We start from the raw sequence: 60,948 nt of genomic DNA on the forward strand, positions 1-60,948 counted from the left end.
CTTCACAAAAATTTGTTGATTGGATGAATGAATCAACAAACTATTTCATGTATGTGTGTATGTTTCTTGTTTTTTTGTCTGGATTGTAAGGCCCTTAAGACCCAGACCCGGTTTTCGGTTTCTTTTAAGACCCTCATGTTTAGCAAATGGTAGGACCAGGACAGAAATATTCATGGAACTGAACCAGAATAGTCTGTCCTAAAGATGGGTCACACTGTGGTCTTGCTCTGGGAAAAGGACAGCTCTCTATCAAAGGGAAGCAGTCCCATGTGAAATCTTACATGGAAATAAGACAAATTTTTAATCTCTGAGTTTGGTGCGTGGCCGGCCCATGTTGCGTGCTGTTTCCATAACTCTGCATGTGACCGAATGTCCTTGACTTGACCTTGTGGGAATATGTAAACTGTGAGATTCAAGGGGGGGATGTTTGTGGGAGGAGGGGACCATGTGATGTGGAGCAAATTTTGTTTGTAATTCCCTGACTCAGGAGTGACTTCTGGGCAGTAGCAAGAGGTGACTCCACGAAGAGCCTTGCCGGCCTCTTCAAAGACAAGACGTTTTACGGAGAAGGCCCCCTGCCAGCCTGACCGGAAGTGGAGGACAAAGGGGCAGCTGACTGCAGGTCCCATCCTGACCAGCACCAGCTTTTCTAGGTTCAGTTTTAGCATGAATTTCTCCTTCAGGAGGGGAAAACCTGAGCTCAAGGAATACTGCTGTGTCTCTTCGTCCTGCAAGACCAAATTCATGTATCTCTATAAATAAAAACTAATTTTTAAAATGCATCAAAGAGCTGGCAAGTCAAAGTACCCCAGTGCACACTGTTCCAACATGGACCATCTCACCCTCCCCACTTTGCAAGTTTATCTATTTTGCAAGCATACTTGATCACATGATCAATGTTGGGGCTTTTTCAAAGACATATAAATTTATCTTTAAAGAATAGGGAAAAGGCCGTGAAGTACAGGGGGTTAGGAAAGTTCATTATGCTTTGGAGAATATTTCAACCTTGATCTCAAAGCAGTGCCCAGAAAGCTTCACATTCAACCTCAAGGTCACTCGCTGTACCACGCTGCTTTAGGCCAGAGAGGATGAGAGCTCCTTGGATTGGGGTCAGGGTTGGGATAGGGTAGGGAGAAATTCTGGGCATTCACAGCTGTAGGAAGTGCTTTTTTTCTCTTAATTTTGTTTTGCTTAAGAAGAGAAAAGAAGTTCACGTCTCTTTGAAGCCCCATGGGGCTGTTTTCACTGTGAAGGCACAGAGAAAGCCCATGATTGTTCCTGGAATGCTGGTCTCACCATTTATTGTCCTTGGATTTAATGCCTGCTTTGCATTTGGAATAAAGATTCATTCATTTCTGTGCCAAGAAGTAAAGAATTCTATTGTCTCCCTGCCCAAATCGTTTCAAGACCATCTTTTTTTTTTTTTTTTTCTGAGGCTGACAGGGCCAGATAGCATCTTGCTTGGCCCCATGATCTGGTCTCCAAAGGAGATGTTGTGCCCTTCTTGGTCTAAGCTTTGCTACCATAATAATGTTACACAGAGCAGATCTGTCCCCTCGGTACCAGGTACCTTGCCCCTTTCACGAGGATCCTTAACAACCTCTGCGGATTGCCAAACCAGACTTACACTAATTCTCCACCGTAAGGACAGCTATGTCACTTGAATTAGCAGGGTGATGATGAGCTTTGGGTGGCCGCTAATTTGATCCATGGGGAGAAATGAGTGTAGCGGATTTGCATGCTGTAACATGCTCCATCCCAGAATATTCTTTGATGACTCACCAAAATAAAGGCCAATTTCATTAAAACGAACACAGAAGTGTGAAAACATAAAGGGCAAAAGAAGTTCCAAGGAAGCTGGTTATCTCTTCGGAGGAAAACTTCCTCTAGGGGCTGTGGCCAAAACAGTTTTTAACAGAGTGTTCTTAGGAAGTTTAATTCCAAGCATCATGACAAAGGTCATGTTGCCTCTTCCACATCTGCTCTCCTAAGCCTTCCTCCCTCCCCTCAAGCCTCCTCTGCCAGCAAACCTCCTGGCCTCTAGCCTGGGGGAGAAGATGAAGCCACCTGGAACCCTACACTTGGCTCTTTTCCTCCGGTTTCAGACAAAGGCAGCCTCTCTCCAATTTACTGCTGGTGTCTCCTGTTGTGGTCTTCATCCAAATGTCTCCTCCAGGAGCTGGTTCCGAGGTATGTCTGCTCTGCACTGAAGTGTCCTTTTCTTAGTCACCTGGCTCCATTTCCATACCCTATGAAGATGCTCAAGTCTCTCTCATCTTTTAAAAACACCCTCTCTTAACCTGTCTTTCTCCCCATCTCCCCCGATAGCTTCCCTTTCTCTTCCCTTCCCAGATAAGATCTTTCAAAGGATGCTTTATATTTAACACCTCCACTTCTATCCACACTTTGCCTGCTTCACTCTTCACGACTATGGTTTCCTCCTTAAACCCTCAAACTCCCTGACAACAAGCTTCCCACTTCCAGGCCCCAAGGCCACGAAAATGATTGGAAGAAGACACTAAAGACCTAATTGTCAGAGGCCAAGAGCTCATTTTACCCTCAGCTTGTTGGATTTTATGTAGCAGTTGTCTCCATGGTCACTCCTTTCTTCTGGAAATTCTACTCTCCATTTCTAAGACACCACCACCTCCTAAGTCTCCTTTTCCCCCTCTGGTGATTCCTTTCCACACCAACCCTCAACTGTTGAAGTTCTTCAGGATCCTTGGATCTTATCCCTTCTTAGTCTCTCCTGGTAATTTCCCCCATGTCCATGGTTCACCTCCTACCTGCATACTGGCGACCCCTATGTTTGTATCTCTACCCCACGTTTTGCCCTAAGTTCCAGCTGCTTCCGTCAAGATCTCTTCTCCTGGAATACCATACAGGCAGCTCAGACTCAACATACTCAAAATTGCACTTATCTTTCCTGTAAAACCTGTTCTTCCTCCTGTACCCCAATCCAGGGAAGAGCACCACCATTCATCTACTCACCCGAGTCGGAAACCTGGGCGCTCATCCCGGCTTTCTCTCTTTCTCTCATCTCCTATGGCTAATCGGTTACCAAATCTTGTAGACTTGACCTCCACAGCACCTCTGATATGTATCCACTGCCCTCCTTTTCCGCCGTCCTTGACTTTTCCCTGGATTATTAAAATGCTCTTCTTGCCTCCCGTTTGTTTCGTCTGCAGTCTACCTCCTACAAAGCATCTGGAGTGAACTTCCTTCCGTGGCTCTCTATTGCTTTCAATATGAGGCCCGTACTCTTTAGTGGGACCAAGAAATCATGCAGCCCCCACCTACCACTCAGTTCTCTAGTTTCATCTCTCACCTAAACCTCTTGCACTCCACTCCCCACAGAGACAGGCTAAACATGCATTCTCGGGCTTCCCTGGTGGCACAGTGGTTAAGAATCCGCCTGCCAATGCAGGGGACACGGGTTCGAGCCCTGGTCTGGGAAGATCCCACATGCCGCTGAGCAACTAAGTCCGTGCGCCACAACTACTGAGCCTGCGCTCTAGAGCCCGTGCTCCGCAAAAAGAGAAGCCACCGCAATAAGAAGCCCGCACACCTCAACAAAGAGTAACCCCTGCTCTCTCCGCAACTAGAGAAAGCCCGCGCACAGCAAGGAAGACCCAATGCAACCAAAAATAAATAAATTAAAACAAAACAAAACAAAAACATGCACTCTCTTTTCACTTTGCCCAGAATTATGCTGTTCCTTTTCTGACTTTCCCAACTTGCTATTGGTCCATTTCCCTCCACCCTAAACCCACTGCAGTGCCACATTATCTACATATCTGTTTTAGACCCAATTCCAGACTTATTTCACCTCTAATCCCTAGGAGACTTTTCCTGACTACTAACCCATCCCTCACCTCCAGGGGCCACCAAGGGCACCTTCCTTTGAGTTTCACAGCACTCTGTACACGCTTTCACATGGACTCATAGCCCTTTATTACCAGCATTGCTCATTTTTGTTTCAGCATTTATCACAGTGCCAAAACTGAATAAATGTTTCTCTGAGTGAGTGAATAAATGAATGAAGGAACGAATGAATGAATAGACTCTCAACCATTTCCAGTTGGACAGGTGTAACTTACAGGTCTCAAGTATTAAGCACTGAAGAGCTTTGCCTGAGAGGATGTATGCTATGAGAAAGGAGATAAAGCCATTTGGCTTATCCAGTATTTTTAATAATCAAGAGTATGAATTTTCTCCTCCTTAGCATTTGTGGAGTGTTTACTCAGTGTTAGCTAGCACAAAACATTCCCTGCTGTTAGTCAAACATTAAAATGGCTAAGTGCTTTTAATGCATTTTAATATTTTGAAGATAAAATTACAGTTTTGGGTCAGGGAACACTTTCGCAATTTGGATTTATGACTTTTGCAAATGGATTTGTATTTGACTATCATGTACTAGCAACACAACTAATTTGAATGTGTGTTCTGCTATTTTATTTTTCATAAGCACAGGCTCACTGAAAGCCTGTGAGGCTGTGAGGAATGCATCTTCAGGTTCATCCATATGAAACATTTGCCTAAAGTTGGCAGCGGAAAGACACATCATACCTGCGACTACTTACTGAGTATATATACTCTGCATATACTCTGTACCAGGCACTTTCATTCAATCATTTCAATAGCCTTGGGATGCAGGGGTGCATTTACGAAAGAGGCTTTACACATGCCATTAGGTAGAAGGATTCCTGTTCAGCAGTGGGTTTTTAATCAAAAGCCTGCTTTGCTTTTGGTGATGTCTTTGGACAGAGTGTGGTAAGGAGGCAAAGGTGCTTATCTGTGAACCCTTGCCAATCAATGGCCTTCGGTACCTGCCAATCACCTTGGGTATTGCTCTGCCCTGAGACCTCCATCCTTCTCTAACCACCCAACATAAAGACCTGGTTGTGTCATTCTACCCTGCTTCTTTCACCACTGGTTTCCATGCTTCCTGATGACCTAAATGTCACTTTGTTTCATCCTCTGAAATTCAACACCTCTGAAATTCAACTTGAGCCAGATGTTCTTTTCAAGATCGAATAAACTTATCTTCCAGTCTTATAAACTAATCTATGTTAACGGGTAATGGGGGAGGGTTAGAGAATCTCTACCTTTCTCATTCATATAGAAAATTTGTATTAAATGCCTTCTTGAAACGATGTCACACAGTGTCAGTGTCATTTAACCAAAGGATGAGTCTTTGAGTAAATTTCAAGGCATGAAGTGGGAAAGGGTCATGTCACAGTTGGCTGGAAGATACACTAGCGTAAGGAAAGTGTGAGGCCTGGAGGTGAGAAAGTGCCTCAAATTAGCTAGAACAGTGCTGTCCAATAGAAATATCACGTCAGACACAGTCACCTATGGAATTTAAAATTTTCTAGGAGCCACATTGCAAAATCGTAGAAAGAACCAGGTGAACTAACTTTTAATAATACACTTTATTTAGCCTAATCAATTCAAAATATTGTCATTGCAACATATAATCAACACAAAAGACATTTATGAGATAGTTTACATTTTTTTACTACTATGTCTTTGAAAGCTAATAATATGTATTTTATACATTGGATGAGCCAGATTTCAAGTGCTCAATGGTTAGTGGCCATCCTATTGGATAACACAGCTCTAGAATCCCAGGGCAGAAAAAAGACTCAAAGTCATTAAATCCTACAATTCTTTGAGGTTCAAAAACCCCTATAGAGCATCCAGGTGAAGTGTCTGTTCTGTCCATGGGTGAGCACATTCCGTAACAGAAAACGGCACTTTCCAACATTGGGATGTTTTGGCCTTTAGCAAGTTTTTGGACTCTGATCCCCCAAGTTCAGAGAAAGGAGAAGGAGAATCTTTCAACTACCTTAAGGCCCTTGTGATCCTTGAGTTTGTGCTTTAGGTTAAGCTTTCCTAATGTTTTCAACTGCTCTCTGTATGAAGGGGAGGATTTCCAGAGTCAGAGGAGGTAGGGCACAACGATCTCTTAAGTGCTTTCCAGCTCAGATGTTCTATGACTTCAAATATTAAGCCGCCACCTTAAAGACTCTGCATAAAGTAGAAGTGAAAACATTCAAAGGAAGAAATAAGGCAAGTCAATGGATGAGTCATGTGTTCCTGTCCACATGTTATAGGACCTAGAACCAATTAAAGGGGAAAATTGTGATGTTTCTGACCCCATCAACAGGTTGAATCTAATTCCCCTCTCCTTGAGCATGGAATGGTGTTATGACTCACTTGGAACCCACAGAACTGGGTAAGAGTGAGTTTGCATGGCTTTTATTTTTTGTTTGTTTTCTTAAAAACTTGATACTACATTTGCCTTACATTTTAAAAATTAACCTTTTTATTTTGAGATAATTATAGGATCACATGGGTTATAAGAAACAGTACAGAATGATCCAGTGTACTGTTAACCCCTAAGAGTAACATCTTGGAAAACTATAGCTCAATATCACAACCAGGATATTGACATGGATACAGTCAAAATATAAAACACTTCCATTGCTACAAGGGTCACGTGTGTTGCCTTTTTATAGTCATATACACTTCCTTCCCATCCACACGTCCTCCTGGAACCCCTGGAAACCATTAATTTGTTCTTTGTTTCTGCAATTGCGTCATTTCAAGGACGATATATAGATAGAATCATACAGTATGTAATTTTTTTATTGGCTTTTTTTGTTTTTGCTCAGCATAATTCTCTGTAGATTCATCCAGGGGTTGTTGCATGTATCAATAGTTTTTTCATTGCTGAAAATAGTCCATGGTATGGGTGTACCACAGTTTGTTTAACCAGTTACCTGTTGAAGAACATTTGACTTGTTTCCAGTTTGGAGCTGTTATGAATAAAGCTGCTATGAACATTCATATACAGTGCTTTGTATGACCATATGTTTATACAAATGCCCAGGAATACAACTGCTTTCATATGGAAATACAACTGATTTTGCATAGTGATCCTGCAACTTTGCTAAACTCACTTATTAGTTGGAGGAGGGGTGTGTGTGTGTGTGTGAGTTTTAGCTTCCTTGGGATTTTTTAATGTAGATAATCACATTATCTGCAAAGAGGCACAGTTTTAGTTCTTAGTTTCTGATCTGTATACCTTTTATTTCCTTTCTTGGCTTTTTGCGTTGGCAAGAAGTTCTGGCACCACGTTGAAAAAGAGTGATGAGAGTGGATGCCCTTGCCTTGTTCTAATCGGAGAAAAGCGTTCAGTCTTTCACTACTAAGCATAATATTAGCTGGAGGCATTTTGTAGATGTTCTTTGTCAAGTTGAAGAAGTTCCTCTTTATTCCTAGTTTTCTGAGAGGTATTTTAAAAATCATAAATAGATGTTGAATTTTGACATGTTTTCCTGCACCAGTTAATATGATGGTGTGATTTTTCTTCTTTCGCTTTGTTGACGAAAAATTAATCAGTGGATCTAAGAAAGAAATGGAAAATTTTATTCGAGCCAAATTGCAGGATTATAACCCAGGAAGAGCATCTCAGAAAGCTCTGAGAACTCTTCTGCCCCTTAGAAGTCAAGGCACAGTTCTGTAAGTTTTTTGAGACAGAGGGCTGTACATCAAACGACCTATTATTGACAGTTTATATCGTCCAGATCTGAGCGCCATTGTGGTGGGTCATGTGACCCCTTACGAGATCCAGAAGACATGTTATCTTTAAGGAGTTGTCTTACTGATGCTAGGAGAATGTTGGTCTTTATGGTTGAGCAGGTATTTCTGCCAACGGGGGAGGTTTGGTCGATGCCAAATGCAGATACACAATGCACAGTGGGGGGAGGGGGGAGACCAAAGGGCAGAGAAGAATTTTTGTTTAAATTTTTCTTGTCTTGCCATAAAAATATGAATTTTTGACTACTGGTCACTGTCACCAGGGACCTTCTCCTGCAGCGTCTAGGCGAGACCTGGAAGCACATAGGCCTTGCCTGGTTACAGATAGGGTCAGGACTCTTTGATCACAAATCTCTCCCTCTTCTCCAGCCAAAGGAAGTCTCCAGTCGCCTCCTCTGTCTGTGTCTCATTCCTCCTTGAGATTTGTCACCAGGTCCGTATTAAAGGAAGCAGAGAGCTGGCTGTCTCTCTCAGCACCCTTCCCATTTACAAGAAGTCTAAATGGCTGGGGCTGTCCTGTCCTTGCTGGTTATTTCCTTTGAGACAGAAGCCAGAGGAAGGAGTGGGAGTCAAGGCAGGCAGGAAGAAAAATGTTGTTGAACACAGCCCAGCTCAGCAGATGAAAGCCTGCAGGCCTTTGGCTGCAGATAGCATAGAAAGGGACAGGCAGAGCCAGAATTCAATCATTCCTTCTCAGTGTTTACATCAGTGAGCTCTGGGCACTGCCCTGCTGGCATCCTGGGTATTAGTAGTTGTTGGCTCGTGGCCTGATTGGAAAGAGATTCCAGATTTCGGAGGGAGTTGAGGGAAACACGAACAACATGTCCTGTTCACTCAGAGGGTATGGAGGCCTCTGGGGTGGTTGTATGTACAGGGCACTCAGCTGGAGGGTGATGTAGCGTCCAACACCCAGGGCCACACATGCCAGGAGAACCCCAGATCTGGAGCTGGAGGAGGTCCTACGTTCGGATATGGTTCAACTCTCTAACCTCAGCTTGGGAAAATGGGAGCTTGCCCAGTTTACAGATAAAGCAACCAAGGCCTGGCCTTATCTTGGGATATACAGCTAGAAAGTAGATTGAGGGAGAAGGATGGTAAAGTAGAAATGCAGTCTGTGGTCCCCTCTGTCCCCTCCTGGGGACATTCTGGCAACCTGGCCAGCCTGGACCAGCATGAGCGACACTGGGGAAATAATGCTTGCCTGTCTGCCCCATATTTACCCCAACCCATCCAAATGCCACCACCTCCTTTTCAGGCATTGCCTGCATCTAATAAGCCTATTATCCAAGGCTTAAGTGTGTAGTGTGGGTTACTTAGGGGAAGTCATTCCCAAAAGAGCTGGAGTAGTCGGGGAGAAAGTAGCCAGGGAGAAGAGAACTTGATTCAGGCTTGAAAGTTGTCGACTGAAAAAAATGCACACTCTAAAAGTTGAGAATTATGTTTGATTCACAGACTTGGACTTGCTGAGGACTTAAGCCCAGGAGGCAGCCTCTCAGATAGCTCTGAGGGACTGCTCTGAAGAGGTAAGGGAGAAGCCAGGATATAGGAGTTTTGACAACAAAAACCAGGTAGTTGGAACATCAAAAGATTACAGTTAATGAAGGAAAACCAGACATCTCAAGTTAATGAATTTAGTACTTTTCTATGTACCGGGAAGATACAAGAGTCTGGGCTTGTTGAAATCATTCCTTTGATATGCACCTTAATTATCTAAGGCCGGTATCCTGTTTTTCTCCATCCTGAACCCCTCAGGGTACACAGCCCGGGTTGGTTGCAGTGGCTGATGGCTTGATGGCTGCAACATCCTTTGTTTACTGATATAGCAGGTGACATTCTTCATCCACAAAGTCTCCGCAGGACTCGAGGAGATGGACAAGAGGGAAATGGGCATTCCAGGAAGCTACTTTTTAAAAGCATTTATTAAATGTTAATCATTAACAAAGCACTCTACACACATTATCTCATTTAATCTTCACAACAACCCTATAAGGTAGGCATGAATTTTTCTAGGTTTATGAATGAGGCTGCGGGAGGGAGGCAGTGAAATATTTCATTCAGCATCATCAGATGATTAACCCAACGGATGTCTCCCTGAGTCCTTATTCTTGACGCCTACCCTATACTGCTTCTCATGGTGGAACAGGAGAGACAAGGGGGTGTCCTGAGATGAAATGGGGAGTGGAGATTGATTGGCAGAGTGGGTGCAATTGACATACATTTTCTGTGATCAGACATGGGTTGGGTGCTCAGTACTCTCTTGGGCATCTGCTGATCTAACATTTAGCCATTATATTAATGCTATAGAAAATCCTGCTGTAACAATGTAAACGGCATCCTCCAAATTCAGGTTCAAGTGATGTAGGGTCAATTCATTGGGAGGCTAACGAAATGACCTGGATGAATCTGCTCATCATCAATCCTATTAGACCCGAATTCCTGTTATAGGTGACGCGGTATCACCCTTCTGTCTATTTGTTCGTGCCCTTTTTTAAATTGTATGTTCCCTGAGGATGAGGATTGTTAGTATTTAGCTCAGTAAGTCCCTCAGTAATGGAAGGAACTCTCCATTGGCTCTCAAGTTGAATTAATTAAATCAGATTATTTAGTGGTAATAATTTCACAATATATGCGTATATCAAATCATCCCATTGTACACCTTCAACTTACACAATGCTGTATGTCAATTATATCTCAATAAAGCTGGAAAAAGAAGAAAACACTTATTTTCAGCCATATGATTTTGAGTAGAGTTACAGAGAAGTTAGACTCAAAGCCTCCATTGTCTCCTTCTCAAATGGTCGAGCGCCTTTTAAGGATCTAAAATCCTTAAAGGATCTAGCAATTTAAATTTATATTCTGGGACCCAAATAAAACCTCTGAAGTGATATCTCTTTTAACCAATAGGTCCACAAACTTTTATGCATTGTGCATATTGGAGAGAAACTTCATCCATTGAAATGTCTCAAGACTTCTTGTAAAGTTTGCTTTTAACCATGTACTTAAGGCCTTGTGATTCCTAAATTTGGACAGAGAGGCACTAAGGCATGATTTCAAGATCAATCATGAAAAGCTTAGGAACCCAAAGGTGGATAGACCTGACTTCCAGGGTCAGCTTTTCCACTGATTGTGTGACCTTGGGTGAGCTGGCTAAACTTTCAAAGCCTTGGTTTCATCCTTGTGCAAGGGAAGAAAAAACAGAACCCATCATAGGTTGTTGTGAAATTTAATTGAGAAAATATATCCAAAGGATTCCCTGGCACTAGGCAGTGTCCCATAAATGTGAAATTAGAAGGTGAAATAAATTAGTGGTACTGCCTCGGCTATTTTCATTCGGAGACTATTTGCGTCTCCTAGGAAGGGGTAGGTGGCAAAGGAGGCTGGGTGGGTGGAGGAAGTGTTGTGGTGTGTTTGTTGTGGGACAACGGCATGGAAAACCGCTTTAACGGGTTGCATGAGTCGTTGGGGGAAGTGCACAGATGCTGTTACGCCTGAAGATATTCACTGCCTCCAGTCCCCAAACCCCGCCCCAGAGAAAGGGAGAATCCTCACATTTTTGCCGAAGGACAATTCTCCTTGTTCCTTAGTACAGAAACCTGTTCTGTGAATCATTACACCTCTTTCCCAAAGGCCACCCAAGATGGTCTACCCTCAGCCAAAAGCTTCTTTTCCTTGGATTTTGTTTCTGGCATCTTGTATGCAAGCCAACACCTGAAAGTGCCCTAATGTCTAGAACTGATATGAGTACCTCTCAGTGTATTCCCCATGCCTAAGTGGTCCCTCTGAAAAGATGTTGCCCTTGGAGACCTCTTGGGATGCTGGATCATGGTGAACACAGTAATGATGCTTGGTGAGTGAATCTGAAGGGTCCAGATGTTGTTTAGCTAGTCAGAGTTGTTGGGGGCAGTTGGACGTAGTGTTGGGCCCTTCATGTGCTGTGTGGCCTCTGACTGAGGTCGTAGGAGTCATCTGTGGGATCAGGGTGGCTAAGATGACGCAGGTGAAGTGCCGGAAACTTTCCATACCATTGACAAAGGATAGCAGGCTTTTGATCTATTGATGGCTTCTGTGTTATGCCTGTACCTCCTTGATTCTTGTCTATTTCTGGTGGGTTAACTAGATGGGTCTCAACAAAAGAGTATAATTTTACAATTTTTAAAGAACGTGGTAAAAATCATGTGGAGCCCTGGAAGAGCAGCATGAAAAATCTGGAACTGTAGACTCTGGGCTGGACCGTCTATGGCTAGTTAGCTTGGTGCAACAGTTCATTTTATGTGTCAAGTCAAATGGGAGACAGCGTCCCCAGATATTTGGTCAAACATTATCCTGGCTGTGTCGATGAGGGTGTTTGGGGATGGGATTAACATTTGAAGCGGTAGACTGAATAAAGCAGATTGCCCTCCCTAATGTGATGTGTGGCTCTCATCTAATCAACAGAAGACCCGAATAGAACAAAAAGCCTGACCCTCCTGTGAATAGAGAGAACATCACCTGCCTGATTGATTGAGATGGGACATTGGTGTTTTCCAGACTTGGACTGAAACATCTGCTCTTCTGGGATCCTGAGACAGCCAGCTTTTAGACTGGAACTTACTTACACCATTGGATCTCCTGATTCTTAGGCCTTTGGACTCAGCCCGCAGCTACACATTGGCTCTCCTGGGACTCTGGCTTGTCAACAGCCCATCGTGTACTTCTCAGCCTCCATAATCACGTGAGCCAAGTCCTTATAATAAATCTCTTTGTATCTATATAGTTGTATACATATTTCCTATTGGTCCTGTTTCTGTGGAGAACCCTGACTAATTACACTTGGAAAATTATGCATGCTTTTGTCTGGCTGTGTTAGTATCTTCAGGCATTCAATGGGTCACTTAAATTTGCTTTCCTGCATTTAAGTATCTGCACCCCAAACCCTGGCCTGCTGCCTAACAGTGAGCTGCTGTTATGTGAAGGAACCAAGAAAGGGAGTATGGATTTATAAAGATCAATTTAGACCTCCTCCTAAAAGCTTCTAAATTTATGTGGATTTTTTTTTAAAGTTTTTGTTACAGGGTTTTGCATATGACAAATTACAAATTAGGTCGCCAGCTTGCAAAGTGTAAGCATGAGACTGTGTCCAATCAAATTTATGAATAAAGGCATACAGAATATATGAAAGAAGCACTAAATTGGAGACTATTCTGCATAAGAGTGTGCTTTGAGGTCTAAAAATTAAAGTTAAGGCAAATTAAAGGAACTCTTTTAAGAGGGGTTTAAATTACTTCCATGAGATGCTGCCACATGCTGAAGACAAAATAAGTTCAGCAAAGGGTTAAAAATTTAATATATGATAACACTGTGATGGTTTACTAAAATAAGCAGGAAAACCAAAAGTTAGAGCCCCAATCTGTGGAAGATGACATCATAGGGCAAATTGGCTGTCCCTCCACGTGGAAGTGAGAGGGGACCCGCAAGTGTGGCATAGCTTAAGGTTTTGATTAAGTTCTTATGATATTGAGGTTATTATTCTGCTTGTTGCTTTTATTGAATGTAAGCAGGTAACAGGCATTAGAAATGTTCACTGTAATGTATAACATTGTTCTCAACTTTTTTAATGCATTAGTGCTCTTTCCCATGCAAAACTGTCAGCTCCTTACATCCTGGGACCTGGTTTATTTCTTATTGTGTCTCTAACAGTATTTAGATATTAGTACTTTGTGCCAGGCTCCATGCATAGAGGGTCTCGGTAAATACTTGTTGAATAGAATTGAGTTTATCATCCATTCAAACAGGCACGGAGACACTATAATTCAAAGTAGGAAGAGTACAGATGTAAACCAAGGAAGGCATACCTTGTATTTCTACAGCATTGTTCTTGCACAGAGCACAACTTCCTTGTTATACCTTACAGGCTCAGATATCATGCTAAGAATGTTATATATATTCTGAGTAGTATTCCATTGTATGGCTATATCTGAATTTGTTAGTCCCTGTGCCTATTGATGGAGACTTGAATTGTTGTCAGATTTGAGCAATTATGAATAAAGCTGCTATGAACATTGCATACAATTCTTTGTGTGGATAGATTATTTTAATTTCCCTTGGGTAAATAACTAGAAGTGTATTATGAAGCTACAGCAAATAGTATTGAGCTGGTTCTTGAGTACATTCAGATGAATGCAAAGAATGTAAAATCCATAAATAGACACAAAGAAACATGGGAATTTCGTACTTAATAAAGGTGGTACCTCAAATCAATAAGGAAAAGAGGAATTATTCAATCAACAGTGTTGGAACAAATGGGTAAATAGCTGGAGAAAAAGTTACTAGCTTTAATTGCTTTGGCTGGTTTAGACTATGCATTATAAGAAAAAGATGGCTGGTCTCAAAAAGGAATAAAAGGACAAAAAAATAAGTCCCCAAACTCCAGGATCTGTCGCACAGAAGATGTAACTAATTCCCATTTCTAACTGGAAAAATATAAAACCGAGATGGCCTTTGAGTGATTAAGGCCAATTACTACTAAGCCTCATGACAAGGAGCAAGTCAAGGGTATGACCATCAAAACCTTTTGCTTAAACATTTGGAATAATTAAGGTGGTTCTAAGTAAATCCTTTCAGTTGGACAAAATTGCTCCGGGAAAATAGACCAAAGATACGGTTCTCCCGCCAAAGCCTGATATGCTCAAGATACCTGCCTGGAAAAGAACTGGGGCATAACGATTGGCACATAAAGCTAACTGAATAAAATAGATAAAAAGCCAGCTACGTTTTTAAGAGAGTTGCACTGTCAAGAGAGCCACTAGCTGTGCTAAAAGGGGTTCTAACTTCTTTATCTAAGACCACAAGCTTATTCAGCATATTATTATCTACCAGACAAGTTCTCACAAAAGTTTTACTGCATTACATAGATTGCCTTCAATTTAGTCTCCTGTAACAGTTTCTTTGCTGCCCATTAGCTAGACCAGAAGCAAATGCCATTAATTTTCAAATTTCTCTTATGGAAGTTTTTGCCCCACTCTTGGAACTAATTTCTGTATTAGTCAACTAAGTCAATGGTGGTAACAATGAAAAAGAGTGAGTCACTTATAATATACATACAAAATATTTTCCCAAATAATTATTTATATTTGGATGCTATTTATTGTGGTTTTTTGCCATGAAGAATCCCCCCCACCTTTTTATATAGTCAAATACTGTTTGGTTCTCTTTGTCATTCTGTGTTATGGTTTTACTTTGAAAAGTTTTTGTCATTAAATCAACAAATTAAGGGATATAAGAGCAACAGCTCCTTGTTTTCTTCTAGTATCTTTATAGTTTCATATTTTAACATTTTTAACCGGATGAAATTGATTCATGGTAGTAACGATTTCAGATGCTTAAAACAAAAAAGGTTTATATTTTGTGCATATAACATATTTTAAATAAATAGAAGCCACGACACGTATTGATGGACTTTTATATTGCTTCCAATTGTCACATATCACAAGTAATTCTGCATTGGACATATTTGTACAGATATCATTCTGCACGTGGGCAAGTATATCTGTAGGTTCTATTTCTAGAAAATAGAACTGCTAGGTTAAAGGATATGTACATTTTAAAATTTGGCATAGACTTATTGATTTATACTCCCACTAGCTATATGAGACTGCCTATTTCCTACTACCTGCAACAATAGTATTAACCTTTTTGATCTTTGCCCCACCTGAGAGGTGAAATGTAATATTTCATTAATGTTTTATTTTTCATTTTCAAGTCTAAGTTAGATTAGACTTTTCCTTGCTTTTCATATATTTCAGAAGTCTTTTTACCTCTTTTTTTGTTTTTGTTTTTCATATCCCTTTGTCCATTTCTCTCTTTGGTTGTATTAACAATGATTAAAGAAGACAATTTAGTTGATCCAAACAAGCTTTATTTAACCCTTCATGAAGTAGACAGTCTCCATTCAGAGAGGTGCAAAATGGGGCAGAAGGCAGGAAGCTTTTATATGTAAACAATAAGGAATAAGGAAGAGAAAATAAAAACTATCTGATTGACTGGGGCTGCAGAGTCTACCTTGTTTGGGGTGAAAAAGAACAAGGAAATAAGGGTAGAGCCCAGAGCTGGCTTGGTGTTTGGCTAACTGGATAGACTGCGTTTCATGTCAAGTGGAGCATTTACAAGGACACAGAAGTCACCCAAGTTTGAGTTTGCTGATGTGGCATTCCAGGCAGATGTGGCTCCATTTTGGGCCCAGAAATTTATTTCAACAGACATAACTTTTTCTTATAGATTTATAAGAACTATTTACATAGTCAATAAAAGACTCACTTATGACATACATTGGAAATATTTTTCCAAGTAATTATTTATATTTGGATGCTGTTTTTTGTGGTTTTTGCCGTGAAGAATCCCCTCCCACACCTTTTTATATAGTCAAATACCAATTGTTTCTCTTTGTCATTCTGGGTTATGGTTTTACTTTGGAAAGGTTTTCTCATTAAATCAACAAATTAATGGATATAAGAGCAACAACTCCTTGTTTTCTTCTAGTATCTTTATAGTTTCATATTTTGTTTTAACATTTTTAACCCAGATGAAATTGATTCTGGTGTAAGTTGCTAGAGAGGGATACATATTTATACAATACCTAACTGGTGAGGGTGGGTGTTTTTGTAGATGATGATCTGTGAGCTGTGGAACAAGAGTTGTAGAAGACTAATTTTCCAATGAATATATTTTTGTAATTTTGAGTTTTGTACCTCGTTCATGTAAAATCTACCAAAAATTCATTGAACTAATTAAATTCTTTGCTGTGATGAAAGAAAGCAACAGGAACATGGACAGTCTCTGCTCAGCTTCAGTTAAATGTCACCAAGGCAGAAATATGGAAACAGTATTGTCAGACCTGCCCATTTTTCAAAAGAAGCTGAAATCTGGATTTTCATGTGAAATCCCCGGATGTTTAAATGTTAACAACTAATTCAGAGTTTTAAAAACATTGCCTGGGCCAAGCAAACACATCTGTGAGCCAGATGGGGCCCTCAGGGTGCCCGTTTGAGACCTGTGGTTTAGACATGTTTTCCTCTTTCCCTCAAAGATTCATTTAAGTGCCTCTTCTAGGAGCAGCCATAGTGTGGTTAGCCCATATCACAAAGGATTTTAATTGATTGTTGGTGGCCTAGTTTTTCTATTAAGCTCAAGCCTTTCTATTAAATTATAAAGTTAGAAATATTTATAGATTTTGAGATCCCCAGGGCCTAGCACAGTATCTTGTACCTAGTAGACATTTAATATGAATGTATGTTGAATGAATAAATAGATGAATGAATGAACTCCACTGCAAATAGAATCCCTGCCAAATATTTGGACAAAGTAGCTCAGGTTCTCAGAGGTTACCTCCCTCCCACCCCCCAAGTCCCCCAGTGCACTCGTGGCAAGCTGAACGTTTGTACCCGATTTTGTTTACAGGTGGCCTCTTCCACGTTGTGAATCTTGGCCACTAGATGTCTCACTTTGCTTAAAAGACATTCTGGAGCCCTGGGTTCAACTTGTGGTTTGCTAAAAAGAAACAATACTTAAGTAAAAAAGAATGCCTTAATCTCAGGCCACATCTTCTACATATGTTTGTCCTCTTGAAGAAGCTGAAGACAGCCACAATATCAAAGAAAAAATGCCTAGGGATGGAATCAGATTTATTTTGTTCTGGGAGAATTTTTTATCCACAGGAATGCACCCTTGGGGGCACTGAATGACAGTCTGTTGGGTTTTAGCCTCTAATCCAGCAGATTCATGAGCGTTCTCCAGAAGTCTCGTTGGTGTTACTTTTCTCTGCTGCTTTCGGCTGGTGGAGAAATGCATCTTACTGGTAAGGGTCTGGGACTCTAGAACCTGTGTAGTAAAAGCAGAATTCTTGTAAGCTGTATCAGGACAAACTTCTCCACTGAGGCTGCCCAGATGCTCATCTGAATTCCTGAGTATCACGTGAACACAGGGGATATGTTGGTGCCTGTGGTTGTGTCTTTCATGTGCCCAGTGAGGGTCTGCTGAGCTTGGAAAGGTGGGCTGCTTGGTGCTGTATAATTCTTATTTTCTTCTTCTTATTATTATTTTGGCCACACCCATGCAGCCTGCAGAATCTTAGTTCCCTGACCAGGGATCAAACCTGGGCCCTGGCAGTAAAAGCACTGAGTCCTAACCACTGCCATGGAATTCCCTTTCTTTTTTTAGTGCTCTGTAATTTGCATTTTAAAGACAGGCAGAGTAAGGGGTAAAAAAAAGCTCAATACTTTTATAGTCCATGGCTTTCTCTTCTCAGTGTTACCTCTGGCATTCAAACACAGTACATTCTGAACTGATTAAGGGCAGTGGATGGAAGATTGCCCAACCCTGTTAAATGCACCCAGAGCCTTGAATTTAATGACACTTGAAGCTACTTGAATAAAATGGAACTGTGGATTCTATGGGGCTCTGGTGGCTCTCTGACTTATTATGGAAGGTTTAGATGGTAAGAACGCTGTGTCTCATTAGCACCTGAGACATAGCCTTGCCTTTATCTTTTCTTTGGTTATTTTGCAAGTGTTTGACACTTCTTTTTGCATTTCTCATCTGTCTTAGAGAAGCAATGGAGTGTAGGTTCAGAAAACAGACTTTGAAGTCAGGCTGTGTTAGTGTCCTGGCCCATCATTTCCTTCACTGCTCTGTGCCTCCTTTTCCTCATCTGTAAAATGGGAATGATAGTGATCACTGCCTCACAGGTTGCTGAAGATATAAAAGCACATGGAAATGACTCAGAACAGTCCTTGGGACATAGTTAGTGCTCAGTCAAGACAGCTGATACTTAATGCTTGACAGGTCATCTTGTTTTCTCCCTTGCTGTCCAGGCCAGCTCCCAGGTTTGTAGATTGTTACACTTGTCTCTGATGTAGTTGGGAAAGGAGTTCCTACCGTTTTGTGAACCCTCCCCTTGTTTATTTGAATGTCCTTTATTTTAATGCTAAATAACAATTCAATTATCATGCAATAACACTGCCTACCCCCAACAGTTCCCCATAAGTCACACTGACCAAGTTTTGTCCTCATACAGTCCAATAAGTCCCCAGCTACCTCTCTTTAAGTCCTAGTTCTGAGTGTTAAGAGACTACATCAATTTTGATTGTTTTACCATATTTGTAAGACTTACCATATTACTCACTGTAATTTACTTTTTTTTTTTAATTTTTTTTTAAAATTTTTATTTATTTATGGCTGTGTTGGGTCTTCGTTTCTGTGCGAGGGCTTTCTCCAGTTGTGGCAAGCGGGGGCCACTCTTCATCGCGGCGCGCGGGCCTCTCACTATTGCAGCCTCTCTTCTTGCGGAGCACAGGCTCCAGACGCACAGGCTCAGCAATTGTGGCTCATGGGCCCAGTTGCTCCGCGGCATGTGGGATCTTCCCAGACCAGGGCTCGAACCCGTGTCCCCTGCATTGGCAGGCAGATTCTCAACCACTGCGCCACCAGGGAAGCCCTGTAATTTACATTTTACAGTCAACTCTTCCCCTCTTTACTTCTCCTTTCAGTTTCTTTTTCTAATTATACCTGAATTTTTAAAATTGCATTTAACCCTTTCACAATTATGGAATAAAGCCACTGGAAACAGTTCAGGACCTATCCCTCCCTTGAATCACCATGTCATTCAAGGTGGCCCTTTGTGTTTGCAGCCCCTGGATCAGAGCTTCTCAAAGACCAAACGCAAAGGATACCCAGCACTTCTGATGGAAGGACACTCCTCAGCGTGGGTACATGTCCTTCGCAGGTCCACCTGCTGATCAAATTCAGATATTTGTCTGAATCCTTCAGATATTCAGATATATGTCTCAACCCCACAGCTGTCACTCAGGGAAAGATTGTTGAGGTCATAAGAGTTAGATAACTAGTTCCAGTAACACGATTCTGTTTGCTATTTCCTTTCTCCTAAGCCTCAGTCTCGTTGCTGCTTATTCCTGTGACTCTACTCTTTTGCTGGGAAACCAAGCCATCAGACCAAAACAAACAGATCAAGTTAGGAGGCCTGAAGCTCTTCCTCAGCCCCAGGTCTTCCTTCTTGTTCTTCTTCAGCATTTGCAGGATGCTGGACCCAGACTCGCCAAGGAAGCTCTGTGGTCAAGTTCACCAGAGAAAAAAATGTCAAGTTGACCAGATGGACCAAAACGCATTGGTTTAGCTGCCTTTGTACCCTCAGGTGAACAACCTTGTTTCTGCTTCATAGGTTAGTGAGTGAGATTTGGGGGTAGAAGGAGCATTACCATCACACCAGAGCAGCAACACTTTCTCAGCTCTGCCTTCGCAGAAGGTGGCTCTTCTTGGGCTCATAACAAAGACATGTCACAATGTCACCACAAGGCTCAAAGCATGCTTCTTCCTTTTGCTCTTTGTCCTCTGCAGTGATGGGGGAGCCCCATCCCCTAACCAGGAAATATTGAAAAATTCAACATTGCGTGTGTTAGCATATTACTAGGAGGAAGCTAGAAGGGGTGATTAAATGGCTTGGTGGTGAGTCATCGGTAACCCTTTTTGTGAAACCACCTAAATATGGGGCATACTATGATCTCCTTCTATAAAATATGGAATTAGCTATTAAACACATACATTTATTTGAATTCAGGGTTTCACCAAAATCAATGTACTCATGAAATCACTGATGTTTATTGGTTGCCTAATTTTCTAGTATCTGCTAAATGGTTTTGATCTAATAAGAAACTGTAGGGGTCCCTTTGGTTCTGAGGACTATACGCCAGCCCCTAGGAAGCTGCTGGGCTTCATGATAAAAAGAGCTGGAAGTGAATAACAGAGCTGCCATACGAGCTGCCAGCCCTCACCACGCTGAGCTCCACACTGATCGGCCACTTAGTCTGCTCTTCTGTCGTTTCCTTACCCCTCCCCCTCGCCCCCCACCCAATTCCATAGCTACTTTCTCCCTAAGTAATTAATAAATTATTAGTCCATTTTATAGACACATTCCCACTGAGATGTCAGTGACTTATATGTTCCTACAAGCTCCTGCGTTTTCATACAGACAATAGGAAAAGGGCAGCACTGAACTGAAAATATGGTACCTAATCCTAGAATGTTAGACATTGGATCAACTGAGTAAGAGTATATAGTTCTAGAAGTCCTCGACCCTTCGTATTGAATGGAAATTTGGTCTCCACGTACCATTGGTGGATCCTGAAAACAGACAGAACCCTTCAGAAAAAGCACATGAGGAGAAGAGAATTAACTTGACTAAATTATGAGATCAGCTTTATTCCACCCAGGCTGGTGGGGGACACAGGAGAGATGGTTGATGCCCTTGAACTATTGGAGGTTGTCAGAATGGCTTTGTTCTCTTGACAGCTCTTCCACTGGACCAGATCTAGACCTGGTCATGAAGAGACAGGATGAGGACCAAGTGGCCCAGATGGTGTTGGAAACAAGAGGATCACATTGAGTTTAGGCCTGATTGGCACTAAAGGTATTCAGAATGAAAATATGGACCCTAATATATTGGGAATATTGTTCACTCTAAAAAAAAAAGAGAGAGACTTCTGTTAGATTTTAGTGCCCTGAAGACCATTTTGTCCTTCCTGAGAAAATGTATGCTTCCTCTTTTCTGATAATAAGAACAATGTATCTGACTAGCTTCCTCATTTCATTGCTAGGAAGCTCTGTCCCTAGAGTTACATTTTAAATTTACAAAACACTGTAACTACCTCATAGGTTTTTATTTACATTCTTTTTCTTAGTTGACTCTCTACTCTTTTTTTTTTTTATTGGAGTAAAATTGCTTTACAGTGTTGTGTTAGTTTCTGCTGTACAATGAAGTGAATCAGCTATATGTATACCTATATCCCCTCCCTCTTGGACCTCCCTCTCCCCCCCATCCCACCCATCTAGGTCGTCACAGAGCACCAAGCTGAACTCCCTGTGCTATACAGCAGGTTCCCACTAGCTATCTATTTTACACATGGTAGTGTATTTATGTCAAACCTAATCTCCCAGTTCATCCCACCCTCCCTCCCCCCCCCACCATATCCACATGTCTGTCCTCTATGTCTACGTCTCTATTCCTGTGACTCTCCACTCTTATAGCTTCCCCTTTTTATAGTTCATGTACATACATATAGTTTATGTATAGAACTTTTATAGTTTATGTTTCTTTATGTCTATTCTAATGTAATTTTATGCATTAGTATTGTAAGCCGCCTCAAATCATTTGTAAGTTATAGAGTGGTTTAAAGTGTCAACTACCTCAAGTCATTGGTAAATGTGGAGTGTCAGCTTTCAAATCGGATGACTCCTTAGAAAGAAACTTATGAAAGAAGTTAGGTTTAGCACGAGGTTTTCTAAGGACAAAGAACATACCGAAAGCATTTGCCCTGGGCATGCACGCCGTCGCTCTCTTTTGCCCACCCCCATTCCATAGTATTCCACCCAGAAGTCCGAGGTGCCTTTGTCTGGGAAAGTAGCAGGTTGATTCTTCAGCCTTGAGTGAGAAAGTGGGAAAAGGAAAAATAATATCTGCCTCTCCCCTTACCTCACTGGAAAGACCCACCTCTCCCCAGCTGAAATTTATGCATGAAAGGCTACATTCCTTCTGCTTTATGGGCTATGACCCTGGGTGTCGAGAGGCTGGATGTGAAAGCTTGACAGAGTGGCATCGTGTGACACATGAATCTAGGACAGAAGTGTCCTGCATTCCCCTAGAGCATTTTCCTCCCACTTTCCTTCTGTGATTTCTGTGTGCTGGGAGAATCATTAGGTCTTGGGCTCTGAGCTCTTTCCTCTTACCACGCCTGATAGGGACTTAAGTGGGAGGGAGAGTCAACATAAAGGTATTTCTCCCTTCCTTCTTGAAGGGGGTGTGTTCTGGCCTTGTCTGCCTACTGGGCAGCAACGTGCTGCAGGAGTTGCTGGTGAATCAGTGGCCTGTACGCCTGCCAGCGAGCTCCTGTGGCTCAGATATTACGATTATCTTTCCAAACAGAACAAGAAGTGATTGAGCCACGGTTACCCCAGAGGAAGGGCTCACTGGGGCTGTGATGTGAAGAGAGGAGGAATCACAGGTAAGCCCCAAAGCTGTGATTTGATTCCTTAGAATGTGTCTTACTATCATCCTTACTACCTGTTAATCTGAGATGAATTTTCCCCTCCCCGTGGGGAAAACTCTGATTTCAATATCTCATTTCCTAAAGAAGGGTAACTAAAGGAACAGAGAGTGGAAAAAACAATGAGCAGATACAACAGAGTTCAGCTTCTCGGTAATTATATAAATCGAGATGTTTGGTGAGTCTCAGACTAGAGGTTTGCTGACTCAAAGCACAGCCTTCTCTCTATCGATTGCAACACGGTAACCCCTATTCTTGGGGGTGTGCCTGGGAGATGGATTGACTGGAATAAAGAAGGCTCGGCCAAGGGTAATTGTTAAAAATGTCAATCTCGCGGCTTCCATGAATTAGTCATAGATTTCCCCTAGCCATCTCTTGAAATAAAAATATTCTTGATAAGATCAAGTTTATTTTCACTTTAGGATGAATTAGTTTAAGCTTTGACCTAATTGGTATATTTCCAGGAAGTGCTTCCCTTCCCTTAACTCCTTCTCTGGACTCTAAAAAATCCACAAACTGACCCTTTTAATCCTTTCCTCTGCTCCCTCCCCAAATAAATATAAAGCGATACACTATATTTTCTGACAGTCCTTGAAAATTAGTCATTTTTCTTTTCCTTTTTCTTCTTTTTCATGAAGAATTAATTTATGCAAACCTGATATTCTATGTACTCCATCCAGGCCAGATACTAAATAATGAGAAGTTACCAAAGGAGGTATAGAAAGAAGGTCAGGGTGGAGAAATGTGGAAAAATGATGACTTTGGCATTTCCATGGAGAAATCCATTAAACTAAACCTGATAATAACACACATAGGCTGGAAATTACAGACAAGAGAAGTAACAAAAACAGATAAAAGTACATTCTATAATTTATCAGAGTATTAGCACAAGCCTTTTGTTATGTTCTTAATAAAACCACTATTAATTATTCAACCATAACCCAAATTTAAAGGGATTGTATATTGTATAGCCACATATAGTACTTTATTCAACCATTAACAAGTAACATAACCTTGAGCAAATTATTTAGCTTTTCTTATTCTGGTCACTTGATTTGCAAAATGGTAGCCATGAGCATGAAGTGTTCAGATGAGAACCTGCCTGTGTTGAGTCTTAGAAACTTGACTTTCAAACACTCCTATTCTGTGCATGACCGCAAGTTGATGGAAATTGTTGCCGACAGGCCTCAAAGGTACATATGTCTTGCTTCTCTAAAAAGACAGTGTATTTCTTTATTCCTTTTTAAAAGCAAGGACAGGGTTCCCATCACAGGGTTTATCTCTTGTGGCGCTGAGGGTTAGGCGAGCACAATACTGTGGCATCCATATGCCCTCTGGTGTCATTCATTCCACAATTAAAGGGATACAAATATCCTCCTAGGAAAAGTAAGTGAACACATTCATTCAAACTAGGGTGTCAGTGACATTTTTTAGCACTTTGGCTGGGAGCAAGTGTGAACTGGATGAAGCAAGAGGGTACTGGGTACAGAAGGACATGAGCAGGGGCAGCGGTGTGTCCCCAGGGTGAACCACCCAGAAAGTAGAGGGATGGCATCCCTAGGACAGTGTCACTGAATTCAGAGTTTTGCTTACGGCCGCTCTTTAAGAAACCACGTTCTACCCAATCTAAACATATGTCTCCGCCACTTTCACAACAGTCTGCCTTGTTCTCTTTCTAAAGGTCTTTGGCAGGGAATACCCATAGCTACATAGAGTGTGTCTGAGCAGAGACATGCTTACAGGATGTCAAGGTCTCCATAGTTCTGGACTGGATACACGGTCTTGAGAGCTATGAAAATAATCTTAGGAACCTGGAGGGATGGTGCAAAAGATCTAGATCATCATCCTCTCTCCCATGCCCAGCTGGTTCTAGCCTTGCTGAATTCCACCACTGTAGTACACAGAACCGGGCGGGGCGGGGGGGTGGGCGGGGCTTCTTACCACGCCCCCTCCCCAGCAAGCCACAGATAATCTCATCAAGGCTCCAGTTCGACGGCAGCTGAAAACCTGGGCTCTGGCATGTTGAGGCCAAAAATCCATAAGAATTAATAAGTGTGAAAGTGCCCTGGCATTTCCTAGAATTATAGTAAATTTCCCATGCACAGTCGGTTGAAAGAATGAAATGCAAAGAGGTGAACAGCCATGAGGTATGTAGCCCTAAAATGTGCAAAATATAGTTAAATCTTGTTGAAGGTTATCTGGTCTTCATCGTGTCTCTGGGTTCTCAGTGAGAACGTCAGTCTTTAATCCCCAGAGGCCCACAAACCATGGAAACGCTAGTGGGTTTTTTTTGTTTTGTTTTAAAGAAAGTCTTTTAAATTAAAGACTTTAAATAAAGTCTTGAAGATAATTTCCTTATCAGTTGCTTCTTTCTCATAAGACAAAATTTTTAAAAACCTGATCATAAGAATTCCTTTATTATTAGGGATAAGCAGGCATTTACTCTAAATTTGTGGTGTCAGGACAGCTTTGTCACAACAGAACAGATTCACACCTGCAAAGTTTTGGGTAAAGAGGTTTTGTATTAAGCAGATTATATTTTCCATGACGACCTTTCACACTTGTGTTTGTACGTTAGCCTAATTTCGCTTAAAGACATTCCTATGCTTAATCTCTTAAGAGAATCGGGCTAATTATTTCTAAGAAGAGAAAGACATATTTCTTAGGCGTATAACACTCTTCTACATTGTCGACCAAGATGCCAATTAAGCAAGTAACTAGCAAAAGAAAAGACACAGATAGCATAGAATTTAAAAAATATTTAGGTTAGAATTTTATTATATGACCATGTGCACCTTTAAAATTGATAAAGAATTTTACAGGTGGTCTTGATAAAGAATGGTTTAGTCAAGAAATGTAGTTAGTGTAACTGGTTATTCATTTGGAGGAAAATGAAAGTAAACCCCTATTTTATACTGAAACCTAAGATAACTCCAGAAGGACTGAGAATTTAAAAGTATATAACAAACAAATGAACTAACTCCCTTAAAGAAGTGTTAGAAGATAATATAGGAGGATATGTTTACCATCTTTTTATAGAAAAAAAATTCTTAGCCTGACCCCAATTTAAAATCCATAATGGAAAGGATTGACAGAGACATTCATTGACGAATGTCTTAAACTTTTGTGCCGAACAGGACAACGTAAAAAGTTAAAGACCAAAGACAAATGATAAGCACATATTTATAACACAAGTGACAAAGAGCTGATATCCATGCTATGATGAGCTCCTAGAAGCAGTTCTTAAGAAATAGGTGAACATTCCAATAGAGACACTTAGGACAATGACTTAAATAGTCAAGCCAGAAAAAAATATATATAAATGACCACTAAACATCTGAAAAAATGCTTCATTTTATTAATAATCAAAGGCATAAAAATTAAAGCAATTAGATAAATATTTGCCTGTCAGTTTGGCAAATATTAAAAAGATGTTGGGGCCAGTGTGATGAAACAGGCATTTCTACACCTTACCAGGGACTGTAAATGGTACAAATTAGGAGGGCCATTTGGCCATGTCTATCAAAACTCAAAATGTAATAACCTGGAATTAAAGATGCACAAGAAGAAGGTTAACAGAAGGAACATTTGAGGCAGATTATAGGAGTCTAAATAACAAATTTGCCCTGATAATGTGTTAGATTTTCGTCTGTACATAACGTGAAGCCCAGAAGGTTTTTGAGTGTGGATTGGCACGATATTTGCAGGATAGGTAGAATGCCAGGCAACTGGCTTTATTTCTAGAAAAATCATTTGGGGAACATGATTGGAAAATGTGCTTTTACTTATTAGGAAATGATGATGAAAACACTGTTAATATGCTTAGGGAAGCTTAAAGAATGAGTGTTTTTTGGTAGACTTGAAACAATTGAGGTTTAGCAGTGTGAGCACTGAATGAAAAGTCAGATATTGTTTTACTCTTATTTAAAAATAGATCACGCAAGAACAGTTTGTAACGTCCTTAATCTGACCTTTCACCCATGAAGACCCCACAAAACCTGTTCTGTAGGTTCTTTCCAGTAGGCCTGACGAATTGTGCTTTCTCCCTTGAAGAGCTGAGTTTCCTTGGACACTGGTGACACTCACATTGTTAGGAGGATAGCTTTGAAACATATATTCTTCTTTTTCCTGAATAAAGAAAGCTTAATTGTCAGGAACTCAGATGGGGATCATGTTAATAATCATGACTCTATTAAAATCATGGCCCAAGCAACAAAATGAACTGGGCCCAGAGTCCAATAGAAATAACAGGTTCTTTGGGGGAGAGAAACTTAAGGAAATAGTCAATACATTCTTTTTATTTAGAATTTAGGTTTACCCTCCTCATTTTACACAAGTGTAAAACCAAAATAATTCCCACTTAATTGCCAAAATAATTAAAGCAATACATATGAAAGCATTTTGTAAATGAGAAAGAATTATCCTATTTCTTCTTATGTAAATATCCCCGCCCTTGAGTGCGGTTCTGGTACTTTTTTCAAGCAAACAGTCCAAGAGGAAGGTCAAATTCTCTGGGCTTTACTGATTGTCAGTAAGCAAATTCGAGTGGGGAAGCTGGGAAACAATGACCTGGGGATTCCAGGAAGGCTGGGTCCCCAGTTGCTAAGCTGAAGTCTTGGCTGAAGAAAGAGCTTGGCACCTTTTCTGGAATGCCGTTAATCACGCTTTAAGGGCTTGGTGGTAACTTGTGTTCTACTGAACCATGAGTGACAGGAGCAAATCCTCAGTTACAGGGGGTTGGAATAGAGCCAACCCTTGAGGCTGGCGGTCAGGCTTTTTACAACAGAATTGAGCTAGACTTGTCTGTGAGTGATAAACTCAACCAGTACACCCGAAGCAGTATTGGGTGACGAGCTAAGAATGACAAGTCATTCTGTATCTCTTCTAAGAAACAAAGCAGAGATAAATGAATTTAAAAAAAAACAGAATCCTTGTGAGGAGGAAGCAGACAGCTGAGCTAGGCTGACAGCACCAGCAACAGGAGAAATGCTCTCTAGCTGAAGTTCCGATTCGTGGCAAAGGACAGAGGGCCTCGTCAAAAATGTATCTCAATTTTTGGATGGAAAAGAATCAGATAAGAGGCATGGTCACAAACTGGACTCCGAAGGGAGATCCATTCAATGAAACATCGGAGAGTTTAAACAGGGCCCTTGGAACAGAGAGACTCCAGCAACCCGGCAGTTGTTTTCAAAAGTAGGTCTGATCATGGCTCTTGGAGTTTCCCCAAGTGGGTGGCACGAACACCCTGCCTGGGAAATTGGAGGCGCTCAATACACAAGGCTCTCGATACACAAGTGATTGGACAAATCAAAGTTTAGCAGATTGGTAAAGTGTCGCAAGGAAAGGGACAACTTAGCTAAGTAATTCCTTTTGTCTCTTCCAGCCTTATAACTCCGTAGTTCTTAAAAAACCTACCGCTATTCTCAACCGAAGGGCTTAATTCTTATCAGGTTCTCAGCCCATCTCAAAAGATGTTCAGGAATGAGAATAATCAGTGTGAAGAGGACACAGGAACAGAGTCCAGTAAAAAAAAATTTAATCTTTCTAGGCTCAGATGTGATGACTGGCAGACACTAATGAAAAGAACAATTACATATACAAATAGAAACTGGGAAATGGGCATATAATAATGGAATCTGAATGTGAACAGATCTGAGTGCACCCTATTTTCTTGCTTACTTTATAGAAAAGGAAACTGAGTCCAGCAAGTTTTCTTTTTAACTTTCACAAATTCTAGCAGATAAGGGACACTGCTGAAGTTAGGGTCTAATTCATCTAGGTCTCTTCCCACTAAGTTTATTCAACATGAACACACTAAAAACATGCTGAAATATAAAATATGTGTTTAAAATTTTACTGGGAACACATGTTTGTACAGACACTCACTGAACTTTTAAATAACTTTAGAGTCCTTCCAAAAGAAGTTGGTCTAGCTCATAAAAATTACCAAACCACCAAACATTTTTCCATATATGACACTGGTTATCTTTTCTGTCTCCCACCTACATTCCCACCTGTCTTCTCTACCATATCTGCCTACTGAAAGGAATGCAAAGAAACTCTTCTCAAAGGCAAATGGCCCAAGGACTCCCATACAAAGGCAGATCCCAATGAAAATGTGACCAAAAACTTATAAAATAAGAGGTAAAATAACACCAAGATTTTAAAGGTCCTCTGCCTATTAATCAGTTCTGTTTGAATCCTGATTTCTTTCAGATCCCAGCTGGAGATCTGTTCTTTCCATTTGTGTGTGTGTGTGTGTGTGTGTGTGTGTGTGTTATGCATGTGTGCACATGTGAATCCAAGGCAGAGAGGAGGGTGACAGTTCTACTGGGAATTCTTCTATTTATAGAGGAAGAAACATAATCCCATAAATATTGATGCCAGGAAAACAGCCCAAGAGTTTAACTCTGCCTAAGAATAGAATGTTGCTAAAAATGCTGGAAAATGTAGGTGAGAGCAGTGCCAGTTAAGCACCACTGTTGATAAGGAGACAGCTGTTGATATAAATAAATGATATTTGGATCCATAAATACATAACTGGAAGATTGAGGAGACAATGGGCAGCTGTCTCCAGAGGCGTAATAGCAAATTCTAATGATTGTTCTCTAAAAACTGAAGGACAGGGATTATCAGGAATGAATTCACTTGAATGAATTCAAGGAAATGAGGGGAGTCCCACCACGGCCAAGCCTTCCCATGGACGCCGGGGCCAACACAGCTGTAGGTCAGGCTTCGCTGGCCCCCAGCTGCACAGAGAGACGTGTGTTGTAAGCAAGCACACACACTCTGATGACAAAAACAGCTTCTCGTCTATGGCAAGGGAACATGGATTCTGAGAATATTTTTTTAGATAATCAGGACCCTTCCAGCTTAGAAGGGATGTGCTGAAAATACCACGGGGTTTGCCTCTAGTGAAGGCAAAGTTAAGTTGGATTTAAGATTACACCTCCTCAACACACACACACACACACACACACACAATATTTCTTGACCCTCTTTAGAGTCAGATAACTGAGTTACTGTAAAAATGTATTTTTACTACCTCGAAGCTGGGATCCCTCCATTTATACAGTGCTAGCCGTCAACCCAGGAGCACCTTTTATTTGATCAGTTAATTTGACTCAGATTGAAGTCAAATTCTGACACAATCCAACAAGTAACTACAAAAACTGGTGGTGAGATTGAAATGCTAGTCGTACTAATATTAGCAGCTATCGATCGTTGAGGCTCACCACCTGTCAGGCGTTGTTCTGAGTCCTCTATACTCAATTACTCATTCAATTCTCCGAAAAACCTCTGAATTAGATACGACTTTCCCCATCTTATAGATGAGCAAACCGAGGCATAGAAAGCCTAAAAAAATGTCAAAAGGCATCTGGTTGATAAACTCCAGGACCCGAAGCCTTTGCAGGCTAGCCACGGAGCCTGTTTTGACCCATGCACCTGGAGATACGATTTTCCTCCTTTTGATTAGTTGTCAAATACAGCCCAGTTAAATTCGAATTTCAGAAAAACAGCTGTAATTCTGGACAATGAATAGTGTCCCAAATATTGTGTGGCACATACTTACACTAAAAAATTATTTGTTATTTATCTGAAAGTCAGTCTTCCAACCCTACCCCAGAGGGAGCTGAGTGCACCAAGGAAGCAAAGAAAACATTTTGATAAATTTGACGTTTGGTCCCAAACTCCAAAGGAGAATTCAAGTCACAGTATTAGCCTCGGGGCAGAACTCTTTTTCCCTCTCCTAGAAGCAGTCTAGAATAACAGCTCTCAAAGCTGTCTGGGGGTCAGCGTCACTTGGGAAGCTTTAATAACGCACATGGCTGTGCCTGATCTGCATAAGATTTAGTAGGTTTACTGTGGGATGGGGGCACCATTATTTTCAAATGAGCCCCTAAGTGTTTCCTTGTCTCCTTCCCAGCTCCTCCTCCTCCTTTTTCATAGTCCGACTATTCATGACTGGGAATCACTGGTCTGAAACCCTGATTCTAAGTTCCACTTTACCATTTCTAGCCAGTCCAAGGAGACAGCCCAGGCTCCACCCTCCAGTATGGGAAGAAGAGAGAATAAACAGGCTGAGAGGATGAGAGTTTCCTCACAAAGCTTGGAGCTGTCACCCAGGCCTCCTCACGTTGGGTTTGCAGCCTCAGGCCTGGATGCCACATGCGAGAAGGAGATTTTTCAAAGAGAGAGAGATGGAGAGAAAGAGCCATATGAGGGCCAGGCCTCCCGTTTGGAAGCAGGCCCTGGCACAAGAGAGGGGTTAGATCATGTTAAAAATGGTCCCTGGAAGTGGAGGAAAACTGAGAAAGGGGCTGGAAAGAGCACAAGCTCCGTCTGCAATGTGGCTGCACTCCAGGAAGGTACTAGGAAATAAATTTAGCAGGACGTGGCAATTCACCAATAAACAAACAAACAAATATATAAATAAAAACAAATAGAAAATATCCAAAGGGCACAGAAAAAGAAGTTCTATTTCACAAAACTGTTCAGTTATTTTACATATATATAAAATTTTCATTATATGTGAGTGTGTGTATATATATATATATATATATATATATATATACATAATACAGATATATACACATTTCATTATGTGTGTATCTATAGCCTCATGTTATAAAATATGTTTCTTTCTATGGGGTCAAAAATATTTGAAAAAACACCACTCCAGAGCCAAACATCCATCCCTTTTGGAAAGCAGAAAGCACAGACCAGAGGGAATAGGGCTCAGAGCAGGTCTGGGGAAGCAAGATGGGGAAGAATGATCTGGAGACTGGACAGCTGCCCAAAGAGAGTTAAAGCAGTCGATTTAGGGGGAGTCTTGGCAGGCAGGTGGGTGGGAGCATGCAAGGACCATTCACTAAGGGGAGAAGGTAAATACAAAACGGGTATGTGTCTCATGGTTTATTTTTCATGCTGCCCTGGAAAGCCCTAGAAAGAATCTCTGCTGACATGTAGGCCACATCTGTGGGAGTCGTTACCCTGTCTCTAACGCCTTTTCTCTTTTCTTTTTTTTAATCAATATTTTTTTAAATTGAAGTATAGTTGATTTACAATGGTGTGTTAATTTCTGCTGTATAGCAAAGTGATTCAGTTATAGGTATATATACATTCTTTTTAAAAATATTCTTTTCCATTATGGTGTATCCCAGGACATTGAATACAGTCCCCTGTGCTATACAGTAGGACCTTGTTGTTATCCATTCTATATATAAAAGCTTACATCTGCTAATCCCCACCTCTCACTCCATCCTTCCCCACCTGTTCTCTTTTCTTGTAGATCAGAGAGCAAAGCCTGAGGCCGTACTGCTGGGATGGCAGGGCGTGTGTGAAGTTTAAAGTGCACCCAGGAAGCAAGGTAAGGGCTGGAGAACCAACCCTGGGCTTCTGTGCTGCTGACCCCAGGCACTTATTCCCATGGTGGGTTATTGAGCTTGGGAATCATAGCTCTTCATCTTTTCCTATGGAGATGTAAAGAGAAAGGGAATTTTATGACCATGACTATGGACTTTTGTCTAAATTATTCTGAGATAACCATGAACTTGAGGACAATTTGTTGCTAACCACATCAACTATGAAGAAGGCCACAGGGAAGTATTCCTTCATGTTCTGTCAATACTGGCCAATAAAACTTTAAAAAAAATTTTGTTAACAAAACCCCACACAACATAAAACGTACCACCTTAGCCATTTTTAAGTGTAAAGTTCAGCAGTGTTAAATATATTCACACTGTTGTGCCACAGATTTCTAGAACTTTTTCTTTTGGCAAAATTGAAACTCTATACCCACTGAATAACAACTCTCCTTTACCCCCTCCTCCCAGTCCCTGGCAACTGCATTCTTTTTTCTATTTCTATGAGTCTGACTTCTTTAGATCCTCATATAAGTGGAATCATATAGTACTTGCCATTTTGTGATTGGCTTATGTCATTTAACATAATGCCCTTAAGGTTCATCCATGTTCATAGCACGTGACAGAATTTTTTTCTTTTTGAAGGCTGAATAATATTCCATGCCTAATAAAACTTTTGGCAATGATGGAAGTGTTCTGTGTCTATACTGCCTAACATGGTAACCACTAGCCACATGTGGTTATTGAGCACTGGAAATGTGGCTAGTATGACTGAGAAATTGAGTTTTTCATTTCATTTTATTCTAATTAAAATTAAATTTATTCTAATTAAAATTAGACTGTCACATGTGGCTAGTGGCTACTACATTGGACAGAACAGTTCTAACTCGTGATTTTTTTCATTGCCCCCAAATAACCTGTCTGTAAATGATTAAATCTTGTGACCATGACTATGGGCTGAGTTTTGTCTAAATTCTTCTAAGATACCCATGAACTTGAGGACAGTTGGTTGCTAATTACATGAACTATGAAGAAGGAAATTTGCTGGATTGGTTCACTATTATTTTTATGCTGAAATACTCAGAGTCTATCTTTATATTAATGGTTCTAGGGTCCTTGGTTGTTTGAATGCTTGTCTTTACTGAGATGAAAAGAAAACCTCAGTGAAATATAAAAGCCTGGATATTAAATGCACCCAGCTGCAAAGTTAAGCAAGCCATGATTTTAAAATAGCCTGTGTTGAGTCAAATTTGATCACTTAGATCAAACTTAAACTTAGAAGAGAGTTCTGGAGAAATTTTCTAGTAGGTTTATAAAGAGAAAAATTCACTAGTTCTGCAGTGGGAGTGGAAGTGATGGTGTCTCTGGTGCAAAAAAATAACCAAATGCTCAGGGCTTCTGATGAGCCCATCTAGGCTTTAGCTCCATGTGCATTTAAAAATTTTGGCTTGAATGACTTGTTTTTGTGCCTCAGCCTTGCATGGCGCACACGTCTAGTCACAGACTGTGACTCCAGCTGTTCATGTCCTGTCCAGAACCAGGAGGGACCAGGGGAAGATGAGAGTTCCTACGCTCTGGCTCTTCTCCTTCTTCATGATCACTGAGGGCTGGAATGGCTTTCTGGGGGTGAGTTTGTGTACGTCCCGTTTTCTTCTCTACCACCTCCCCTCTGTCCTTCTGGCACTTTGAGCGTCCGTCACTCTCTAGGCAACTGCAATGACAAAATTTCATAGACTTGGCATCAGAAGCGCTGGGTTCTTGTCTCAACATTACCAGCATTAGCTGTGTGGCCTTGGATGAGTCACTTCATCTCTTGGAGCTTAGATGACCTGACTGCAAAAACCAGGATCTTGGACTAAGCCATACTGGAGATCTTTTCTAACTCAGCGCATCCTCTCCTATGGCCTCTTTGATGGAGAAAAAGCATATAGATCGACATTAGCAGTCCTTGGCCTCTTCCCTACCTATACTCACTTTCTTTTTTTTTTTCCCAATAACCTTTTTTTAAATTGAAGTAATAATTTACATATTTTAGTTTAGTTTACATAGTTAATTTACAATGTTGTGTTAGCTTCAGGTATACAGCAAAGTGATTCAGTTTTACATATATATATGTATACATATATATATTCTTTTTCAGATTCCTTTCCATTATAGGTTATTATAAGACTTTGAGTAGAGTTCCCTGTGCTATACAGTAGGTCCTTGTTGTTTATCTGTTTTATACATAGTAGTGTGTATCTGTTAATCCCAAACTCCTAATTTGTCCCCCACCCCCCCTGCCCCGTCCCCTCTGGTGACCATAAGTCCTTTCTCTAAGTCTGTGAGTCTGTTTCTGTTTTGTAAATAAGTTCGTTTGTATCATTGTTTTAGATTCCACATGTAAGTGATATCATATGATATTTGTCCTTCTCTTTCTGACACACTTCCCTTAGTATGATAATCTCTAGGTCCATCCATGTTGCTGCAAATGGCATTATTTCATTCTTTTATATGCCTGAGTAATATTCCACACCTATATCACGTCTTCTTTATCCATTCATCTGTTGATGGACACTTAGGTAGATTCCGTGTCTTGGCTATTGTAAATAGTGCTGCAGTGAACATTGGGGTGTATGTATCTTTTCAGATTAGAGTTTTCTCTGGATATATGCCCAGGAGTGGGATTGCAGGATCATATGGCAACACTATTTTTTAGTTTTTCTAAGGAACCTCCTATTGCTCTCCATAGCGGCTGCACCAATTTACATTCCCACCAACAGTGTAGGAGGGTTCCTTTTTCTCCACATTCTACTCACTTTCTTGATGCTTTCATCTGGGGTCATGGTTTTAATGTTCTCTGCATGCCAATGACTCCAAACTCTGTGTCTCCTTCTCACACCTGTCCCCCGAACTCCACACTCACGTATCTACTACCTACTTGGTATCTCCAGTTGGGTGCCAATATCCCCTCAGCTTAGTATGTCCAAAATTAAACTCTCAGGTTTAATTTTGCCCATAAGATTGCCTCCTTGCCCATCTCAGCAAATGGTATCACTGTCTCTCCAGCTGCTTAGGCAGAAAACTTATTATTACGCTTGACACTTCTCATAATCCATGTCTAAACCATTAGATCTTTTTTTCTGGTTTTCTCTTTAAAATATATCCAGACTCCAAACACTTCTCACCAACTCCATGGTTACCATCCTGATCCACACCTTCATCATCTCTCACCTATATTATTTCGATAGCTCCTGAAACGCTCTCATTGCTTCGGTGCTTGTCTATTCCCAACACGGCCGCAGGATTGAGCCTTCTAAAAAGTGGAGCAGAGCACACCTTTCCTCTGTTCAGAACTCTCCAGTGGGCTCCCATCCCACTCAAGCAAAAGCTAAGCCCTTGCCACAGCCCAGAAGGATCTACAGAACCTGCCTCCCCAGAGGTACTCTCTGACGTCACTTCCTGGCCGGCCTCCCGGACTCCACTTAGCTACTCTGGTCTTCACGTGCCAGGCATATTCTTATCCCAGGGCCTTTGCACCTGCTCTTCCCTCCTCCTGGGAAATTCTTTCTCAGGGATCCTCACTTTCCTGCTTCCTTCAGGTTTGTGCTCAAAAGGTGCCTCAGCGACGTCCTGTTTTGCCCCCTCCCCCACCATCCCTGGCTTGCATTTTAGATCCATGATTGCAGTTTATCTGGGAAATCCAACAAGGCCTTATGAAATGCAATATGACCAAGCCTCGCTGTAATTATTCTTTTTTTTTTCTTCTTCACAGAGTGATGATGGCATCAAAACAAAGCAAGAACTCATTTTGAATAAGGAAAAGCCTCTAGGTGAGACTCCCTCAGATAGCATGGTACAGCACGCACTGGAGCCCAGAGAGCAGGGTTCAAATCCCAGGAGTGCTTCTGATGGGTTTTATGATCTTTGGCACATCGTGAAATACCTCAAATCTGTAAAACGATAGTTATATTAATTCCTTGTGAGGATGAAATAATATAATAAAGGCACCGTATCCTGTCCCGTAACCAGCCAGTAGCTGCTCCATACTCTTCCTTTCCATCTTCATCTTGATCTCAATAATGTGATGAATGACACAGACTTCAGTCTAGGAATGAGTTGTGGTCTGAAATTTGATTTGCAGGTCTGATGCTTCAAGCATTGTGTATATTTCCTCCTGGAAACAATGGTACACACAGATGGTGGTTAGATTCCTGGGTCAGTCCTCAAAAGCCTTTTTACGGTGCCGTGAATCTGCCATCCAACAATGTGCTAATAGGGCCATAGACCTTACCACATCGTAGCAAGGCTACAATTCTTTGGGAAAATGAAACCAGAATTTCAACTTGGAATGCCATGGAAAGGTAAAAGCACAAGTATACATTGAACTCTTACCAGTGCCAGGCCCTATTCTAAGTGCGTTAGATGAATTAAATCCTCACAAAGATCCTCTGAGTTAGGTACAATCGCCATCTTTATTTTACAGATAGTGAAACTGACAAGGCCGGTGGGTAGGTGGGGCAGGATTCAACGCCCAGTCAGTCTGGCTCCAGAACCAGAGCCATTAATCTTTCCCCCATCGGTTTCACTGCCGATGATAACAAAATGAGACCCAGGAAAAAAGGATGTTCACCTTTTGCCTCTTTTTCTCTGAGGCCCTTCACATTCTTAGCCTGGGGTCCACAGAGGACCTTGGGAGGATCCTGAGACCCCGTGGAACTTCATACAGAGTTTCATGTGAATGTGCCTAAGTGAATTCTGGGTGGCATTCCTCTTCTCTCCCAGCCCAAAACACCTAATGGTCTCTTCTTAGGGAAACAAAAGGTACTGCTCAGAAACGATAAGGTGGAGGTGAGGGTGCATCAAGGCTCAAGTAAGGTTTGGTTTGGTTTTACTTGTGCATTTCATCTCAGTATCAAACTCAGCTAATCAGTGGAACATTTGTACAGGAGAAGGAAGGGCTCTTTGGAGAGGAAAGAGGAGACTGGGGGTTTTATATCAGAGATAACGTCCAGGAGACCAGAGCTGGGGGAGGAGGAAGGGAGAGTGACCAGGACTTTCTCACCTCTTCTCCCTTCAGTCTTGACCTTGAAACTTGACTCTGGATGTGACCTGAGAAGTATGTAAAGTCAGGAGGGCGATGCTGGGGTGAGTCAGAGAGCACAGAGCAGCTGGCCTGGCAGAAGTCAGAGGAGAGAGGTGTCTTAGGCACCTGTGGACGGTCTGATGCTTTGCTCGGGATGCTCATTTTTAGTCCATGTCTGGATGAAGTGACCAAGCCATGTCCATGACCCTCAGGCTGAATCTGACAATTGCTCCGAGGTCACTTGCTCTGCAGTATCTCCCTCCCAGCCTGAGAAAAGAAGGCTTTGACAGTCTCTCTTTCTCTCTAGGTCCATTCCAGGAATACGAGCTGCTGCTTCAGGTGGCCTATCGAGATTCCAAGGAGAAAAGAGACGTGAAGAACTTTCTGAAGCTTTTGGAGGCTTACCCTCTTTTTTTACCTGGGCCGGTGAAGATTATCAGAGCAAAGGCCACCACGTGTGAGTCAGTCTCTGGTAACTGGGAGTGGAGATGGGGAAGGTGGTGTGTGAGTCGGGAGAGGTTAGGTTATGCTGGGGAATCAATCATCCGCCCAATATCCGTAGCTGAAAAGAATAAATGCTTGTAAAAAATATCTGGCCAACAGCACTAATGACCACCACAATGGGGTTAGGAGAAGTTAAATGATTTATCTAAAGCAAGAGTCCTCAGAGTGTGGTACCCAGACCGATAGTAGCAGCAGCCTCAGGGAACTTAAAAGAAATGCAGATTCCTGGCTCCATTCCAGACTTACTGAATCATAAACTTTGGGATGAGACCCCTCCCAGAAGATTCTGATGCATGATCACATTTGAGAACCATTTACAGCACACCATTGGGCATATTTTCACAACAGTATCTGGTGACTTTGCCCCTTTTTTTGTTTTTTTGTTTTTGTTTTTTGTCTATTGGAAAGGAAAGGTTTTTTAGTGGGAGTTTTAGGTCCAACACAAGCATACAGGATTGGTTAATAAAATTTTTCGTCATGACTCTCAACAAAAAGGTCTCTCTGCCTTTGCCATATTGCTAACAGGGACTTTGGGGGAGTGCTGCTAGGTGGATGGGAGCATCCAATAAGACAGTGGACAAATACCATCTAGAACCCTTTAAATAACTCTCAGGTTGACATATCCTCTTCTGCTTCTTTCTCCATTTAAGTGGTACCTACTGGGCACACATCCTTTTTTTGGATGCTAGCCCCAGACATTTGATTTTTATGTTGGCTGGGTTTCTGATCCAACCTCAGTATCAATTGAGTGGGACGTTTCCTTAACCTTAAACATATTTGTTTCCATCTTGTTTTCATCCTTTATAGCTTTTGGAAAGAAATATCTCTAGCTTTTTGTTCAGATTCTATATCAGAACCAAAGATGAGAACTCAGCCATAGCCAATTTATTAACCAGGTCCCGTGAGACCAAGCTCTGTTTTTTGTGCAGACTGTGGCATCCAGAACGGGGTCCTGCGCTGTGCCTGCGACGACGGCTACTCCTGGTTTCCCCCCTCGTGCCTTGATCCCCAGAAATGCTACCTTCACACGGAGGGATCTCTCCAGAGCTGTGATTGTCATCTCAACAACCTCACCCAGAGTGTCCATTTCTGTGAGAGAACAAGTAAGTGTGTAAGGATACCAAGAGGGGAGCTGGGGCCCCTCCCACCTCCACATGTGACAGAGAGGGAAGGACCACTGGGTCTGTGCCCCAGTGTTTCTCTTTGCCTCCCAGAGAAGGGCCAGTGTTTACAGGGAGTTGGAAGGGCAGTGATGACGTACCCTGCTAGGCTTGGCTGGACACAGCGAGAGCTTCGTAAGTGCAGAAAATTCAGAAATGCAAGCTGATGTTGGGCACCAGCTCAGCCTGGGGGTACATCCAGCTCACCTCGACAGTTCTACGATTCTTCTGAGATTTAGGGAGATTCCCTGAAATTCCAAGTAGGGGAACAGCTTGAGTAAATAACGTTTTTCTTCCCACCTTCTTTTTTTTTTTTTTTTTTTTTTTTAAACATCTTTATTGAAGTATAATTGCCTTACAATGGTGTGTTAGCTTCTGCTTTATAACAAAGTGAATCAGTTATACATATACAATATGTTCCCATATCTCTTCCCTCTTGCATCTCCCTCCCTCCCACCCTCCCCATCCCACCCCTCTAGGTGGTCACAAAGCACCGAGCTGATCTCCCTGTGCTATGCGGCTGCTTCCCACTAGCTATCTATTTTACATTTGGTAGTGTATATATGTCCATGACACTCTCTCACCCTGTCACATCTCACCCCACCCCCTCCCCATATCCTCAAGTCCATTCTCTAGTAGGTCTGTGTCTTTATTCCCGTCTTGCCACTAGGTTCTTCATGGCTTTTTTTTCCCTTAGATTCCGTATATATGTGTTAGCATACTGTATTTCTTTTTCTCTTTCTGACTTACTTCACTCTGTATGACAGACTCTAACTCCATCCACCTCATTACAAATACCTCCATTTCATTTCTTTTTATGGCTGAGTAATATTCCATTGTATATATGTGCCACATCTTCTTTATCCATTCATCTGTCGATGGACATTTAGGTTGCTTCCATGTCCTGGCTATTGTAAATAGAGCTGCAATGAACATTTTGGTACATGACTCTTTTTGACCTATGGTTTTCTCAGGGTATATGCCCAGTAGTGGGATTGCTGGATCGTATGGTAGTTCTATTTGTAGTTTTTTAAGGAACCTCCATACTGTTCTCCATAGTGGCTGTATCAATTTACATTCCCACCAACAGTGCAAGAGAGTTCCCTTTCCTCCACACCCTCTCCAGCATTTATTGTTTCTAGATTTTTTGATGATGGCCATTCTGACTGGTGTGAGATGATATCTCATTGTAGTTTTGATTTGCATTTCTCTAATGATTAATGATGTTGAGCATTCTTTCATGTGTCTGTTGGCCATCTGTATATCTTCTTTGGAGAAATGTCTATTTAGGTCTTCTGCCCATTTTTGGATTGGGTTGTTCGTTTTTTTGTTATTGAGCTGCATGAGCTGCTTGTAAATCTTGGAGATTAATCCTTTGTCAGTTGCTTCATTTGCAAATATTTTCTCCCATTCTGATGGTTGTCTTTTGGTCTTGTTTATGGTTTCCTTTGCTGTGCAAAAGCTTTTAAGTTTCATTAGGTCCCATTTGTTTATTTGTGTTCTTATTTCCATTTCTCTGGGAGCTGGGTCAAAAAGAATCTTGCTGTGATGTATGTCATAGAATGTTCTGCCTATGTTTTCCTCTAAGAGTTTGATAGTGTCTGGTCTTACACTTAGGTCTTTAATCCATTTTGAGTTTATTTTTGTGCATGGTGTCAGGGAGTGTTCTAATTTCATACTTTTACATGTATCTGTCCAATTTTCCCAGCACCACTTATTGAAGAGGCTGTCTTTTCTCCACTGTATATGCTTGCCTCCTTTATCAAAGATAAGGTGACCATATGTGCGTGGGTTTATCTCTGGGCTTTCTATCCTGTTCCATTGATCTATATTTCTGTTTTTGTGCCAGTACCAAACTGTCTTGATTACTGTAGCTTTGTAATATAGTCTGAAGTCAGGGAGCCTGATTCCCCCAGCTCCATTTTTCGTTCTCAAGATTGCTTTGGCTATTCGGGGTCTTTTGTGTTTCCATACAAATTGTGAAAGTTTTTGTTCTAGTTCTGTGAAAAATGCCAGTGGTAGTTTGATAGGGATTGCATTGAATCTGTAGATTGCTTTTCCCACCTTCTTTTGACTTCTTTGGCCGACATCAATTTCCAGAAAATAAAAATGTAGTAGTGCACAAGCAGGGAGGGTTACCTAGTGATTATATTGAAAGAAATTCTGTAAATTGCCAACAAATATGTGTGTTGAAGGAATTGCCAAAACTAAACAAAAGTTGAAAGTCTAGTTTAGGAGCCAGTGGATGCTGGGGGAGCTACTGCTGACTTAGGTTGATGTTCAGGGGATGATGGGGTGAGCCGGATGATGTGGGCTCCAACAGCTTGAAGGACTTTTAAGAAATGTCCCCAAAGATGAGTCCAGTTATCTTGAAGCTCCAGCTTTTGGTAGAGCGGAGCAAAGAGTGAAGGAGGACCTGAAATAGCCCAGCTTTCCTGGGTCTCCCTGGGTCCCTTTCCCAGAACCACAGCAGTTCAGGTTAAGGTAACACTTATTTATTTATTTTAAAAATTTTATTGAAGTATAGTTGATTTACAATGTTGTGTTTAATTTCTGCTGTACAGCAAAGTGACTCAGTTTTATATACATCTATCTATCTATCTATATATATATACTTTTGCATATTCTTTTCCATTATGGGTTATCAAAGGATATTGAATACAGTTCCTTGTGCTATGCAGTGGGACCTGTTGATTATCCATCCTATATATAATAGTTTGCATCTGCTAATCCCAGACTCCTAATCCTTCCCGTCCCAAGTAACACGTATTTATTAAGCACCATCTTTATACCCAGATCTGGGGCAAATTCTGGGAGGTCACCATGAGGCATTTCTCTTGCTGTCAATCAATTAGCAAGCTACTTGAGGAGGCCAGGCTGTTAACACATGAAAGAAGACAATGTGATCTCTTCAACAAACTTTGATGAAAGCCTACACTTTGAAAAGTGGTCTAAGTCTGATCCATCTTTGGGGGATACAAAGATGGATCAGACAGGGATTACACTGACAAGGAGCTTCCTAAAGTAGAGTGGGGACGTACATGCATGAGGTGTGTTCACAGATAGATGTGTAGGTGAAGAGGCTGGAAGGGAGGTATGGATAAAGTACTGTAAGAATTTAAAGGAGAAGAAGACTCTTTTCATCTGGGGCCCAGGGAAGGTCTTGCTAAAGAGGCGCATTTAACGAAGTCCTGAATGAAAGATACACAGGATTTGTCCATCCAGAGATGGGGAATAACCTGTCCCAGAGGAGAAAAGCACCAGTGATGGGTAAGCAAGGGGTAAGTTGCAGTTAGCAAGTAGTGATTTTTTTTTTTTTTTTTAATTTTTAAATAGGGACAACGTTTAAGCTCAGGGCCTAGACTGGGATAAGTGACTGCCTTTTATAACCACATGTGAGTGGCTACTCATTTACCTGCTTATAAGGTCATCTTGATTATCTCACTTTCCCATTATGTTCCAAATCCACAAAAGAAAATTCCAGTTTTATGGATGCTTCCTATATTACTTTAGGTGAACATTCATCATAAAAAGAAATTGACAAAAAGAAAGAAGAAAAAAAGGAGTTGGAGTACCACTGTCAAATAGATGGGCTGAATTAGACTTCTGTAATTTTAAGCTATAATATATCAAGTGAGTAATTTTTATCTCTGTAAATTTCTTTTTATTTTCCATAGAGGTTTGGGGTACTTTCAAAATTAATGAAAGATTTACAAAAGACCTTTTGGATTCATCTTCTGCTCTATACTCCAAATACACCACTGGAATTGAAATTCAAGTAAGCACCTTCTACTTATTACAAAAGAAATCGTTGGCTAAACATAAGTTCAGATGTTTGCAATTCAACATATTTATTTAACACATATTCTTAATTATTCATTTTCAATGAGTTATTACATAGCAGTTAATCACTCTGCCCACAAGTGATGTCCTTTGAACATTTTCTTTCAAGGAGCGTTAAGCAGTTGACTTCTTCCCATTTCTTTAGTGTTTAGTTTTGCTCATTTGTTAGGGTAATATTAAACCAAGCCATCTTGATTATTTTCTTTTTTCTTTTCTTTTTTTTTTTTTAAGTACTAAGGATCTTTATTCTCAGGTCTGATATTGAATCTGTGGCTGCAGATAATGTCACTATTTTGAGAATAAAAGGTCCCATTATCTTCATTCTTTGCAAGTCTTCAGCCACAAAGTTACACCTTATTCTCATAACAAGATAAGTGAATCAAGCCTTCTTGATTATTTTCTGATTTTTATTTGTCAAAAGAAAGTTTTCATGATCTAAGCTCAATTGTTAACATTTGGGATTTTTTCCTTAAAGAAGCCTCTCTTGTTAGAGGCTAAAGAGAGTTACTGACCAAAATTTTGGACTACATAATGAAGTCACATAAAACTACCTCTACCTAGGATGGTGGTTCAGATGTGGTTCTAACTGAAGACATGCACAAACACTTCGCAGGTAGATTCAGTTTAAGCATCTATTGAAATCAATGGCTTATTTAGGGGAAGGAGAAAATAGATTTTGGGTGAATTTATTATATTATCTGGCACCCGACCCAACCTCTAGTCTAAGCAGTTGGTTCTACATTCTTTATTAGCAACCTCAAAATTAAATTATATGTGTGTGCACAGGCGTGTGTGTGTACATTCTCTGCTATCATTTTAAATGTATTTCTATAACATGCAACTACCTCTCGCCATATCTCTTTCCTTTTCTTGGTGCTTCCGTTGGTTATTTATTGTCTGCGACCATTTTTTGCTCAAATGTCTCTCTTGTGTGGGACAAAGATCAACATATTGCTCTTTGCTCTCTTTGTAAAGCTGAAAGAAGCGTACAAAAGTATCCAAGGTTTTGAGTCAGTTCAAGTCACCCAGTTTCGGTAAGTAATACAATGGTCTTAGAAGGGCATCCCTGGAATCATTCACCCGTCCTGCAAGATGCCTCATGCTGTTTCCAAGTGACCTTGACAGAAAATAAGTCAACTGCTCTTTGAAGTAGGATTCTTACTAAAATTGGATAAAAGTCTGTGGTGCTTTAAAAAATCTTAAGAGGAAAGCCTATATTCTCATTTAAATGCCTTTGCGAATATAAATATTAAATGGCATTCTCGAAGCTATGGATCAGAAACTAGAATTGGAAACCCGCATGGCTTGGAAGGAAGCAGGAGGACGTGGTGTGCATGCATGGGAAGGGGCGAGTGGGGGTGACAAGGGTTGTGGGTTGTGGAGGGATGGGTTTTCCCCTTCCATAAACACAGAGGGTGTGATGTTGTATAACTGGGGGCCAGAAGGGGCTCCTTGGGTAAAATATTATATTTTTGTGTAGATATCATGCATGTACCACAGTTCAAAGTCCAGTAGTCATTGTCTACAGCAAATAAAGAGATATTTAGTAAATTAGCCTTTTGTTTATACTTTAGTTCAAAAGTTATTTGGTTAGTTACCTGTGTGTGTATTGATTACCAGCTATTTATAGTCTGCTTGAGGAAGTGACTTAGAGGTCAGAGAACTTAACTTCTTATATACTTTTTTCACAGCTAAAGAATAGCTATAGGAAATTTTCAGTAACTTTTGCTATAAACATACTGTCCTGGACAGTATCCTTTAAGCCCTCTCATGTACCCATAAAAAGGCTCACATGTATAATATTCTTTAAAATTCAGTGCTAGGAAAAACACTGCTTCTTTTTTCTTATATCAAGGTCTATAGAATTAATCTAACTTCTGTTTTTGACTTTGCCGTCATTGAATTCATAGACAGCATTGAAACTCAGTCAACAGTTTTGTATTCAATATTCACATGTTTCTTTTCCTTGGCCCTGGTTTTCTATTTCTATTTCTAATTTATATTCCATCATATATATATATATATATATATATATATATATATATATATATATATATATATCTTACAAACTGTCTCCAATAATTTGTAGACAAAATCACAGTAAAAGTAGATAAGTCTATAAAATACAACTATTTTGGTTTTACTCTTTACATACATGATCTAAAGTAAATCTTAGTCTCTCACAGTCTCAATTTATTTATCTGTCAAACAGGACTGTTAATACCTGTGGAATTTAATTTAACCTCATTACATAAAATGAAATAATAGAAAAATACTTTTCAAACACTATAGAAGGGCCATATCAATGAAAACACATTGTGATCATCACAGCATAAAAGGGTATTTGGGTTTATTTATTGTGAGTTCAATGTAGTTCAATGTTAGTTCAATGTAGTGATTAAGAATTTGAGCTTTAGAGAGCCAGAGGTTCATATCCATCAATTAATAATTAATGACCTGACCCAACTTCTTTAGGACTCAGTTCTCTTATCTATAAAATGAGAATAACCCTAACCCTAACCCTCATGGAGTTGCAGGATTAAATTAATCCATGTTATCTCACTTGCTTTCATAACTTCAAATACCGTCTGTATACAGATGGGTTCTAAATTTATTACTTGACCTCAGTCTCTCCCTTATACTCTGGACTCCAATATTCAATGCCTATTAACATCTCCAGGTGATTTTCTAGTAGGCATGTCAAATGTAACATGTCCAAAATGGGAGTCCTGCAACTCCCCCCCGTCATAAGCTTTCATCTCCTTCTCCCACTGTCTTCCCCATCTCATTTCCAGAGATGCTGTTCTTCTAGTTGCACAGACCCAAATCTTAGAGTTATCCTGTCTTGATTTATTTTACAATAAATTATACTTAATTATTGAGGTATAATTTACATACAGTGATATGCTCAAAACTTAATTGTACAGCTTTATTAGCTTTGACAAATACTAATACCCGCCACCTCCTATCAAGACAGACCATTTCCATTCTCCCCAAAGTTCCCTTGTGCCCCTTTCCAGCCAATCTCCATGCACATTCCTACCTCCCTACCAGAAATAACCACTGATCTTATTTCTATCACCATAGGTTGGTTTTGCTTATGCTAGAACTTTACCTAAATGGAATCATCTAGGATATAGTTTTTTTGTGTGCCTGGCTTCTTTCACTGAGCCTAAGGCCTTTGAGACTCATCCTTGGCTTTTTGAGTATCAGTGATTCCTTCCTTTTTATTGCCCAGTAATAGTCCATTGTATGAATATACTACAATTTGTTTTTCAATTCTTTGGGGTCATTCTTGCCTGGTTTCTTTCTCCCACACCCAAAATCTGCTCCGTTAGCAAGTCTTCTGGCTCTATCTTCAAATACAACGTGAAACTGACCAGTTCACTTCTCCCCACACACACTGCTACTCAATCAGTTCAGGGCACCGCCCTCTCCTTCCTAACTAGTTTTCCTGCTTCTCTGCTTCCTCCCTTCACCTATTTTCTACACAGCAGCCAGAGTGATGATCTTAAATTATAAACCTGATCATGCCATGCCTTTTCAAAAAGAATAAAACCTTTTAATAAAAGATGAAATTCAGACTCAAAGGCCCTATTCCATCTGGCTCCTGGATACCTCTCGAGGGTCATCTCCTATCCATCTCTCACCTGCTCATTGAATTTTAGTCACGTTAGCCTTGAAGTTTGTCAGACTCACAGGCATTTTCTTGCCTCCAGCCCTTCTCAGGTGCTGGCCATGCTGTACCAATTCTCTTTGCATCACTGGCTGTTTCTTTTCATCCTTCAGGTCCCAGCTTCAAAGACACTCTGCACAGAGAAGCCTTTCCTGACCAGTCTTATTTAAAGTGGGCCTCACGTCTACTTGATATTCTTTTTTTTTTTAAGATCTATATGAAGAAAACTTTATTTTATTTTAAAAGTTTTATTGGTGTATTGTTGATTTACAATGTTGTCTTAGTTTCAGGTGTACAGCAAAGTGAATCAGTTATACATATACATATATCCACCCTTTTTTAGATTCTTTCCCCATATAGGCCATTACAAAGTATTAAGAAGAGTTCCCTGTGCTGTACAGTAGGTCCTTATTTTTATCTATTTTATATATAGTAGTGTGTATTTGTCCATCCCAATCTCCCAATTTATCCCTCCCCCCACCTTACCCTCTGGTAACCATAAGTTTGTTTTCTACATCTGTAACTCTATCCCTGAACTTGTCTCTCATAACACTTAACAAAATTTGGAATTTTATATATATATATTTATAATTATGATTATATATATATATATATATATAGTGGTTATTTGTTTCTTAACTTGCCTTGCCTTCTCCACTGGCATGTAAGCTCCAAGAAGGCAAAGACCAAATCTGTTTGATCTATTCCCACAGACCCAATGCCATTCCCACACAGAATAAACCTCGAGTGACTGAATGAATGAATCTCATTTTTCTTTCCACGTCATCATCGTAGAAATGGAAGCATCATTGCTGGGTATGAAGTTGTTGGTTCCAGCAACACATCTGAACTGCTGTCAGGCATTGAGCAGGCGGCGAAGAAGGCTAAGACAGGCCTGCATCAGCTGTTTCCACTAGAAGACAACTCTTTCAGAGTGTTCGGAAAAGGTAACACTGGATTCCCATCCTCTGTAGGCAAGTAGATTAGGGGAGCCTAATTAGTAGATTGTATTATATATTGGAGATGTTCCCGAAACAGAATTGTTCTAAGACTGACTTTTAGTAGAAACAAGCAGCTGTTTCCCCTCCCAACCAGGATGAAACTCAATTTCAGCTCACTATTTCAGACTGTTGCTCATGGGTGAGCTGACCTCCAATTCTTAGTGTAAACGTCACACAAGACTGATTCACTGCAGGCGCTGATGGAAATGATTCAGCAATAGTTTCCTGGTATACATGCTGGAAGAGCCCTGGGGCTGATGAAATTCCTAAATCATAATCCAAGGGACCCAGGAAAGAAAGCATTTTTTCCAGGTCATTCACATACACCCAGACACACAAACACACACAGATATACATAGACACACACACCCTACTTCTTTTCTTCAGATGTTTAAAAAATTCTTTACATTCAGCTTTAAAACTCTCTTACCAAGATTTGTGCCACTTTCAACATTTATTCAACAAATATTTACTAAGTGTCCAAAGTGATTAGGCACTTAAGACACAGCAGTGGGGAAAAGAAACAAAAATCATAGCCCTTGTGGTTCTTCCTTTCAAGGCTTCCTCTATCCCAGTCCCAACATGGTAAGAATATATTATGAAAGGCCAGCTGCAAGAGGAACTAGTGGTTGATCACGATGTGAGAAGCCTTTAAAGGGGTACAAAGTAGGACATGTCACCCCCAAATGGCAACTGCCTATCTTTTAACACTATCATGCTTTGTCCCATAGTGTCTTGAAGATTTTCTGGTTTTCTAGCATTCCCTTAAAGAGTGAAAATATTTCCTTGGAGGGATCACACCTTGTCTTATTTTCACTGAATACTTAACTATTTGATAGCCCATTAAATTCAGATTGTTGGCATAGATCAGACACCTGGAGGGAAAGGAGGCCAGCCTTGGGGAGGGTAGGACATCAGGAAAGAGGAAAAGGGGCTGATGGGGTGAAGCTGGGCATCAAAGACAAACTTCTCCTACTCCTGAATTTTGCCTGGGTTTTGTCTGAAAACGTGACTTAAAAAGCACTGCTTTATGGTTTATAGAGAGTGTCAAAATATTCAGAGACATTTTTCTTCTTTGTTTCCCTTCTTTTCCAGCCCAGTGTAACAGCATAGTCTTTGGATTTGGGTCTAAGAATGATAAGTATACTCTTCCCTGTAGCAGCGGCTACTCCGGAAGCATCACGGCCAGGTGCCAGCCCTCTGGGTGGCATGTCCTCAGGGAGACGTGTGTGCTCTCTGAGCTGGAAGAACTGAAGAAGGTAAAAAAAGCATTTCCACCTTGCAGATTTGCCCTGGTTTTGAGTTTCACAGTGGGTGTCTCCCAGTGAGTATGACTGGGTGGAAGGTAAAATGTATCAATTTGTCTCTTTGGTCAGAAGTCAGTGACATCAGACCCTGGGAAACCCAGGGAGTGTAGGTGTGAGTAGTGAGTCTAGGTAGCAGCCGAGAACCTCAGAAACGTCAGGTTGGATGGTTTTGGGGGGAGGGTGCTGCAGAGGTGTGAATCAATGCTGAAGAGAGCTGAAGATGGCAGAACAGCAACTAAGCTGGCCTCAGAAAGCCTGGGAATCAAAGATCCAAGTGAAGGTATAAGTCAGAAGCTATAACCTTAGTACATTTGTCAGAAACCGGGGCAGGGAGTGAGTCAGCCATATAGAATGATAGAACTTCAATGGCTCTCCAGGGCCATGCGCCTCACCAACTTCCTTCTATAGATCAGAAAAGGGGAGACTAAGGGACTAGTGGTCCCTCTGGTAGCAGTAGTGTTGAACTAGAAACATGGTCACTTGATTTCCAGCCCAGTGCTATGACCTCCACATGATGCTCTCTTAGGAAGTTTCAAGTACTTAAGATGTAGTAGATAGAAAGATGGAAGCAAATGGTGAGGAGTTAAAACTCAAGTCATGGAAGAGGAACTCCAAGACCAGTTCACAGACACTATCCTGCAAATAGTTCATAGTGAGCAGAACTTCAGTCCCAGCCAGAGACCCTGTTTTGGAAGCAGAGAACCCCACAATATTCACCAAGGGGCTGTGGAAGCTTTACTGCTCTCTTTCTGGACCTCAGTTTTCTCATCTGTAAACTGGGGAGGAAGATTGGAGCAGATGTCTTCTGAGGTTTATCCTTGTTCTTGCCTTCTTTGGCCCAGTTTCTGGACACGAATCGTAGCTGGGACTGGGTCACCCCAGGGTGTGAGGACAGTCAGATCCCAGGTGCCCTAGGCAGAAGACAGCTCTGTCAGCTGAGAAGAGTAAAAAGGAAAACAGGGGGGATCTGGGATCCTGGGTTGATGTGCTTTGAACAAAGGGAATATCCCTCTTGGCTGCCTTCCAAATTAGCTCAGTGTCGTGGAAGCAGATGGGAGCCTCAAGGAAGAAGTAAAACCCCAAATCCAGTGACCAAGTGTAGCAAAATCTCCACGTATGTCCCTCTAAATCCTCTATAGGGATTTCTCAGCATAGTATAATGGATATAACATAGGATTTAGTGCCAAGTAGACCCTACCTTTCCACTTCCTAGCTGGGTACTGTTTGGAAAGTCACTGAATCTCACTGAACATCAGGTTCTGTATAATCAGGGTAACAATTTGTATAAAACTGCTTCTTAGTGAATCTCTTCAAGTTTCAGTTTCCTTAATCATAAAATGAAAATAATCATGGTACCTCCTTTAAAGGGTATTGTAAAGATGAAATCAGTGAATCCCCAGTAAAACGTTTAGCACGCTGTATGGAAAATAAAAAGCACTGAATGACAGCCATTATATTGTTGTTAACATTGTTATATGATTATCCTACGTTATAATGCACCATACAAATGCTGGTTATTCGTGGCCATGAAATCTGATTTAAGTCTGATGAAGCACAAACATTTCATTGTTTTCCAGAACATAACCATTTCTATTCCTAGAATTTCAGTGTGATTGCCAGCAACGCCACTGAGGCAACCGTGTCATCCTTGGTGCAGAATCTGTCAATGGTCATTCAGGAAAACCCATCAACCACAGCCGGGAATCTGGCTTCTGTGGTGTCAATTCTGGGCAATATCTCGTCCCTGTCCCTAGAAAGACACTTCAATGTGTCCATTTCGACAATGGAGGTAAGGTCTGCCTGAGTTTGAATGGCTCACTTTAAATGCTCAATCTTGCAGGAGGAATGGCAGAAGCCCCAGGTGATGGGGTGCTGCTGAAAAGGACCAAAGAGCCATGTAACAGTCTTGATGTGAGCTTCACTGCTTCCTCTGCAGTGTACAAGCAACCCCCGGGATCAATTATGTGAGTTCAAAGTAAGAGGGCGCTGCCTCCAGGCAGACTGCCTGGACAGCATCTGGCTGAGGGGAAAGCGTGAGCCTCTGCCCTGAATGACGCTGAATGACGCAGGTGCCAACTTTTTAGTATTTAATATTGAGTCGGCAGTTGTTCCTTCCCGTGGCCATAAGCTCTGACTTTAGTATATCATATTTAGTATATTTTAAGAACTCCATTTTTTCGACTGGGGAATTCATGATTTAGTTTGGATATTTAAAAATTAACTTAAAAAATTACTCAAATGAGACATGCTCACTCTAAGATATGCAAATAAACAAAAAGAAAAATAAGTGATATGTAATCTTGTCACCCTAGAATAGCCACTGCTTACATTTTACGTGTCACCTCAGTGCCTAGAAAATTGACAAGGGACACATAGCAGGTACTCAATAAATATTTGTTAAATAAATATCCTTCCAAACACTTTGGATGTGTGCATTGTATATGTTAAAGCATATAATATTTTACAAAATTGGGTTATATAATGTATACTGTTACATAATCACACAATCCTGCTTAACTGTATAAGGTGAACATAACATCAGAGATGACATTAAGTGTGAATAAGTTAAACCCCCTGAATCAAAGATGCTCAGATTTGTTTTTTTTTTTTAAAGTCTGACTATGCATTGTTTACAAGAGACCAACTAAAACGAGATGACACAAAAAGGCTAAAAATAACATGAAGGACAAAAACAGAGCAGCAAACACAAACAAAAAGAAGGCAGAGGTTGCTGGGGCAATAGGAGAAGCTCACTATGGGATTCGGGCCAGAAGCCACAGAGGGCTCAGTTAGGGTAAGAGTCAGCCAGAGGGATAGACGCCCGCAGCAGATGCCTGGGAACCAGACCCGTAAGAGTGAATGAGGGTCCTGGGTGAGAAAACGCTGCCTTTCAGGTACGTTTGGAAAAGGAACCTGGTTTTTGTTGTTGCTATTGTTTTTGTTTGTTTGTTTGGCCTTACTGCTTGAGGGATCTTAGTTCCCCAACCAGGGATCGATCCTGGGCCCTCAGCAGTGAAAGCGCAGAATCCTAACCACTGAATTGCCAGGGAATTCCTTGAAAAGGAATCTCAAACTGAGACTGACCCTTAAAATCCACAACAATTCAATGCTTCCTTGTTGCATGCCCAGTGTTTAAGGATTTTTGCTTTATATTCTCCTCTATTAAAGAAAAGTCATAAATACAAATGAATTAAAACTTGAACATTCATGACATGAATTTAGAACTTCTGATATTAGCAAAAAAAACATGATATGGGAAAGCAATTACAAGTAACGTCTCACTGTTGGACCCTCAGCCTGAGGAGTCATGCAGTCCCGTTTGCCATCTCAGAAGGAAGAAAATGCACACTCTGCAGCACCCATTGCAGGATTCTCCTCCTCTAGGCTGAAGCCCCAGTCGGAGTATGAATTCCCAGGGGTGATCACCCTGGAACTGACATGATTCTGCTGACCCTCATTTCTTAACCCAATGCTTCCACCGTGTGGAGCACCAGAGCTGAATTTCATTGCTGAGTTTTAATGTGGTCCTCAACTGAGCCAATTCTCTGGGCAATTTTCCTGAGCTTAAGACTAATGACTATCCACCCGTAGTCCTCTGACCTGTGTACTCAAAATCCAAACTGACTTTTACCCTTGTATTTCAGAATGTCATCAATATATCTGACCACGTCCTTAATTCTGCCTCGGTAACCAACTGGACGGTGTTACTTCAGAAAGAAAAGAATGCCGGATCCCAGTTACTAGCGTCACTGGAAAACATCAGCGTTCTGGTCCCTTCGACAGCTCTGCCTCTGGAATTTTCTCGAGAATTCATTAACTGGAAAGGGATTCCAGCATCCTCGAATCAAAGCAAATTGGGTTACAACTATCAGACTGAAATGTTCCCAGAAAATACCTCCATTCCCATCAGAGGCCATGCATTAATTAGGTCAGACCAATTCCAGAAGCCCCTTCCAGAAACTATCATCAGCATGACCTCTTTGACCCTGGGGAACATTCTACCTGTTACCAAAAATGGAAATGCTCAGGTCAATGGGCCCGTGATATCCATGGTTATCCCAAACTATTCCATCAATGAAATTTTCCTGACTTTTTCCAAGATAGAATCAAATCTGAGCCAGCCTCATTGTGTGTTTTGGGATTTCAACCATTCGCAGTGGAACAATAATGGCTGCCACCTAGTGAATGAAACTCCAGACTCGGTGACGTGCCGCTGTACTCACCTGACCTCCTTCTCCATGCTGATGTCACCCTCTGTCCCCACTGCCATCATTCCCGTTGTGAAATGGATCACCTTTGTGGGACTGGGGGTCTCCATCGGAAGTCTCATCTTATGCCTGACCATCGAAGCTCTGTTTTGGAAGCAGGTCAACAAAAGCCAAACCTCACACACGCGTCACATTTGCATGGTGAACATAGCCCTGTGCCTCCTGATCGCAGACATCTGGTTTATTGTCGCTGCCACCGTGGACACCACGGCAAACCCTTCTGGAGTCTGCACAGCTGCAGTGTTCTTTACACACTTTTTCTACCTCTCCTTGTTCTTTTGGATGCTTATGCTTGGCTTCCTGCTGGCTTATCGGGTTATCCTCGTGTTCCATCACATGGCCACGCCTTTGTTGGTGGCTGTTGGGTTCTGCCTGGGCTACGGGTGTCCTCTCATTATATCCATCATCACCATTGCGGTCACACAACCCAGCAATGGCTATGAAAGGAAAGATGTGTGTTGGCTTAACTGGTCCGATGGGAGCAAACCTCTCTTGGCCTTTGCGGGTCCTGCCCTGACTATTGTGGCTGTGAATTTGGTGGTGGTCCTGCTAGTCCTCACGAAGCTCTGGAGGCCCGCTGTTGGAGAAAGGCTGACTCAGGACAGCAAGGCCACTGTCGTCCGCATGGGCAGGAGCCTCCTCGTTCTGACCCCCCTGCTAGGGCTCACCTGGGGATTTGGCATAGGAACAATGGTTGACAGCCAGAATCTGGCCTGGCATGTTATTTTCGCATCACTCAATGCATCCCAGGTGAGAGCGATAAGGACCACCTAATACATCATCGGGTAATTGGAATAATTGCAGAGAACTGAGCATGGGAAGACCACACTGGGGGCGATCTCATTTCCCTGCCTCTAGCAGGACTATTATAACCCAAATTGCCTGGCAACAGTGAATAGAAAAAAATTAAAAAAAAAAAAAGATCCAGTCTTCCCAACAGTTATTCTCATACTGAAGCAGAATATTAGGCTTCTTCAGTAACCCATTCCAGGGTTTTAAATCCGTTAGAGTTCACATAGCTAACGCTAATCTCTCTTGCCGTTGACCCAGTCCTCTTTGTCTTGTGCTGATGTCTGTTAAAGCACACAGGGAAAGGGAAATAAATCCAGAGTGCTTTTTGAGTCTGAATGGTGCAAAGGAAGTCCCTAATGTGCCAGAAAGCAGGGCCTGGCCAATGGTAGGCAGCACTGTCTTTGTAAATAAAGTTTTATTGGAACACAGCCATGCCCATTCGTCTACCTAGGGTCTGTGGCTGTTTTCCTTACATGGGCAGAACTGAGCAGTTGTAAGAGGCTGGATGACCTGCAAAACCATTGAAATATTTACTCTCTGGCTCTTTACAGAAAAAGTTTGTCGAACTCTGCTGCCAAGGATGGGTTTTACATGCCACGATCAGAGAGTGTTCAGAGAGTAGGTGGGCAAAGCAATCCTTAGGTTTTGGTGAATCTGGAAGAGAGCCTTCAGTCCTGGTTCAAGAAATATTTGCTGGGTCTCCTCTGGACAATGACTCAGGGTAGTGGGGGTTAAACGTTTGAGCTCTGGAGTTAAATAGCTCTGGGCTCCAATATGTCATGCTATCCCACTGTGTGACTGCTAACAAATTATTTAAATTCTCTATACCTTAATTCTCTCGTTTGGTACACAGGGATAATATTATTACCTGTATCTTAGAGTAAATGTGAAGATTAAATGAGATCATTTAACACTTAGTGCAGTGCCTGGCACAGAGTAAGTGCTCAGTAAGTATCTCCTGAATCCAGTTGGTTCTCCACCTACTGCAACAAACCAGGATACATTTAGGTGGTGGCACAGAGCGCAGTCATAGAGAGCACACACCCAATGGTGACAGGTTTAGGGAACTTCTGTCCAGGGCCCTTGGTGACATGCTGTCTGAACAGGCACCAACTGAGGGTCCTCTGCCTGGGAGGAGGATTTCAAGGTCCAAGAAAGACTCTGCCAAGGGTTACCCAAGGGCTGGATGGACCTGATGGAAAGGATGCTGATATAGTCAACTTCCTCTACTTGGCCTTGGGGTTGGACTTCAGTGACTGCTGACATCATAGACGCTTAGTTAACGTTTGTTTAATGCCTAAAGAAAGACTAAGACATAGAAGCAAATGGAAGTTCGTTGTTTTGGGTTTAGGATGACACAAAGGGGAAAATGATGCTCTACATGTGTTTCAGACTTTATTCACGCAATAATTTAATTATATGTTCAACCAAAAAAAAAAATGTTTGCGTACTTTGTGTTAATCCAGGCGTCGTGGCGTTTACACAGTATCCTTACCTTCAAGGACCCACAGTCAACAGGGGGACAGACAAGGAAATAATTTCAATGTTAGGGGATATAATAGAATAGTAATACATATAAATGCTTTCTTTACTGGAAAAGGAAAAGATAATACATGTGCCTTATTCCTTTTTTTAAGGGCTTTTTCATCTTATGTTTTGGAATGCTCTTGGATAGTAAGGTATGTTTATTCATTTCTCTCTTTCTCCTTTAACCCAGGCATCTAGTCCCTCCCTTTCAGTTCTAGGGCCTTTATTCATATATAAGAAGTTAGACCATGGGTACCTGCATAATAAAATTCTATAATTTCACAAAATGTAGGTTCAATCAGGAGACAAAGAAACTAAACACTCATTGCTGATATTAGAGCTGTAGAGAACTAACCACAACATATAATGTGAACATTGTAGAAAAAAAGGGGAAACTTGTTTTTACTTTTAAATTATGATTTGGCATAATTAACCAGCAGAAAAACTTTCCTTAGGGGTGAATTCCTTTTTGCTCCTTTACTTAATTTATTCATTCACTTAGAATATGCTGAAAGGCCTATCTGTATGTTTCTAGAATTTTATATAGTAAATATTACATAGCCTCTAACATTAAATAGAATTCCTAATGAAGGATGACCAATGTAAGTAAAAGATAATAGAAAAAAACTTAACCTTCTTTCATTATTTTTCCAAGCTTTGAGCCATTCTGCAGAGAGAGGTAAAGACAATAAGCTAATAAATGTAGCCTCTGTTTTAATAAGAAGATAAGGATATTTTATAATTATCATAATTGTTGCACATGCCTCCAAACCCCTGTTTACAAAGAATCAATTTGCCTCCTTCTTGATTGGACTAAATAATTCCATTGTTTGCACCATTCACTTGATGAGGACACTCTTCACTTCAAAGATAAACTTCAATTTAGCCATTATTGCCAGTTACTAATGTCTAGAATCTGAATTATTATGGTTTTTGGTACTGTTGCTCTTTGTTTCATTCTAGATTTGTTTATAGGTAAAGAAAAGAAATAAAAGAAAACAAATCCTTTCATCAGATCCACGTGCTTATAGCCTATTAAACGCTTCCGGGAAATACTACTACTAAATAACAATTACACTCTGCAGTTTTGTTCTTGATTTGCCTCTGTATGATTGCCTATGTGTAGTTCCTCACTATTTCTTTTTTGCCCTATAGCTGCGACAGCTGCTACTCAACAAGTTGTCTCCTTTAAGCTTTTGGAACCAAGCATCAAAGGTAATCATCTCCTGCAGCCGTGGAGGCAATTCGTGAAGTTCCAGTTTTGCACTTTTTTACGCAGTTCAACGGCAAGCCCACTTTTGTGTAAACCCCTTGAGTTTCTGTTACGTTATATTCCTGGTATCTGGCACAATGTCCAGCACATGGTCAATACTCATTAAAGAGCTGTTGAATGAATGAGTGAATGAGTGAATGGATGAATGGATGCGAATGTGTGGAAAGCTTCAAGGATTCTCAGGCATGGGAGTCTGTGGTGCTCTTGAGAGCAAATACATTTCAACAGTGTTGCTTGCTATAGTCTGACTTGTCTCCCAATATCTAGAATCAGTAGGGTCCTTTGCTCTGCCTGCCTGTCTAGATCTCCTGCAGACCCCTTTTCCTTCTCCAGAAAATCAGAGGGGGAAGTCTTCATTAACTTCTAATATGTAAAATGATCTTTATGAATTTTCTCTTATGCTGGTGTACCTGACTTTGTCCCTTGCAATTTTAGCTCTTCAGTCTACAAACTGACAAGTTTGTATGGAAACAAATCATTCTTGTTTTCATTCTTCGCCACAAAAGTGCAATCCATGTAAGGAACAGTATAGTTAGGAACAAAAGTACTTGCCTCTCGGTTTTGTATTTTTGACGTTAACTCAGACTTTTGTCTTTTAGCAAGACATGGAGGGCCTTTCAGAAAGGGTTCTAAAGCAGAAATTTCTGTGTGTGATAAAAATCAGCTGATTTAAGTGCATGAAAAACTACATGGATATTTAGAGATTTTTAACAAGGGATAATATAACGTTTTGAAATTAAAAAAAACAGTGAGGAAATTAGCCTCTGGCATTTTTATAAAATAATTTTCCTGGGTCTGCATTTCATAGGAGAGGGCTGTGAGTTAGGAAGCTGTGACCCAGGAGCTGGCAGACCTGCCCTGTATTTCTGACTCAGTAACCAATTGGCTGTGTGACCTCAGGAAAGTTACTTAGTACCTTTTGGTTTCAGTGTTCTCAAGATGTAAAAATTAAGTGTTAGACTAGTTACTCAAAGCAGAAGTTCTAATATTCTGTGATTTTGATTTTATGTCTTGAAGAACTAAAATCCCTTGAACCAGAAAATGTGAAACTAATGAATCATTCTCTACTCTTAAGAAAAGGAGGGAGTTACAGCATGTGTGACTGCATTAAAGTCAAACCTTTAGTTAGTAAAGCAAGACAGGACACTCCCCACCCTACAAAGCAGGAAGTCAGAATTTTTCTCACTGGAAGGCCAAAGAGAGAAAAACACTGAAAAGTAAAATACACCGAAACCAAAAGTAAAGATGCCTGACAGTGGTTTATCTCCCTGTTTTTAATGTAAATTGTTGACCCTTTTCAGAAGGCAGCAGTGGTCAGTGAGGGCTTTGCATCTTCTGGATTTGTACCCCTTCTCCAGTTTCACTTTCAAATTAGGTGACAAAAATGAGATTTTGTTTTCTGGGTAGGTGGCTCATTTGCTTTAAAGTAAATGCACATTTGGCAGAAGAAAAAATGAGTGTTTGTAATCTTCTGAGGGAGTTTGAATGAAAAAGCAGGCACCTAAAAGAATACTTTGAATGCCTAAATGACTTGGTTTTCTTTTTTGCAGCAAAACTCTTCAGATTCATCTGTCAAACCCAGATTCGAAAAGACTTTCAACCCATTCCAACACGAACGTGAGTTACAGCAAACCAAAGGTTCTAAGGGGTAGGAAGAAAGAACGTGAATCCATCATGGGCAACTCACTTTAGAGTCCAATCAAAATTCTTTGAATTTCAGATAAAGTTCAAGTGTCGGAACTTGAAAAAGCATATTTCTCTCCCAAAATGCTCAATGTGCTCATGCAGAAGCTTTGGGTCCTGTTATCACTGCCACCAACCGGCCTGAGGGCTTTTAATAAATCTCTTTACCTTTTTGGACCTTTGTTCCTCATCAGTAAAAAGAAAAACTAAGAGAGCACTAAGTTTCCTTCCAGCAGTAACACTCAGTGATCTCAAACCAATCTCATTCCCCAACGTCTGAAAATACGGTGCTTCTCTTCTCAAATGAGAGATGTCTGGCAAATGTAAGCTTCTATGGCATTAATAAAATGCTGTACACCCTAACCTCTTCCTAACACTGTCCAGAATTGTAAGGAATTGCATAGGCTTATTTTCATTTTGGTCTTATGCTTGATTCCAACATAGTAGTAATAATTCTTATCCTCTTTTTCCTTTTTTAGGCAAATATGTACTTTCTTATACTGGAGAGTCCTCAAACGACATCATGCTAACTCAGTTTTCATCATCTGAATAAGGCCGGGAACCCTAAAATCAAGAAAAAATTTTTGGAGCAAATTGACATTAGAGCTAAATGTCAGTGAAGAAATGATGTTCAATATTCAATGGATTTTTCTGATTTCGGAGCCTGAGAATATAATAAGGAACTCACAGCAGTTTCATGACAGCCATCTTTATCTTCAATTAAATGGAGAGATTTACTTCCATGGGGTTTGATTCAAAGGAATTGCTTCATAAATGCAGAAGATTAGGTTTTTGTCGGAAATTATGTCAGTTGTACTAGACTCTCACTGCCACAAACTATGGTTTCCTTTTTTCATAAAATAGCATTATTCATGTGACATTTCTAATCATCTGAATTGGAGTAAGGAAATGTCATGAAATCACTTTAGATACATTGATGGACCATGTTCACTTTCTTATAAAAAAGTCACTGGTGAAATTTCCTAGAGAAAAGGCGTTTTCCTCCAAAAACTTCCAGTTGGATTTTATGCTTGTTTTTTAGGTACAGTCACTGAACTTTGAAAGTTAATCAGAAACAAAATGGAAGTGTCCATTTCAGATAGCTTCATAGCCGTTACTTAGGAAGTATAATGCAGTATTTTATATATATATAATGCAGTATTTTTTCAGTTTACAAGGCACTTTCATCTGGTCCCCCATCCAATGACGTGAGGTGTCCAGGCAGACCTAGTGCAGAGATGATGAAATAGAGGCTTGGACAGGTGAAGTGACTTCCCAAAGTGAAGCCAGTAAAGGGCGGTTTTAGGACTTTTGGTTCCTAGTCCATTTCTACAGCCTCATAAAGTCTCCTAAAAATCTGCTGTGGCATTTTCAAAGCAAGTGTTGATTTCTTTCAATAACAATTGCAATGATGATGATGATGATGGTGGTGGTAAGAAGTCATAAAAGAAGAAACAACATGTAGAGAGTGCTCACTATGTGTCAGGCATTATTCTAAGTGCTTTGCATCTATTAACTCATGTAATCTTCACAATGAGCTTGTGAAGGGGGAATAATATTATCCCTGTTTTACAGCTGCTGAAACTAAGGCACAGAGAGGTGAGATGTGAGCAGGGCAATGTGGATGGCAAATGGCTATGCCAGGGTAGTAGTTATGGAAGTTGAACTACAATAAGAAGAGGGTTATATAAGTCAGCCTAGCAGGATTGGAACTGCTAATTTAATTGTAATTAGAATCCTAGACTCCTTGGTCTGCAAGGGAGCTCAGGCATCATCTAGCTACTATTTTACAAGTAGCCTTGATGTCCTAAGTCTCAGCAGCCTGTGATTACAAAAGTAAGTCAAGTCCACATTTACTGCTATCTGTAGGACTATATTAGTCAGCTCAGACTGCCATAACAGAACATCACAGACCAGTGGTTTAGACAACAGAAATTTAACTTCTCATGGTTCTGGAGTCCAGGAAGTCCAAGCTGAAGCTGCCATCGGGCTTGTTTTCTAGTGAGACTGCTCTTCTGTCTTGTCTGTGTCCTCACATGGCCTCTTCTCCATGCACATGCAAATAGAGCTCTCTGGTGTCTCCTCCTCTTCTTATAAGGACACCAATCCTATCAGATTAGGGCCCCACCCTTATCAGCTCATTTCACTTTAATTACTTCCCTACTGACCCTGTCTCCAAATAATCACATTGGCAGTTAGAGCTTCGACATATGAATTTTGCAGGGACACTATTCAGTCCATAACAAGTAGCTAGAATTTTTATTTGCCTGTTTAATTGAAATTAGGGTCTTTTAAAAGTGTGTTGGATCACATACTATATATCATGTTTGTCTAACCCATTGACTACATACACATTCAGCTCAGCTCCCTTCCAGAATGCTACTGAAACAACAATAAAAGAATTAAAAAAGGAGAAAGACATTGGAATATTTTCTATGGCTGTGTAAAAAACTGCCACAAACTTAAGGGTTTAAGACAACCTGCATTTACGTTCTCACAGTTTCCCTGGGTCAAGAGTCCAGACACAGCTTAATTGGGTCCTCTGCTCAGGGTCTCACAAGACTGAAGGAGCTAGCTGGTCTACATCTTTATCTGGAGCCTCGACTGGAGAAGTATCCACCTCCAACTCATTCAGTTTATGGGCAGAATTTATTTCCTTGCAGCTGTGGGAAAGAGAACCTTGGCTTTTTGTTGACTATTGGCCAGAGGCTACTTTGGGACACTAGAGGTCACCTACACATCCCTGCCACTGGGATTTTCCAAAATGGCCGCTTATGTCATTAAGCCTGC

General features: G+C 41.0%; 1 protein-coding gene across 2 annotated transcripts; it reads left to right on the forward strand.

Moving 5' to 3' along the window:
* The first annotated feature begins 22,335 nt into the window (after positions 1-22,335).
* Positions 22,336-60,552, forward strand: ADGRF1 (adhesion G protein-coupled receptor F1). Of its 2 annotated transcripts, XM_059938545.1 has the most exons (17): positions 22,336-22,421; positions 22,574-22,652; positions 31,987-32,064; positions 33,534-33,685; positions 35,814-35,871; positions 37,432-37,581; positions 38,558-38,731; positions 42,466-42,566; positions 43,607-43,665; positions 47,103-47,254; positions 48,404-48,567; positions 50,216-50,404; positions 52,260-53,633; positions 55,313-55,354; positions 56,358-56,417; positions 58,026-58,092; positions 58,638-60,552. In XM_059938545.1, exons 4-17 carry the CDS (start codon positions 33,617-33,619, stop codon positions 58,709-58,711), a joined length of 2,733 nt encoding a protein of 910 aa, XP_059794528.1. In that variant the 5' UTR covers positions 22,336-22,421; positions 22,574-22,652; positions 31,987-32,064; positions 33,534-33,616; the 3' UTR covers positions 58,712-60,552. The 2 variants fall into 2 exon arrangements, with proteins under 2 accessions (XP_059794528.1, XP_059794527.1); XM_059938544.1 differs by lacking the exon at positions 22,336-22,421 and having other exon boundaries at positions 22,444-22,652.
* The last annotated feature ends 396 nt before the right edge of the window (positions 60,553-60,948 follow it).

Source organism: Balaenoptera ricei, chromosome 11 (assembly GCF_028023285.1).
Source record: "Balaenoptera ricei isolate mBalRic1 chromosome 11, mBalRic1.hap2, whole genome shotgun sequence".
NCBI lineage: Eukaryota > Metazoa > Chordata > Mammalia > Artiodactyla > Balaenopteridae > Balaenoptera > Balaenoptera ricei.

Bases quoted from the DNA above. Each gene is read 5' to 3' on its own strand.
- ADGRF1 (XM_059938545.1), top strand. From the start codon at position 33,617: ATGAGAGTTCCTACGCTCTGGCTCTTCTCCTTCTTCATGATCACTGAG. The intron at 47,255-48,403 runs GTAACACTGGAT...CTTCTTTTCCAG, and splicing joins TTTCAGAGTGTTCGGAAAAG to CCCAGTGTAACAGCATAGTC. The intron at 53,634-55,312 runs GTGAGAGCGATA...CCTTTTTTTAAG, and splicing joins CATCACTCAATGCATCCCAG to GGCTTTTTCATCTTATGTTT.